Source organism: Juglans regia, chromosome 1, assembly GCF_001411555.2.
Source record: "Juglans regia cultivar Chandler chromosome 1, Walnut 2.0, whole genome shotgun sequence".
Classification (NCBI taxonomy): domain Eukaryota; kingdom Viridiplantae; phylum Streptophyta; class Magnoliopsida; order Fagales; family Juglandaceae; genus Juglans; species Juglans regia.
The window spans coordinates 36,580,255-36,652,343 of record NC_049901.1 but is presented as its reverse complement, the minus strand read 5'-3'; the positions used below and the strand labels follow the sequence as shown (position 1 = coordinate 36,652,343).

The following is a 72,089-nucleotide window of genomic DNA, read 5'->3' as shown; positions in this document are numbered from 1 at the left end:
CTTTCTATTTTGGTCTATATATATATATATGAAGCAACTACAACCCTAGACTAAGTGCCGCTCGGTTCCCTCTTCACAGAAGACCACGGTTTCTCTGCAAAACACCAAACCGAAGCCTCGGTCTGCAACATCAAACGGCCACCCGCAGAGCCACTTCCGCGCAGCAACTCCACCACACACAGTCTCACCGGTAGCTCAAGCACTCGCAGTCCTTCCCCCAGCCGTGCGCCACCGTCCCTTAGGGTTCCACGTCCGGTTTCTCAGTCGCTGGTTTAGAGCCTCTCCCCTGTTTTCACGCCTAAAAAATAGAGGAATTCTCCCTCCATCCGTGTGCTGCCAACTTGGCAATCCTCACCGCCAGCCATTGTCGCACCACCATAAGTCCACCGCGTGCCACCTCTGCCCTTTCAGTAAGCCACGGAAACCCCCCTCACCATATCTCCCCCTTCGCCTCTTATCTCACGTTTACTCTCTCTCGGTTTCAGCTCTATCTCTCTCCCCGTGCAACGCTGTCGAGGACATCATCACCGACTCAGCCCAGCCTTCGTTGCACTCCCATGGTGTCACTGCCTCGTTTGGTCGTGGGTGAGTTCTGTCGCAACTCCCGCTTGAGCCTTGCAGGTTGTGTTCGGTAGTTGTGATTAGTGCTTAAAATAGAAACATTTAGTATATATATATCGGAGGATACAGTAGGTAGAATGGTGTGTTTCGGGTTTGACCTTTCTACCCCTATTATTAAAGGCATACTTTAATTTCTGGAGAAGCTTTCAATGAACTACAAGATTTATACCTATAGACTTAATTTTATTGATTAGTGTTTAAACCTAGTGAATTATTTTTTTAGCGAGTAAGACTTGAGATTAAATAGTTATACGTCATTTTGGTAAACCCGTCTAATTTTATTAGACATGATTTATTATGTTTGATAAACTGTTTTAGTAATTTTATTGGACGGAGATTTTTGTTTTTAGCAAGCTAAAATTTCACTGTTATAGATATGGGTAGTTAGACTCGAATTTGATTTTTTTTTTATATATTATATTATATAGTAGGAATTTTAAAGTTACACTTCAATTGTAAGCAAGTTAGAATTAAATGTTTAGTCGAAGTCGGATATTGATGAGTTTAGAAAGTGATGTTGAAAATAATGAGAATTTTGAGATTGAGGAATTAAAAATGGACTATTTTATAAGTGTAGGCTTGAATATCAAAATATGAGATTGATTGGAGACTTATGAAAATTTACGTGATTATCTTATAGGCGACGATTAATTTTGGTTCAGCATTATTGAGAAAATTTTCGAAAAATTAAGAAGTCCAAGTAAGCGGGGTTCCTACGCTAGATTTGCATAAAAAGAAATGAACTGAGGTTGGTTTGTAAAAATGTGCATGTTGTTTTAAAAAGAAAAAGTGAAAAACAACCTCAGTATATGTTTTGCATTCCCTCATGAGATACATATGAAAGAGAAAAGAAATGTTGTTGACATGAAATGTGTGGACATGAGCAATATTTGACATGTTTCTGAAATATGCAAAAGAGCGAATATGATATCATTGAAATTTTTATGCATGTGATATGAAATGATTTGGATCTGTTTTTGATCAAATAGAAATGATATGAATATGTTTCGCACATGTTTTGATATGATATGGATATGATAAAACTTTGGCATACTTATCTGTTCCGAATATGGTTCTGCTATGATGATACTGTTCACGTGATATGGTTGGTACCACCATGATATGATATGAGTGCACCAACTTTGGAAACAAAGTGGTCTTTTTACGTGTTCTTTCCTGTGTGCACACTCGGGGCTCCGAAATTAAAAAATGGGAAGTTCACCACATGATACTGCCTGGTTTGGCCACCGGGGATAGCACAACCCTACCACGGGGGTTAAACATGGTATATGATATGATATGATAAGATGAAAATGTTCAGTTATGTTATGCCAAAGCGTTTTTGAATCTGAAATGGATCCTCAAATATGAATTGTTGACTTGAGTATGAAATGCTTGAAAAGTCGCTCTGATTTTCTAATAACAAGTTTTCTGAGATCTGCATATAAAATAAAAAATAAAATGTTTTGTTTCTGCATATTGAACTTTCTAAAAAGGCTCATGTTTACATGCTAGTATATGTTCTCTGCTTACTGAGTTGTTGATAACTCACCCCTATCTTCATAATATGTTTCAGATGACATTGACGCAACAGTTGAGAATCAGGAATAGGAAGTATTTGCAAGTTTTGTGGATTATGGAAGACTAAGTGCCTTAGGGTACAATGACTTTTGGAGAGTAACTTTTGGTAGTATTGAAATTTTATGTGACTTTGGTATGTTAAGTAATGAATATTTCTAGTCTTGTGGAAAAGTTATGTATAACGACAAGACACCATTGAGGTGCCCTTACGTAGAAACATGGATCTTTGGGTTGAACAAATATCTTGATATGTTATGGAGACTCTAATTTATTTTTAAACGCATTAATTGGAGTTGATTTTAGGTGATATGAGTAACCCTCCAGACCCAAATTGGGTCGGGGTGTTACATCGCTATTCTCTACAAGCAACCACACGTTGATTGAGGGGGCTTTTGGTGGAGGAGTCAAGAGAGGGAGGGTTACGAATTAGTGGGTTTCATAGAAGAGGGAGGGTGACTTACGGTGGAGATTTAAAAGCCAATCTCAGAGAGAGAGAGAGAGAGAGAGAGAGGGGGTGACTAATTACGGTCAAGGGAGTCGCTTGGAGGAGGGGGAGAGGGACATGAATCTAAGAGAGGGACTGGGTTTCGGTTGATGGTGGCCCCTGCTCCTCGAAGGTTTTCTTGGGAAGGGGAGAGAGAGAGAGAGAGAGAGAGAGGGAGGACGGAGTGAATCACCAAAAAATTCTCTTTCCTCTTCGGTGCGGTTCACTGTTGGGTTCATGTGGGGTCTACGTGGCAGGCTACCATTCGATGTTGTTGTTTGGAGAATATCGGAAGTACCCGTGGGAAGATTAACTCTATGGTGTGTGTCCATATGTATATTTTGCATATATGTGACATGTGACATGTTTTTTATTGGATTATAAAGTTAAAGAAAACGATTATACAGTTTTAGAATACGTAGGGTCCATGTAAAAAAACTAATTTCTTTTATGGTGAACCCATGTTTTTAAATGGAGTGGGTGAAAATTGCATTACTCTTAAGTTAAAGATGAAAAATGTGTACTAACAGTTCTATAAATTGAGTTAATAGAATTTCGTAAAAAGATAAATACTACTTATTGAAAAAGGATATTGTGTCAGATATTTAAATTGGAAAAAACCTAAGTTTTTAATATCAGATTTTACTCTCTAGAAATAAATCGATCATCAAGATTTTTTAGTTTGAAATTAATGCCAAAAAACTATTTAGAACAATTTTAACGTTTTTAACGAAAAAATTATGAGTTTGAACCCATAAATATATATATATATATATATAAATAATTATTCTACTCGGTAGTCTTACATCGCATACATGCTGATATAAATATTTATTTTTTATCTTTTTTATTTATTTTCCTCAACAGATGTGTAGTATAAAGCTATTAAGTATAATTTTTTTCTATATAAAATATTAGATTCCATCACCTTAGATAGTTGGCATATTCTGTGCTTAATTAAGAGTTTTAAATGTCTATTAGGGTTAGGGTTACACTTGATAAAAAAAAAAAGGCCTTAATTATATAAATAATTGTCAAAGCTTAAACAAAGGCATGTCAAAAAGCCCTCGAATTTGATGCCCGACAATGCTCCACATCGTCTCTCGTGGCCAAATAATTTTCTTTAGCACTGAAACTTTGATCCCAAAGGGTCGCCCCAAATCAGTTATTATTATTATTAAAAATATTCAAATCGGTTATTATTATTATTATTATTACAAATATATAGAAAAAAAAATATTACTTTTATTATTATGACATGAAAATTGCTTCTATCAAGATTAATTAGTTTTAAGTTACGTTTAGATATTGAGTTGAGTTAAATATTTTATGAATAATAATAAATTGAGAGTATAGAATAAATTTTATGAGGTCTATTTAAGATGAATTTAAATATATTTATAAAAAATTAAAAAATATTATAGATCTTACATGTAAAAAAATTTTAAATTGAGATAAATTTAATAATTTAAAAATTAAAATTTTAAATTAAATTAAACTCAAATAAATTCAAAAACTAAACAGGACCTTCGTCGGATTGGGCGTAGCATATCAATGATTGACACCCAAAATCTCACTTTCTTTTATGGTAAGAAAAAAAAAGATATGATTGGGATGGGTGAAAAATTAGTGGTGGATGGATATCATTGGCTAAATGTTGATGGCTCAGTGGGTTCCACTTCTCTTTATAAACCTTATATCATCGTTCACTTTACTCTTGAAAGTCGATGCGCAAAATTGCCTTCACTTTCTTGACCGTGGTGATTTGACTCTCTCAAATTGGTCACCTTTCGTCTCAAAGGGGATTTAACCTTATGTGAGTAGAGATAAGAGACACCTATTGGGATTATAAATGTTTTTAACTTTTAACCAATAGAAAATGATATTTGTAGTTGTTAAGTGCACAAATATTATACAATTTCTTTTAAAAAAATAAATAAATATAAAATTTATATGAAAAAAAAATTAATTTTTTAATAATAAATCTCATTTTAAAACGATTGTGCATCACTTGTGTATTCCACGACTGTCATTACTTCAACCAATATACGAGGACTTTTTAGCCAAATCTAAAAACACGATTGGCCACCCCAAACCTCTCTCCTCCATTAGTGTTATAGAAGGGGTACTTTCCAAATCTGAAACAACATTCAAGAGGTTCAATGGATTCGGATTCCTACGCTTTCCTCCACAAGAAATTAAGGAGTTCTCCCTCCTTACACAGTAGCAAGAGGGGCGTGTCTAGTGCTTCGAGCAATCATGGACGGACAAGATTGAGGGTTCTCCACTTCGTTGTTTATTAAACTCTTTTAGTCATTAGTTTTGCTGTAGTTTTTAGTTTTTTTTATTACATGTGGTGTTAAATAATCATGTCAACACTTTTCATTATAATGATAGCTTATGTTAAAGAGAAAATCTTATAAACGGTCTGACTGTTCAACCCAAAAAAAAGCCTTTCAATAGAAATATGCCACGTACGCTGTCCATGGCAGTTATGTTGTGAACTCACCCCAGCAGAATCCCAATGTCATAAATCCCCCTTCGTTCATTCCCCTTCTTTCTCCGCTTTTGACGTTCAGCTACATCATCCTCGCCAACCATTACCTCAAAGAAGCTCCTCGCCCCCAGCCTCTTTCCTCTCATTCATGACCCTCTCCCCCCACCGCAGCCCCCTCACCTACCATCGGTCACCTCTCAACAAGCACTGAACAAAATCGCAGCAGCCCTTCGCCCACCATCGGCCACCTATCGGCAAACACAAAAAAAAAAAAAAAAATCCCATCATTCCCCCAAGCTCCCCCTCTCGGCAAAATTAGATGCAAAACTCTCATAATCGTAAGCCAGTGCAAATCGATGGTTCATTCTCAAAATCACACCATTGAAGACCACTCTTTGAGCTCTACAATTTCGTTGGGTAATCTCGAAGTTTTGGTTGTGAACTAGAACTCTCTTGCATGTATTAATGGTTGGATTTGTTAGAATTCTCTGGTATTAATGCTTGGATTCTGTTAGAATTCTCTTGGGTTGAATGTTTGTATTGAGAAAAGCACAAATGAGCCACAAACTGTATTAACGGTTGAATTAAAAGGAAAGCACAATAGGTGTTTGAAGAAAAGCTCAAATGAGCCACAAATTGAATTGGCGATGTTGTTCACATAAATAACATAAATAGCCCCCATTTTCTTGGTAGAAATCTTCATTAACAGTCAGCTAGCAATATTGGCATGCCTTAGACAATTAAAGTGGTGAGATTGAAAAATAATAAGCAAGACACGAGCCTCACAAATTTAGGCATAGAATGGAACTAAAAGTTTAAGAATGGAGCTTTCTGGAATAGCACATATACTACTTTTCTGCTTATGTGTTTTTTTACCCAAAGCCCATGACTTTACAATTTTTTCCCTTAGGTTGAGCAAGAGTGCTTGGAACCTTGGATTGTTTCAAGCTTCTTAGGATAATGGCCGTCATTTGTTTTGTGCTTTCTATTTCCATAGCTATTGTTACCAAGTTAGGAAGTTGAAAACATGTGGGATTGGATTTATTTTCTTAAACTGTGCACAAAAAACCTGGCAAATTGTTTTTCATGTTGTGGTGGCACTAATGAAATAAACCGTTTTCCCTACAAGAAGATGGTAGTAGTACGGAGACAAAAGTAGCTGATGGGCATGTGGCTACCAATACAATTAGGCTTTTGATTGCTGGGTCCCAAACAGATTCTTTGATTGGAATGTCTGGTCAAAACATTGAGAAAATGAGGAGTTCCTCTGGAGCCACAATTACAATTCTTGCTCCAAATTAGCTACCTTTGTGTGCTTCTGCTCATGAATCAGATCAAGGGAAACCCAATTTTTTTCCATTTCTTGCTCATAAAAGTCTAGCTTCTTGTAGCTGCTACTTTTAATTATTTAGTGCTTCAGACCTTGTTTCATTGTGTTTTTTTTTCCTGATAAGTAACTTTATTTCAATTTCTTTTTCCTGATAGGAAACAAGAATGCCCCTACCAACTTGCATACCTTCGACCCCACTAAACCCATTTTCTTGTTACTGCATGCACTACTAGCTCTCAGACTTAGTGCTTACTTTCTTCCATATTTTCCAGGTTCTCATCCCGGTTCAAGTTCTTGGACTGCAGGAGGGGATGACAAAGTTATTTTGGAACGAAATGGTACTTCATGAACGTGTTGCGATTGAGCAAGCTAAATTTAAAGCAATGGAGAATAATTATAGTAGAACCTTGAAAGTATTGTTGTTGTAATGGTTTATTTTTATTCTAATGAACATGTGGTGGTGAATGTAATGGACATGTGATAACTGATGTGGGAATGTAATGGACATGTGCTGAATATAATGAAAATGTTGAATGTTGTTCTTTTTATGTAAATGGTGAATGTTGTTCTTGCTTAGTAAATGGTTAATGTTATTTTTATGTAATAGATGTTTCATACAAAGATTTCCAATCTGGACAATAAAGCTTTAAACCATAAAAATATAGCCTCAAAACATAAAAAATACTAGATCAAGACATGACATAATCACATTAAGAGTTAGTTTTAAAACATTCGAAATTACATAGAATAATAAATCCACTCTCAGCTATATCCACTCTCAGTTACATCCATTCTCAGTTAAAGACTATGAAAGAAAAGCAACAAAGCTTCAATCCACTCTTCAAACCTTCAATCCACTCTACTCTTCAAAGCTCACAATCTATTGCGTTCTTCCCTATCATATCAAAATAAAGAGGGATTAAATTAATTTTGCAGTAAATTTTGTTTAAATTAACTATCCATAACAAAGGAGACAAGAGAAAAAAAATTTCATACTACACTTAAGCAACTTCACTAAGAATCCAAATTTAGCTCAATGTTGTCAGATTGCACCCCAAGATCCCTACATAAAACACAACAAAAGAAAAAAAATATTAACTTCTTCGATTAAAGACCAAAAAATAAAACATAGATATTAATAAGGTATTATACCTCACTGAAGGACAATTGTTTCTCACGTCTCTCATTCTTGCAAATGTTACAACGTTTTTTCTTTGTTATTTGAGTTTCTTTTAGTTTTTTGCTCTCAAAAATTTTGGTCATCCTTTTGTTGGCACCCGTGGAGGATCCTAGACTGTCTGTGAAAAGTTCGATATAACTTGACTTCTTAACATGTAAGAATCATTGATTGGCACCTCTCGACATGGAAAATTTGTTTCTTCAGTATCTGATCATCTTCTATCACAAGTAACTCTTCGTGAAACTTCTCTAATGCAAGAGAGAGGTGGTTTAGTTTTTTTGTTGACTGCGACCCAAGTTCTGCAATGCCATAAAATTGCATCATCAACTTGCTTTTTCTCAACAGCTGATCATCTTGTGTCAGGACTTGCCCTTCAAAATGTGGTATGTCTAGAATACGTCGACTCTTAGCATTAATAGTCCATCTTTCTAAAACATACTGCTGTGACAGTCTATCTAATTTCAATTTCTTGGCAAGGACACATAGGATATGCCTATAGAGAATCCTCATAAATTCAAACATGTGGCATGTACATGTTGCATGTTCTTCACCACTCTCGAATGTCACATAATAAAGAGGAATTTCTTTGCAATGAGGTGTCAGTCCATATGTCTTCTTTCCACCCTCATTGGAAATTTTTGTTGATTTGTACCATTGACTATTAAAAAGCTCATTTTGGAAGATCATGAAAGACTTTCTTGTATAAACCATAGCTGCCTCCTCTTCAATTTTATGACATGTTTTCAATATCGCCCGTATAGATTTTGTCTGCACATCCTTCTTGTATACACTATATAGTATACTATGATATACATAAACGCCCACTAACATCTAGTTAGTCCCAGCATTGGAGAAGTTTATTTAGTGCTCATTATGTTGTTATAACAATGCTATAACAGTAGTCTCTATTGTTTAAAATTGAAAAGTTCACGTGGACAACTCTTGTTAGGATTTGGTAACAATCTGACAGACCAAGAGTTTGGGTAACAATCATTTCCGTATGACTTTGATTTACATTGGTTCTTTGTTCTTCTGTGTGTGTAGTGTGGTTTGAACCATTAAGAATTGTCATTTTAAGGCCCATAGAAGACCCGAAATCTCTGAATATGTATGCCTTTAGTTATCATTGGCACTAGTCTTCCTTATGGATGCATTGCATTGCATGGTTTATGTGCTACTCAGTTATCATTGCATGGCTTATTTACTGTCTAATATGTACTGATTTGGGGGCTCCTTTTACTTCAATATTATGATAGCAAATGAAGAGTTCGGGTTCTCATTCCGGGTCAAATTTTTGGACCGTAAGAGGAGAAGACAAAGTTAGTTTGGAGAGACCACTTTGCTATTGTGGTTGTCAACCGAAACTATGAATTTCTAGAAAAGCAAATAGTTTTGGAAGAAGATTTTTCAATTGTCCAAACTATAAGATGAATACACAATGTGCCTTTTTTGAGTGGATTTATCTTCAAAGTGAGCAAAACAGCTGTTGTAAGATGACGTTGGACTTCGCTGAACAGAGGCACGATAGGGTACTTCATGAGCGGTTACGCATTGAAGAATTGAAAATTAAAGCGTTGGAGAAGAAGTACAAGCTGGTAGTCTTGAAAGCGTTAATATTGACATGGTTTTTCTTAATAATAGTTTGTGGTGTACTTTTTATGTATCCAAAAAATGGTAATGTATCTCAACTACAGCTCTTGTAACTTGTACTTTTTTTAATACTTTTATCAGTTGAATGTACTCAATGTGGTTTATGTAATGAGAACATCCTCGCATGTTTTGAATGTATTTGAAATTTCTTTAGTTGTTGTATTGTGGTCAGTTTTGAAGAATGTTTCCAATCTTCCCTTTTATAATTTTCAATATTTATGCCCAGCACCTGATGTTTGTATCAAGATATTCAAACCAGAAATTGTACCAAGATATTCTTTACTTTGCTATTCTTCACACTAATCAAATTACAGATAAACCAAGATCAAATTCATGGATATATAAATGTGTACACATGCATTGTCCAAAAGAAAATGCAACTAGAAAATTGGTACATAAAGTATGTCTTCTAGCTAAACTTGTACAAAACATATTGGTACAGAAATTGAAGTATAATTTGAGCAGACTTGTGAAGAAATGACTATGTGAAGAAAGCCAGACTGCCACATTCCCTGTCACAAAAAAATAAATACGGATTAAATTGACCGATAAATAGGCTGAATTAAACATAACAAAAGACAAATGAATGTGTCTTACAAGATATTTTGAAATTTCGACTATGATTCTAAATGTATCGATATGTTGTCAGGTGTTGGCCCAAAATCCCTAAATAAACAATAACAAAACACAAAATTTATTAACTTCTTCAATTAAAAATCAATAAAATACAAATAAGTACAAAACTACTATACCTCACTGAAGGACAACTGTTTTTAGCATGTCCATCATTCTTGCAAATACTACAACGTTTTTTCTTTGTTTGTGTTTCTTTTGGGTTCTTCGATCTTAAAATTTTGGTAGTCCTTTTGTTGGCACCCGTGGAGGATCCTGGACCATTTGTGAAAAATTGGATACAACTTGACTTCTTGCCATTTGAATGTCATTGGTTGACTCCCCTCTTTGTGAACCTTCTACATGATCTTCCATTTCAAGTAACTCTTTATGAACCTTTTCCAATGCAAGACATAGGTAATTGTGTTTTCGACTTGACTGCGACCCAAGTTCAACAATGTCATAAAGTTGCATCATTAACTTGCTTTTTCTCATCGTAGGATCATCATGTCCTTTTCGAACTTGCCCTTCAATTAATAGTATGTCAGGAATGGGTTGAGTCTTAGCATTAATAGTCCATCTATCTAAAACATAATGCTGTAGCAATCTATCTAACTTCGCTTTCTTGCCAAAAACACACAAAAAATGCCTACAAAGAAGCCCCATAAACTCTCACATATGACATGTACATGTTGCATGTTCGTCACCATTTTACAATGTCACATGGTAAAGTGGTGTTTCTTTACCACAAACTACCACTCCATATGTCTTCCTTTCTCCCTCTTTGGACAATTTTGTTGCTTTATACCGTAGACTATTGAACAACTCATCTTAGAAGATAATGAAAGACTTTCTTGTATAAACCATTGCCGCTTCCTCTTCAATTTTAAGAAGTGTCTTCAATATCGCTCGCGTAGATTTTGTCTGCACATCCTTATCTTTTTCTTTAAAGTAACGTGCATCGATAGCTTTTTCATACTGATACACAAAGTCACTAACCATAGTACTTGAACAAACATAATCTTTAAAAAATTTGTTCATGCTTTCCCTCCTTTGAGTTGTTGACATACCGGCACAAAATGTTGAACGCAAGTAAGCCGGAACCCACTTATCTCGTCGGCTGTAAAGATTTTGCAACCAAATATTTTCTCCTAACTCATACTTCACTAATATAAAAGTTCATTGTTGCTCGAACTCATCAATTGTAATTGTCTCATGGATGCAATGACGGAAATCTTTTCCAAATTCCAGAAATCTGTTACATACATGGGCCAAGTGTTCGGGAAACTTTTGTAAAATATGCCACAACCACAACCTATGAGTTGTATTCGGGAGTACCTCTGCAATGGCTTTCGCCATAGCCTTGTCATCATCGGTAATTATAGTTGAAGGGGCTTTACCAAGCATTGCCTCTTGCCATGTTCTCAATAACCATGTATATGATTATGCTGTTTCATTAACTAACAAGGCACAACCAAACATTATGGTCTGATGATGATGGTTAATTCCGAAAAATGGCCCAAATGACATCTTATAAATATTGGTTAGCTACGTGGCATCAAAAGTAACAACATCTCCAAAATACTGGTATGCAGCTCTTGACCACGCATCAGCCCAAAAACAACTTCTCATACATCCATCCTTATCAACTTGCATGGAGTACACAAACCTAAGTTCTGTGAGTTGTCGCTCAAGAAAGTAAGAATATAACCTTTTTGCATCTCCCTCTTCAAATACTTTTCTCCTTTTGTTTGCAAAGTAATTTTCAACATCCTTACCAATACAGTCAACATTGAAGTCACCACCTGATTCTTTACTCAACACTGACATAATCTTTCTTGTTGGTACACCAGAGTCATTCAAAGTCATAATCAATTTTTTTTTTTTACTTTTGTAACTTTCCTATTTCCACGGAGCAAACTAGTACTTCTCAGTGTAAGTAGAATGTGGTTATGTCCAACCACAAATTTGTTGACTATCCACTTTTCACCATCTTTTTTTATTCCCATAATTGCTTTACATCCAATCATTGTGTCAGCAAGTTTAGGAACTTTTTGTTCTTTTTCTTTCTGAGTTACCCGTCGAAATCCTTCTCTTGTGCAAACATAATCTATTGTACAAAATTTTTTATCATCTTTCGACAACCGAGTATGATTTGTCTGAATTGCAAAACATTTCCGTCTTGCATATGCCTTGTAAAACGCTTGGGCTTCTTCCACATCGTCAAATATCATGCCAATGAATGGCTCAAAAGGACCACTACTTGAATCTTCTACATTCACTCGTTCTTCAACATTCACCCCATCTTCAACATTCACACAATCTTCAACATTCACCCCATCTTCAACATTGATATCACATTGTCCATCTACACTTTCATGCTCAACTTCATCACTATCAACCCAAGAAATTTGTTCCTTTCATACAAAACCACCAAATTATAAATTCAATAATTACTCAAAACAACCACTTTGTACAATTTTAGTACTATTGATAAGACCAATGTTTGAGTAAAAAAAAAAAAGAAGACACCATACCAATACTTGTGAGTAAAAAAAAAAAAAGAAGAAGAAGACAACACCATACCATGCTTGAGTAAAAAAAAAAAAAAAATTATACAACACCATACCAATGCTTGAGTAAAACAAAAAAAGACAACAAAAAATAAAGACAACACCATATGTTTGGGGTGCCCCTTTTCTCAGTCACAACTAGCATGATGTGGTTAGAACATGATGTGTTTCCTATGTGAAGACCCTCCACAAATCTCCCCAAATAAATACAATACAAATGTATGGTTCCCAATTTCTGAAGAAAAGCCTCACTTAATGATCACTGATTAAACAATATCAGAAAAAAAAAAAAAAAAAAAAAAAAAAAAAAAAAAAAAAAAAAAAAAAGAGCAACACATTCGAGCAGCACAACACTGATTATCAATATAGGCAATACATGAATAAGAAAATATGGTTTAACCAATTTAGCATTGCCTAACATTCCAAATATATATCATGTGCTGCATACATATGCATAGATTGCTACGTGACTCATGTTTCCTAAAACTTTCTTTATAATTGGGTATCACAAGACCATGCGATGGATTAAGTTACAAAAATAATAGAGTCAATGTCAAACAAATACAGCCCTATGTGAAATGTTTTGGAGCCCTCTGTGACATTTAATCAAACATGTATCATACCTGAGTATCAGCCATGAAAAATCTCTGTGGAGAACTGTTTGCGTTGGCGTCGGCGTGGGGCTGAGATTCGGGAGGTGCAAACAACGGCAGCGAGGAAGAGAGGGGAAGAGAGGGGCGGTGCAAATGAGAAGGAAGGGAGGGACATCAAGGAAGAGAAGGGTGTAATTTGAGCTACGTCAACGTCGACGTCGGACTGAGATGGTTGAGTCGGCGTCGGCATCGGCATCGGACTGAGATGTTTGGACTAAGGGCGTCGGACTGAGGGCATCGACCAGAGAAGACAGTAGACAGTGGACAGTGCAAATGAGAAGGCGTCGGACTGTAGCACATACGAATTGTGTGTTTTTCTCAAGTGCTTCTCTCTGGTGGGATGTATTCAACTTAGAATATTTTTTCCTACGTGGCAATAGACGAATGGAGGGTTGTTTTTGGCTGAATTGCAGCCCGACCTTATCGAAGCACCTCTACTATTGTGGACTCATGCGGCTTGGACGACAGTAGGGCTAAAGGCTTGAATGATGAACACACTTTCAGGACTCTTGGAATTATCGGGTGTGATAATCTAAAGTTCATTTGTGTAGAGTTTCTGACGTGGTGACCTTTCATTGGGGGCTATTAAAGCCTACATAACAGACCGACCGTTTCAAAATGGCTTTATTCTTTTAAACTTTTGAGGGGGTAAAAAAACAACTTTACAATGGTCCTCACTAGCCACTCTTTAAATCTGCTCTTGCAACGTTAGTAACGAATTTATAAAAGAATACTAGACAGAAGAAAATATATATATATATATTATTGGAGATTTTACATTAATTAAAAGAGGAGGTTGGTTTTTTTTTATTTTTTTGTTAGATTAAAAGAGGAGGTGGTTGGGCATGTTGTCATCTATTTTTATATATTTCAGTTCATGGTAAGCCCAATTACGGGCTAAAGTTGTTGTCCATTAGTTAAATAGTTATTATTAGTACATTAAAATAATCCTGCTAAGCAGAGTATCACATCTTTCATGTTTTTTTAGACCGCAGTGGGGAAATTGCCAATGACCTTCACTTCCACATCCGAAATTGGCTTTGGTTGACCATGAGTCACATACATGCAGGTGATATCCGTGCCACTCATGGATAATATCTTTGTGATTGAAATGGAGTATGGACAACATGGATTGAGTGATGTGGGAGGAAAGCTATTTATACTGAGACTAGAAGATGCTATGCATTAGTACTAGTACTGGTTTGTCTGGTTTCCTAGATCTCTATCATTCAAAGTAGATAAATCCAATCAATGATTTTCAAACGGTCCAAATACAATAGAGACATGAGTGTACGACATAAAACTCTCCATAATTAAAGCCCAGTTGAAGCCCATTTCGTATTTATTATATTGGAGCGCACCATAAATATAATAAAATAAATAATAAGACAAGAGGCCTGTCAGAAAGCTATAATAGCAACTGACAAAGGACGGGATATAAAGGAATTTAATTTTTTTAAAATTAAAATATATAAAATAAATTGAGATAAATTTAATATTTTTAAATAAAAAATTAAAAAAATAATTAATTTCATTAATAATTAATTTAAAATAAATTTAATTTAATTCAACAACTAAATATAACCTAGCCTTTTTCCTTCTCTCCCTTTATAGAATATTGTTATAGTTTGAGAGGCAGATAGGAGCTTATTCCTCCTCAAGACTCGTGAATATATGTCCTTTCTCTGTATATATTTACTGCTAAAGCACTAGATGAGCAACACCATGACCGAAAAGCATTACCCAAAATTATGCGACCACACTGCTGGCATCCAACATCCCAAAAATGCATCAAGATTGGGTATATCACAGAAGATTTTCACCGAAATTATCTACCGAACACTTTAAGTGTGTGTTAGGATATTAAAGCGAGTTAAATTTAATTGAGTTGAGATGATAAAATATTGTTAGAATATTATTTTTTAATATTATTATTATTTTAGAATTTGAAAAAGTTAAATTGTTTATTATATTTTGTGTTAAAATTTAAAAAAATTGTAATGATGAGTTGAGATGAATTGAGGATCCAAACTCACCTTAAATCTTTTTTTTATATTTTTCATCTTTTCTTTCACTAATTTTTTAAACTATTTAAATAATTTTTAAAAATAAAATAATCATATATTCATTTAAAAATACTTACTTAATCATTAAATAGATAAATAAAATCGATATAAAATTTCGGTGAATATCTTCTATAAACATAATGTTTTCTTATTTGAAAATATTATAATTAGACAAGAATAATTCTATATATAATCGTAAAGTGTGTAAATATTATATAATTATTTTAAAAAAATAAAATTTATTATTAAAAAATTATTTTTTTATATAAATCCCGTATTAACTTATTTATGATTGTACATTAACGGTTATAAATATAATTTCTGATTGAGAAGATTGAGTTGTACCGTACTCCTCATTCTGAACGAAACCAAGGGAAGGAAAAGTAGAAAAAAAAAGGCAGCGCCGCAAGGAGCATCTCGGTATAAGAAGAAAATTTGGATTTCTACGTCTTGCTTTACAGCTATGTTTCAATTTGAAAGTACTGTAATTTTTATTTATCTTTAATTTCTTTTAAATACTGCTTTAATTTTTATTTACGTTCAAATTTTAAAATTTATTTTCATGAATAAGTCGAGTTAAATTTTTAACTAAGATTGAGAATGAAACCTTATTGGATATTAGTAATATTATTTCTGAGATTAATTTTTTTTTCCAATTATTTATATGTTCAACAATCTATTATTCTTACTTCATATCAATTGAGACGGGGTGTAAATTAGTTCGGACCGAACGGGTATAGGGACCAGAATTTGACTCCGAACTCCGACTTCTATAGATTCCAATCCGATTCCGATTCTAATTTATCGAAGCGGAGTCGGATGTACACATCGCAACTCGCTTTTGATGATGAAACAAAAAATCATAAACCAATCAAAATCCAAACAAAATTAAGAAAAATTACAAGAAGCAATCGATTGGGAAAAACTTGCATTTCATCGCAAATAGAGAACATATCTACAATATAAACGAAATAGAAGATATAATGTTTACATTAAACTTTATACTCAAGCTTAAAGCTCCTTCGAGATCGATACTTGCTCTTCAGGTACATCTAAGAATGAAGTGCCAAGAAAAATTGAAGGAAGTGCCGAGAATAACATAAAGAAATTGGGATACAGCGGGTTTGAGGAATCTAGAGACTATCGTCTTCAACAAATGAGGAAACGACGATAGGGGGATGCTTTAGATAATTTTAGGGACTTTCGATTGCAAGCAGAACATTAGCAAGAGATAAAAGAGAAAATAATGGCGGCTTGAAATTGAGAAAGTGAGAGTGCGATATTTTAGGGTTTATTTAGAACAAAGATGTAAAACGGCACCATAGGGTTGGACTTATAAGGGCTTATAGAACAAACTATATAGGGCTGCGCTTATAGAACAAACTAAATAAGTGTTTAAAGTATAAACAATACATGAAATAAGTTGTAAGTATATTATAATGGGAAATACTCTAGTCACAAAAGGATTACATAAAAATAATTCTACAAATTGATGTGGCTTGATGTGGTTCGTCAGATTATAAAGTTACTTTTATTGTAAAGTAGATCTAACGGATCAGATGAAATCACATCAGTTTGTGAGATTACTTTTGTATAATTTATTTGTGGATGTAGTGGTACTCTATTATAATTAATATGAATATAACATGTTCTGGACTTTTAGGGCCATATGCTAATGAGTTATAACTCAAAAATTAAATTACATCATACAGACATATATGATCCGTAGCTAATATGTTAAGATTAGTAAGCATATTTATAGGATATACTCATAAATTATTAATTAATTAGATTTTCAAATTTTACCTATATGATTAACAGATTATGAAAATAATCAAATTAATAACTATACTTACCGAAAGCAAATTAGCGAACAAATCTTTTTTGTAAAAATTTTAATTATAATTATAAATATATCATCATATAACTCTTACCTATTAGTCTAGATGTACACAAATATAATTGTTAGTATAGATTATTAATAAATACTAATTCACTAGTGGCTAGTTAAATGTTATTATGTTATAGTATTACAATTTACGTGTTATTAACTTATTATTCTAAACTTATTTCTATACTAATATTTTTATACTAGACGTATATTATAGTGTTTAATTACATGTTATTATACTGTAATATTATATATTATTTTTAGAATCTAATTACATGTTACATGTTATTATACTATAATATTACATATTATTAACTCATTATAATATTTTATACTCATGTCTAACTTATTCCTATTATAGACTTATACTATAGTATTTACTTACATATTATATTAGTCTTCAACTTAATTCTAACCTAATTATATACTAGACTTAGTATTATATGTTATTATACTAGTGTTATTATATATTAATATACAAGTTATTTTTTTTAAAGGAAAACTTCATTTCATAAAAACTTTAACTATCACATAGCTGTTCTCCCAAGATAACATAAATAATCTTGGAAGGGCCATCCTCTAACCACATCCTCTCACAATTTGTTTCCATAGCCAACTGTACTGCTACCATATGAGCAGCCTTATTACCAGATATATATAGATAAAAGAAAGCCGCCACCGAAAAAACAAATCCATCATCTGCTTTATATCATCTATTACTTGCCTCATCCAGGAGTTATCATCTGGATTAGAGTTAACAGCATCAATAACTGTCTTGGAATCCTTCAAATTCGATCTGATTAAAACCCAATTCACAGCACAGTTCCATAACTCTAAACAAAGCATAGCTTTCAGCTAGAAAAACTAGGGATACACAATCCCTTGGAGCAGAGAGAACAGCTTGAAAATCCCCTTCACTATCTCTGATAACAACACCCATACCCAACCTTTCGTTCCCCTTATCATAAGCAGCATCAAAATTGACTTTAAAATAAGGCGAGGTTGATGGTCTCCAACTTTGTCCTCCTTCCCCTATCTGATCTCTTATTGCTATACCAACCTGCTTTTGATGCACTTGCTTGTAAGAACACAAATCAGCCATAGCCAATTCTAAAATTGCTGCAGAGTGTTTAAATTTGTTTTAAAAAAACAAAAGCATTTCTCCTTGACCATATTTTGTGAAGAATGACTGAGACCATCTCCAATTGTTCCAAGTCTAACCTCTTGTATAATGCAGACCTTAGCATCTCAAAATCAGTAAAATTACTTTGTCATTTCTTAATAGGGCTTGCATCTCCTCCCCACACATATGTTGCTACAGAACATGTCCACAAAACATGCACCACATACTCCTATCCCTTCTACAAATTGGGCATAGATTGTTGTCAATTGTTTGTTTTTTAAACAGATTACCTTTAGTAGGTAAAATGTTGTTTAGAGCTTTCCACACCAATTGTTTTATCTTCCCTGAGACCCCCATCTGCCATATCTTTTTTTGCTATTCTTCATCCTTCATGCAGTTTGAAGACTCTCATTACTTCTGTCTGGATTCTTAGGTAATTTGAACACACTCATAGTGTATGCAGGTATAGCCTGCAAAACACTTTTAATAAGTATTTCTTTCCCTATGGTGGATAGTAGCTCAGTCTTCCAGTTATTAATTCTCTTCCATATTTTCTCATTCAGTCCTCCATAGGAATTATACTTAGACCTTCCCACAATTGTTGGAAGCCCCAAATACTTGTTATAATAATTGCACATCACCCCATTAGCCTGCTGCAAAATGAAATCACTGGTTGCAACCTTTATATTAGAATTGAAGAGAATGCTAGTCTTTTGCTTGTTTAAAGTTTGGCCTGAAGCACTTTCGTAATGAGCCAAAAGATTATTAACATAGCACAATTCCTCCTGTTTAGCTCTACAAAATATCACACAATCATCAACTAATTGTAAATGATTAATTCTTATCTCCTCTTGAAACTTCTACCCCTTTAATGGTTTTGGATTTAGCTTTTTGAAACAAAGAACTAAGGCCCTAAGCACAGATTAAAAAAAGATATAGAGACAAAGGATCACGTTGTCTCAACTCTCTAGTAGGTAAAATAGTCTCTCCTGGTACCTCATTAACAACAACTGAATAACTCATTGATCTAACACACTCCATTACCAATCTTGTCCAGTTTAGTCCATAGCCAAGCTTTAACATCATGGCCTCTACGTAGTCTCATTCTACCCTATCATAGGCTTTTGACATGTCCAACTTAATGGTCATACTACATTTTCTTCCCCTCTATCTAGTTTGCATTGTATGGAGTAATTCATAGGCAACCATTATGTTATTTGTAATTAGCCTACCAGGTATGAAAACACTTTGACTCCAAGAAATAACCTTACCCAAAGCACCCTTCATACGATTTGTCATAACTTTAGAAATCAGTTTGCAGAAAATGTCGCATAAACTAATGGGTCGATATTCATGCACAGAGCTTGGTGAATTTACCTTGGGAATCAAAGCAATATGAGTATGATTCAGATCCCTTGGCATCTTCCCATTCTTCAAAAAATTCACAACTACATTGGTAACTTCACTTCCCATTGTCTCCCAGTGATCTTGATAGAAGCCTGCACCAAAACCATTAGGCCCAAGAGATTTTAAGAGAGACATCTGCTGAAAAGCTACTGTTACTTCCTCATCAAAAAATTCTCTGCCTAAAATCCCTCTCATGTCATATGTGATCCTCTCATCTACCCCATAAAGGCATTGATCAATGCACCTTACTAAATGACAAGTAGATTTGATCATGCTTGAGAAATGGTTCCAAAATCCAGCTGCAATTTTACCCTTCTCAGTCAAAACTATAAGTGTAACCAGTCTGGTTTTGAACAAGATTTAGGATCGAACTAGTATGCAACAGTTTTACATTTTTTCAAAACCGATTAAGCACCTGTTACCCTCCTAAACCAGTACATTCAGTCCGATTCAATTTGGTTTTAATAAAATGCAAATCTTACATAAGAAAATCTATTTATAACTTTTTTTTTTTAAAAAAAAAAAACCTGTTTTAAAAAAATCTATTTTATTAAAAATCCATTACTATTTACAAAAATCTACTTTATAAAAAAAATAAACAAATAAAAAAAATCTGTTATTCAACAAAATCTGCTATAAAAAAAAACTACTATAAATCAAAAACAGAAAACAGAAATCTTATAAATATAACTGCTACAAAAACTGAAAATAAAAAACCTGCAAAAAATTCTAAATTACAAATCTAAAAGTCCAACAAATTACAAGTCCAAATTAAAAGTCCAAATTACAAGTCCAAATTACAAGTCCAAATTGCAATAACATCCAATAAGAAACTTTACAACTAGTCCATTCAATGCACCATGTTAATTGCCAATTGCCACCAACTCCAACAGTTCATTCAACAAACCTTGCAATTGTATGAAAATAAATCAAGCAGTTAATTCCAATAAAAAGTTATTAATTACATTAAATGAAAAAAAAAACTTGAGGAAAGATGTAAAAAGATGACATACCTTAAATTTAATCATCTCCAATCAAAGAAGTAGGTCTTGAAGAACCCCCTAAGTCTTCCATGAGCTCTACACAAAAGCAGAAAAAAAAAAAAGAATAAGCATAATAATTAAAACATATCAAAATATGATATACACTTTAGAGACAATAAAAGAAAAAGTGAATGATACTACATATCTGTATCAAATTTCTCAAACTCCTCATGATCATCTATTAAACTGTGAATGTTAATTGGGGCAGAAGAAGAATGGAGCCAATTTTGTGTACAAATAAGGGCTTCTACCATAAGTGGAGATAGGCTAGTGCGAAAAGGATTAAGTACTCGACCTGCTGTGCTAAAAGCCGACTCAAAGGCAATTGTAGATATTAGAACTGCAAGAATATCCAATGTAACTCTTGAAAGCACGCGGTATCTAATGGAGTTAACCTTCCACCGAGTCAACAAGTTGAATTTAGCATCATCTTCTTCACATTTTTCAAACAAATACCTCTTCATTCAGATTTACTGTCCAAAGAGTTCTCCGACTCCAAGTGCTTCTTAAATTGAACCAATTTAAATGATCTAAAATCACCTGCCCAAGCAGTTGAACTTATAGTATTAGCCCCTCCCTCGCTTGATTGGCTCATAGTTTGATCTTGTGCCCTAACATCACCTCCGTCATTTGACTCATTTTCACAATAATTAGCGTATAAATTAGTCAATGCATCTTTAACCCGATCCACCAACATAAGAACTTTCAAACTATTATCATCATATATTACTTCAAAACAAAATGCTAGACAATGCATTTTATATCGAGAATCAAGAACCAACCCAACATACAACAAAAGATTCAGTTTTTCAATATTTCCCCAATACTTCTCAAATTTAGATTTCATATTAAATGTCATTGTCCTCAAATTATGAGGCCCTTCCACACACTCCAAATTAATTTCATCTCGAATTGTCGCTGGCTTAAATACAAAACAATTGCAAGTGACATAATTGGCCCTCAAGAAACACAAGGTTGCATCGTAAAATAGTTTAAGAAACTTTACAAACAACCTACTATTATCCCAATAATCATTGGTTGGAGGCCCTAACTTGGATGTCCCTCCTTTACTCAACTCATTAACACCATCATCATCCTCACTACCATCCTCCCCAACGCTCTTAACATATCCCGAGTCTTCATCCTCTAGCCGTTGAAATATTTTTTGGAACTTTTCAATCATATCCAACATCATATAGGTGGAGTTCCAACGAGTTGCTACTTCTAAGCATACACTAATTTTACAAGTAATATCTCCACTATCACAATATTGCTTAAATGTGTTTCACCTTTGTGAAGAAGATTTCACATTCTTCACAGCCCTTCTAATTCGTGTAATTGATTGATCAAATTCTTTCAACTCATCCTAAAAAATCAAGTTCAAAATCGTATCCTTTATATTTTTTGTCTTATTTTTTCTATACGAAATTGTCCCATTATTTGAATTTACATTATCGAGTGTAATTGTAAATATTTTGGGCCTACCCTATTCAAGCAAACAAATTTCAATTTTTTTTACCTAGTGTCACACCCTTATGGTTTTCCACCTTACAAAAGCTGATAATTCTTTTGTACATTATCCAATCTTCATTAATAAAATGTGCGGGGAGACACATGTAGTTAAAATTTTACACGGATGTCCATGTATCTGTAGTTAGACAAATGTGTTGTCCCTTAAGAGCACTTTTCAACTTGTCTTTCTCTCTCAAATAAAGTTTAAGAATATCTTTTACAATTGTTACATGTGATGAAATCCCATTCCATCACAGGTTGCACAACAAGTATAAATTTCTTAAATCCATCCCCTTACACAAATCTAAAAGGAAACTCATCAACAATCAACATTTATTGTTAAGGCTTATCTACAAACCTCAACACTAAAAGCAATAGGTACAAGCCCCCCACTGGTTTATCCAAGCTTAAAACCTAATACAAATTGGTTTCTATCTATATTCCTAATTGGAGACTTCTTACATGTTTTTTCTAAGTGACGCAACATTGGTTTTGTGCCTTTTATATTAGGATCACAAGTGTGAGTAGTCCCGCAAAAGTTACATGCAGCCTTAGGTCTCGAATTATCCTCAATTTTAATCTTTGTAAAATACTCTCAAACTACATATCTTTTCCTACCAGTACTACCACTAACAGGACCAATAGATGGCTTACTTACATTAGATTTGGGAGAAAGCGAATCATTAGTCGTTGTTGATTCCATGGTCCTTTCTATTGAAGGTTGAACATCGTCGGGTGTTTCTGTTTCATTTGAAAGATCCATCTGTAGTAACAAAAATAAAATTATAAAACATTAATATCAATAGTAACAAAAATCTCTAATCTATAAAATAAAATCAGCTATAAGTTATAACAACTAACAAAATCAGCTTTATACAAAAGTTAAATATAGCGTTAATGATGGTTCTTGACTATAGGATTTGGTTTTAAAATGCTGTTTGCTGTTGGTTATGAGTCTATGACTTTTGAGAGCTATTGAGGAGAATAGACAGATGGAACAATGGGGTAGACAACAAATATGACATCAAATGAAGCATGACTAGAAATAAGCTGTCTAGCAAGGAGTTTGAGCGCAAATTTCCATCTGTTCAAACTTAAATGATTTGCAGCTGAGAGGCATAAAAAAAATGGAAGTATGAGATGGATCACAATTTCTTAAAATATTTTACAAGAATTCTAGAGAGTAAAAAAAATATAAGTTCTATATTATTTATTGAGTATTTAATAACATCTAGAATACTCTCAAAGATAATAATAAAGTCTATATATATTCACACCAAATTGCTTACCAAGTGGCTTACCAAGTGGCTATTTAAATGGAACATCTTAAATCTTTACCAAACTATTTAAAATAGATGAACTTTATCATCTCAACTTTGGGATGGAGGGTTATTATCTCTTTTTTTTCACAGCTAGGCAAGTGGGGTCTCTTTTCCTCTCAGCTTGGCCAGGGGATCATTTGCCCCTCTAGACCCCTTGCATACACCAGAAACAATCAACATGAACGTATGCCAAGAAAACACTACTCCTACAACTTTTTACACAAACCAAATCATAATAATCTACCAAAAATTCATAATCACGAAACGAAACAAAAATTAGCTCTAAATCACATCACCATTGGCTTTCAATACAAAACCATGGACAGCGCCGTTTCAACAGAAAGCTTATTTTGAAAAAAACTAAGTTGCTTGAAACGGCGACATTTCAGGTAACTCAGTTTCAATTTTGCTCCCCTAGTGGACTTAAACGGCACCGTTTAGGTCTAATTTTATACTAAACGGCACTGTTTCTTGTTTGGCAGATGATGTATATTTTTAGCTTGTCATTCTTTTATATTTTTGACAAATAAATAAATTAAAAAAATTATTTAAATTAGTAAAATTAAAATTAAGTAAACTATTTAATGTGGATTATTTAATTAACTCATTAAAAAATAATTAATTATAATTATATTTATGATGTTAATTGTTAATTTGTTACTAACTTAGAGTATGTCAATGTATTATGAATCTATTATAATTGTCAATATATTAAACTTTTTAGTTTTTACATTTTGTATATGATTAATAAATAATTGTATTAGGTATTTTACAAAAATTTATCTAATAAATTAGAACTTTAATTAGATATAGATGTAAGTAATTAGTTAATGGTGAATTGATGATAAGTTAGTTAATTGATATTCATATCATACATTAGTTAATTACATTAATATTTGTAATTGCTTTATACTAAATAACTATAGACTATACCAATACTAATACTAATACTATATACTATACTAATAGTGATATTAATACTATATATAGTTATAGTGAACTTAATACTAACATATTAAGTTAACTATACTATTATACATATATTATGCTATAACTCTTATAATATATTAATATATACCAATACTATATATTATACTATTATAGTGTTACTACTACATATAATGTATATATATATATATATTATAGTGATATAATGATACTAATACTATATGTTATACTTTATGAAATATATATTATATATTATATAATAATACATTAATACTAAATTATTACCAATACTATATACTATATGGTCATAGTGATATGGTCATAGTGATATAGTCATAGTGATATTAATACTATATATAGTTATAGTGATTTAGTTATAGTGAATCAGTGATTAGTATAACTATATAATAGTATTAGTATTAGTATAACTATATATTAGTATTAGTTATAGCGATTTAGTATAACTATATTAGTATTAGTATAACTATATATTAGTATTTGTTTTAGACTTATAGTGATTTTAATTTAGTATAACTATATAATAGTATTAATATGACTATCAATATAACTATATCACTAATAGTTATACTAATACTAAATTACTAATAGTATTAGTATTACTATATCACTATAGTAACATATAGTGATATAGTATTAGTATAACTAATAATACTATAATGATTTATATAGTTCTTTATATATAGTCTTAAAGTGGATTACTAATACTAATAGTATTAGTATTAGGGCATAAAATGTAATTAATATACTAATATACGTTAGTATACTAATGTATACTAACTAATTAAAGCGAAATGTAATTAATATACTAATGTATATTAGTATATTAATGTATTATGTATTTATCAAAAGTAATATGTTGAGATTCGAGAATTTATTAGGACATAAAATGTTATTAATATATATATTTTATGTTTAAAGCATATGATCAAATAAATTTTCATGTTTAAAATTAAGATTTTATGTTATAAATTATAATAACATTATCTTATATATAATTATAATTTATATTATTATATATATTATATATAGAAATTTTATATAATATAAAAATATTATATATAATATTAAAAAAATTAATTTAAAATATATAATATAATGAACTAGTCCTAAAAAACATAGAACCGGAACGAGACCGGTACTGGCCAGTTTTGGAATTAAGGGAATCGGTCCCGGACCCAACCCTCCGGTTCGGGCCGATCCGGTCCAATTTTTCAGTTAATTTTTACACCCATAGTCAAAACCTTCCCCTTAGCATCTACTACCATTTTTATTGTATTCTTCTTCCTTCTTTGGTTTACACAAGTATGATAAAATTTAGTATACATGTTATTATACATTAGTGTTTATACATTAATATAACATGTTAATATACATTAGTGTTACATGATAGTAATAGTATGATGTTTACATATACTAAACTATTGTTAGTCAATTTAATCTTTTTATATTATAGTATAAGTATGTTTATAATAATTAGCTCATACTATTATTAAATTTAACTAATTTTATAAGTTATAGTTATATAAAATATATATGATGAATGTATAGAAAAGTGCATATATTTTTATAATGTATGTACAATATCAAAGTCAGATTCGGAGTCGGAGGGCAAATTTAGAGCTGGACTCGATTTTAGAGTTGTATTTTCAAATTTTTACTCAGCCCTACCCACAGTTTGGCCTTTTATTATTATTATTATTAGACTTACTAAAAATCGTATTAGACTATTTTTCTTATTATTTGCATTTAAGATTTGATTTCTATTACCAAGGATATAGTCTTAATTTAAAAAAATAAATAAATAACATTTTTTGTTACTTCTATCTCAAAATATACATTTTTATATTATTTCCAAATAAATGTAATATATTTAAAATTGCTTTAAAGATATGGTAACTAAGTAAATAATTTAATTTTTTAATAGCATATTTTATTACCCTCAGTTTTTCCTTTGTAATTAAGCTATTTAAAGTAATAGGGATGAAGTCTAGGATAGGGAGTCCTTCTTTTTCTCTATTTTCTCTCGAGACTAAGTAGGGTTTTTAGTGCCGTTGTTTCTTCGACACAGGGCTTGGTCTCACTGGCTGTGTGGGTGTGGGGGTTTCTGTGAACATGGTTGAGGAAGATCTAACAAAGAGATGGGAACGGCTCCATCTATCAAAGGAGGAAAACTCTGTAATGCAAATAAAATCCAAGGGAACCAAGGTGGGAAATACACAGGGGAAGCTATGTATCATTGGTAAGGTTCTTCCTGAGAAAGGGGTCAACAACGAAGCTTTTAGAATGACTATATCCCAGGTTTGGAGGCTTCAGGGATGAGTGCGTTTCAAGGACCTAAGTGACCAAGTTTTCCTAATAGAGTTTCAGCAAGCATAAGATAAAGATAAAGTTTTAAGTGGAAGACCATGGTTTTTTGACAGGAACTTAATAGCATTACAAGAGGTAGATGAGAAGGTTTCACTTAATGCCTTACAGTTCTGTTATGAACCTTTCTGGGTTCAATGCCACAACCTATCCCTGGCAACGATGACTGAAGAAATAGGAGAACTTTTTGGAGCCTCTCTTGGACATGTAATAAGGGTGGATGTTGAGTCTGATGAATCTGTGTGGGGAAGATACGTGTAAGGGTGGCAGTAGATATTCAAAAGCCTCTATTAAGGGGGAAGTGGTTGGAGTTTGAGGAGCAGCAATACTGGATATCCCTCAAATATGAGAGGCTTCAAGACTTTTGCTTCCATTGTGGAGTATTATACAATAAAGGGACGACATGCTCGAGGCCAAGGTTTGATCAGCATCATGAGGAACAGAAGTCCATGCGGTTTGGACCCTGGCTAAGAGCACAACCAATGAATACTAACATGTTTGATAGCCGTAAATATGGTGGTTCCACCGGACACAATAATGCGAAGGGGCAGCGGGCTGAGGAAGAGGAGGTTAGACAAGGTGGAGTTGCTGCTGGTAAGCAAGAAATGAAGGGAGGAAAAATAGATGAGATGAAGGAGGTGTCATCAAGGAGGGCCTTTAATACTGATTCTAGAAATAACACAGGTTTTACCCCCAGCACTGACAAACAAAACAGTTGGAACCAAAATGTGACAAGGCCCCCCAACCCTGGTGATGGAAGTGTGGGGACTTCCATTAATGAGCCAAACTTGTCTCAATATGAGGCTGCTAAGACTGATGTCAATGATACTAGTCACCAAAGGGGTTTAGACCCATATGAATAGTTTGGACAACTCCAAAAGCCAAACCGTGTTATCAATGCCTAGTGGGCATCACATTAATAGCAACAATAATGAGGTGCCGCTGACTGAGGATGGGCCAGACAATGCCAAGGGGAGTTATTCCAATATGGCGGCTCCTATGGTTGCTCCCCTGTCACAGCCATGAATGATGGGGTCCCCAAACTTAAAAAATGGAAAAGAAAGGCTAGAAGCAAGATTCTTTTGAGTGGGAATCTGCTTGATATCACCAACTCCCAACAAAGTCAAAAGAGTAAAAGGAGGGGCTTAAGAAATGATAAGGAAGGTCAACCTAGTCCCAAGAAACACAAGTTTTGTGAAGAAGGTATCGAGAACCAAATTCCTAAGGCAGTTGCTGTTTTCCAGCCTTGCCAACACCAATGAGTCTTCTAGTTTGGAATTGCCGAGGGCTTGGGAACCCTCGGACAATTTGGATCCTGAAATTAACTAAGGAGAAGTGCCCAAACTTAATTTTCCTTATGGAAACTAAGTATAACAATACTAGAATGGAGGAGGTGCGAAGGTCTTTGAAGTTTGATAGTTGTTTAGCTGTGGATAGTATAGGATCAAGTGGTGGCATTGCTATACTTTGGAAGGAAGGCTGGCAGGTTAGAATCACTAGCTATTCTAGATGGCACATCAATGCTTTAATCGAAGAAGGTGGAGGAAACCCCATTGGCAATTCACTGGTTTCTATGGTCACCCAGACACAATGAAAAGAAGCAGCAGTTGGGAGCTTCTCAAGATGCTTAAACTAGCCTTCCTATAGCTTGGCTGTGTGCAGGTGACTTCAATGAAATAATACATCAAAAGGAAAAGATAGGGGGGCCAGTAGACCCTACAGACAAATTGAGAATTTTAGATAAGCTCTTGATCATTGTAGCCTTTATGACATTCACTCCAAAGGTCATAAATTCACTTGGTCGAACAATAGAAGTGGCAAGGGTTTCACTAAGGAGAAAATTGACACAACTATGGCTAATAAAACATGGAATGACATGTTTAATTATGCTTTATGCAATGCAATGGCTGCTGTAAAATCTGATCATTCCCCTCTTCATATTTGCATGCAAAACCTGGAGTATGGAAGAGGGAGGAGAAATAGAGTGTTTAGATATGAAGCTGCATGGGAGCTGAAGGAGGAGTGTGGTGGTATTGTGAAGGAAGTTTGGAGCAAGGTGGCGGAGGGAACTATAAAGGCAGGGATGATAAGGTCTAAACTTGAACAATGTAAAAGGGGGTTGATATCTTGGAAACAAAAGACTATACAACAAGACCAAAGGGACATCTCTCGAGATTTGGCTAGTATTAGCCATTTGCAAGACACTGGTGATGGATCCCACATGGTCCAAATTGCAGAAACTTCAAAGGAGAGTTGAAGTATCACAAGCAAAAGTAGACATGAAATGGAGACAGCGGGCCAAACAGCATTGGCTGAGGAATGGGGACAAAAATACACAATATTTCCATATGCAAGCTAGCCAAAGGAGGAAAGTTAACTCCATTAAGTGTATTGAAAATACTGATGGGAGAATAGCTTAAGAGTAGAGTGACATTGGTGATTTGCTAACAGGTTCTTTTTCTACACTTTTCACTACATCCTTGCCAACTAATATTGAGAGTTGCTTACAGGCTCTTTGTCCAAAATTAACTACTGAGATGTCCCCAACCCTTATGAAGGAGTTCACAACTGAGGAGGTTAAAGTAGCTGTTTTCCAGATGAACCCTTTGGGATCACCTCGACCCGATGGTTTTCCTGCTTAGTTCTATCAGAAACACTAGGAGGTGGTGGGTGGTGAGGTATGCAGATTTGTGCTTCAAACTTTGAATCATGAGGGATCTCTTACTGAGGTGAATGATACCTTCATATCCCTTATACCAAAAGTTAAGAACCCCCAAAAGGTGACTGAGTTAAGGCCCATCAGTCTTTGTAATGTATTGTACAAGATAGTGTAAAAAATTCTGGCAAACAAATTGAAAGGTGTCCTCCCAGACCTCATCTCAGTTAATCAAAGCACTTTTGTACCTGTGAGACTTATCTCAGACAATACTTTAGTTGCTTATGAGGTCCTACACTCGATGACTTCAAGGATGAAGGGGAAAAAAGGATTCATGGCTCTTAAATTAGACATGAGCAAAGCTTATGATAGGATTGAGTGACTGTTTGTGGAGGCTGTGATGAAGAAAATTGGTTTTCCCCAACATTGGGTCACCCTGATCCAAAACTGCTTAAACTCAGTATCCTACTCAATATTAGTTAATGGAGAATCCCAACAGAATTTTTTTCCAACAAGGGGCAGTCGACACGGGGATCCCCTCTCTCCCTACATTTTCATAATGTGTGCTTAAGCCCTTTATGCCCTTCTGAATAAAGCTGAGGCGAATGGTGAACTAACTAGTGTTCCCATAGGAAGAGGCCCCCACAAAGGTGAGTCATCTGTTCTTTGCAGATGACAGCCTCCTCTTCTACCAAGCTACATCAGAGGAACTTTCTAGAGTGCTTAAGATATTGGATCTCTATGAACAAGCATCAAGACAAGTCTTCAATTTTCTTTAGTAAGAATACACACCAAGGGGTACAAAGAGAGATTCTACAACTAATTAGGATTAAGTCCACTGGGACCTTTGAAAAATACCTCGGGTTGCCTGCTGTGATTGGGAGAACAAATACTGCAGCATTCCACTCTCTAATAGACATAGCATGGGCTCGAGTTGTCAACTGGAAGACTAAGCATCTCTCAGTAGCAGGCAAGAAGATACTTCTTAAGGCAGTGCTCCAAGCAATACCTACTTACTCAATGGGAATCTTCCTACTGCCCACATCCATTACCACAAAACTTAACCAACTCCTCAAGAAATTTTGGTGGGGATATAATGAAGATACTTCAAAAATCCAATGGATTACATGGGATCAACTCAGTTCAGCAAAGGAGCAAGGGGGTCTTGGTTTTAGGGACTTTCGAGGATTCAACCTAACAATGCTTTCAAAGCAAAGCTAGAGGATGATACAGGAACCCAACTCTCTAGTCTCAAGAATCTTCAAACATAAATACTTCTCCCAAGTGGGTTAATTGGAGTCAAGGCTCGGTTATGAACCTTCATATGCATGGAGAAGCATTTATGCAGGATTGTCAATACTTAAAATAAGTCTACTATGGAGGGTGAGGAATGGAAACAATATTAATATATGGGAGGATAGGTGGATTCCATCCATTCCAGGCTATAAGATTACTTCCCCTAGAGATCCTAAAGTATGGTGCAAATCTATTAGTGATATAATTGATCCAAGGCTGAAAAGTTGGAAAAAGGATCTCATGCAGGACATGCTCTCAGCTCAGGAGATTGAAGCCATTAAATCCATCCCCATCAGTTTAGGTGGAAGGGAGGATAGGTTGGTCTGGCATTTCTCTACCGATGGTCAATATACTGTTAAGAGTGGATACCATTATTAGAAAAAAGTAGAGTCTGAAATGGAGGGAGAAGTTTCAAGAAGATCCAGGGACTATGGAAGATGAGGGTGGCCCTTGCTGTTAAATTGTTTATCTGGAGAGCATGCAATGAAGCCCTTCCAACATTTGCAAACCTGAAAATGAGGAAAGTGATAGAAGAATCGACTTTTCCAATATGCAGTTTGGAACCTGAGACATTAGGCCATGCTCTCTAGGGTTGTTCAGTAGCCAGGGATGTGTGAAGTCAGGGATCCATTTAGCAAAGTCTGCACTCCTTACATCTATGGACTTATACAATATTGAAAAATATCCCGTGTGTATTCAGTCAATTGTAAACCGTCAAATGATAGTAGGAGCATTTTGGTCCAATTTCTACCGTAGCAGTTGGATTAGGGAGATAGTGATCGAAGTTTCTACTTCAAAACCTATAATTTATAGGGTCTAATTAATACTGGCTCTTATTACATAGCGTATAGAGGTATACCCATAAGCCCATCTCTAGAAAAAAAGGCATTACCATCTAGTGCTCTTTTAAGAATTAAAAAAAATGGGACTAATTTTTTTTTTTTTCTTTTTTAAAGCGTTACAATTTTAAGTTGTGTTTAAATGTTAAAATGAGTTGAATTGAATTGAGATGATAAAATATTAATAGAATATTATTTTTTAATATTATTATTATTTTAAAATTTAAAAAAATTAAATTATTTATTCTATTTTATGTTAAAATTTAAAAAAATTATAATAATAAATTAAAATGATAGGAGAGAAATTAAGTAACCAAACAAAACCTAAGAGAATTGAGGCTTGCCACGAGAAACACGACGAGCAACCAACTTAAATGTACCTCTCTATAGGGTAGGTAGGTGTAGCCTCTCCATTCCTATCGCATGCTTTTAATTACCTACTGTTCTTCACCTTCTAAAGTGAAATATCCCTTTTTCATTTTTGCCCTTTTTCCATTAAATGAAAACGCGTCCGTGAGTTTAGATCTTTAAAGATAAAATAAAAGAAAAACAAATGTTCGTGAGTTAATTTCTTAGTTCTATTTTTATCTTTATCGTTGCCAAAAAAAAAAAAAAAAAAATAGAGAGTTGAAAAAAAATTGAAAATAAAGTGTTTTCCTACTATTCTCTCGTTCCTTCCTGTTCAACTTTCTGGGTAAGTTTACAAAACTAAAGGAAACAGTGGGCTTAGAGCTCTCCCCAGCACAGCACAGCACAGCACAGCACAAGACCACCCACAATTTTGCCTTCTCTTCCTTCTTTTCTCCGTATATTCTATTCACATTTCACAGTTCTTTTTTAAGATGTAAAGAAATTACAAACCCCCACTATTCACTGCTCTAAATCTTCACCCAGAAACCTCTCTAGCATTTTATCATCCCATTCAAACACATCACAGCCGTCCATTGCTTCTCCTTCCCCAGAAACAACAGACCACCCACGCGCCTCTTCTTCGCTTGCCTCCCTCGCCCCTTCCGCCACGTTCCATTCGCCCAACGCAAACGCCTCCGCTCCTAACAGAGCTAGCCGCTTCCCAATGCTTAGCATCCCCCTCATATCCACGCTAGCCATCACTGATGAGTCCGACTCCGAGAACGACGACCCGCAGCTCTCCTCGTTTCCGTTGATGGTGACGTACGACGTCGAAGGCTGGAAAATCAACGGCAACGAGTACGGGTATTCAATAAACCTCACCTTTGCCGCCTTCACGGAGCCTGCGGTGGTGGCAGAACTTACCGAGCCCTTCTCCGCGTCGTCCTCCAACAGCTCCATTAGCTGCGAAACTGCGTCCTCCTCCACGGACAGCCAAGCCAAAAGGTCGTCGCTCACACCGACCGTGTCCTCTAAGGCCGCCGTGTCGTAGCAGTGCCGTTTTGGCGTGTCCTCCATTTCTCTTGCAGTGAGAGTACGGCTTTCGAGAGAAGCAGAGGCTGCCAAAAGGTGCCGACTGCCGAAGAAGCAAGTCATTGCGAGTATATAAATATTTTTCTGGGGAGAGGTACGGTTTTCCACAGGCGCGTGGAGGAGAAGGATCTGGCGTTTTTTAGTGGGTCCTAGACTCTAGTTGAAGGCAAAAATCCTGATCTGTTGAACACTAGCCAGCCCGATCAGCGTGTAATGTTATGTGATGGTGCCACGTGGAAAGTAGATTTCGGATAGTAACGTGGCAGTAAGTATTGTTGGGTCGTGGAGCAGTGTGGAGAAAAGGGCGGGAATTTGCGAAGTATTAAAGCTGCCGTGTCAGTGTGGTGGCAATATTGGGAAAGGTGGATGACGTGGTAGGCCGTGTTGTTGGGTCGTGTACATCCGTTTTGGGATAAAAAATCGACACCTCGAGAATGGTGTTGGTTTTGGTTTTGGTTTTGGATGGGATCGATTTCCTTCCTTTTATGCCCCTGACTGCCAAATATTACTATGGATCATAATTTTGAGTCTTGACCGAGATACAATGCCTCCAAGCTTAGCTATTTCTCTTTTAAAAATCAGTAGGGAGATAATTAAAAAGTTATTTTTTCTTTTATATATATATATATATATTTCCGTTTTTAACGTTGTCTTCGTAAAGATTTCTGTATTTCTTTTGTTTTATTTAAAAAGAATCTATTTATTTGGCTTAGGATTAGTTTAGATATAAAATTTATCTCAATTTATTTCATCTCATATCATTATTATAATTTTTTTTAATTTTTATATAAAATATATAAACAATTCAACTTTTTTAAATTTCAAAATAATAATAATAATATTAACAAATAATATTCTAATAATATTTTATTCAACAAATCTAAAACTATCTCATCTCATTATTCAAATGAGCCTTTAAAAAAAAAATAATATTACCAAATAGACTTTTATTATAGTTTCATCATATTATGTAAAATAAAGTCAGGGTGGGCAGTGGGGTCCTGCCCCTACCCGCCCCGCCCCCGCATGGGCGAGCGGGCTACCCTACATCACCCATGCGGCGACGGGGCCGGGTTGACCCCCCAACTCCGCACCCCTCTCCCTTTTAATATAAAAAATTATAATTTTTAATATTTATATAAATATATTGATATAATATATCAATTCAAGTTAATAGATTGTCTTGACCTCTTAGGTCAACCATTATATAGGAGGTTAAGGTAATACAATAATCATATTTAAGTAATGTGCAACCATACGGCTAGCACTCCTAATGTAAAGTGCGATATTTTTTATAATTCTTAAATCATACTTATTTTTCTTAAGAAAAAATTTAAAATTTGATATATAATATTACCTCATTATAATGTCGTAAGTAGGGGTGTAAATTCAAACTGGAAAGTCAGTCCAGACTGGATCGGTTTTTAGAATGTGAAAACAAGCCGGTTCCAGTTTTAGAATTTTTCGAACCGGATCGGACCGATTGATAAAAAATATATATATAATAATACTTGTATTCTTGTATATATAAGTTTTATACAAAATATTATATATATTAATATATATAAGTTTTATATATTATGTATAATTATAATTTTTATGTGAAATTTTTATATATAATATATATAATTATATATATTCATATATAAAATAATTTCTTATTATAATTTATAAATTATTACATAAAATGTTAATACTAAATCACTAAAATTTTATAACTAATACTAATAGTCTAATATAGACTAATGACTATAGTTATATTTATAATTAATACTACAAATTTTTACTATAAGTTTATAACTAATACTAATATTAAATATATAGTTTATAACTAATACTAATATATAACTTATAACTATACCAATAGTCTAATATTAATACTATTATATAGACTAATATATTTATAAAAGTATAAAACAGTTTCTTTTAAATCAATTTTTATTTTTTTTATAAACAAACTTTTAATGATAAATTGTGAAACTTACATTTTAAAAAAATCAGAAAACCGGACCGGAAACCGGTAAAACCGGAAGTACCGGTTTATGAGGGTAACCGGTGCGTAATCGATTTTGAAAAATGCAAAACCGGTACATACCTGTTTGGTCATAGATTTTGTCCAAAACCGGATCGAACTAGACCGATTACACCCTTAGTAATAAGAGTACGATGAAAGTTATGAGTATAGATTTTTCTTTAAAAATATTACTTATTTCCAAGGAATTTCAATTACCCTAGCATGTAGAGCACTCTTAATGGCTTTTTCATCTTATCTTTTAAAATATATTATCAAAATCTATTTTTTCTATTTTCCATACTGACTTTTATAATATACCATACATCAGTTTATCTATTTTTTCTTTATATCATTTAAATATTATATTTTATAATATTTTTATTCATTTCTAATATTTTCTCTAACTGTCAATAATATTCTCATATTTTTTAATATTTACAATATCTTCCCTTATTTATTTATCTTCCTCCTAACTTATCTCTCCGAAAATCAGAAATCACTACCTCCTCAATAGAAGCTGAAAAAAATATGGAACTCAACATCAACTAGCTTCCGATTTGAACCCAACCCCACCACTTTACGTTCCTCCAATCCACCAAAATCACCTTCAAATCCGTACCCAATCCAACTCACTAAGCACCATCTCCTACTCTATTTCCAGCCAAAGCAAATTCCACCCTCATCTCACACTCCAAAATGCATCAAAACCAGTTTCATCGCAAACCCATTTCCAGCAATCCCTCAACTTCACAAACTCTTCATTTTGCACCTCATAAGTGAACTTTGGATGCGGAGGAAAGATTACCCAGATACCAGAACCCACTCAGATAAGGAAGAGCAACTGGACGATAGGATTCTTGAACTGAAATTTGAAGCAACTGAATGCGTGGTTGCTGGAATCGATGAGAACTAATGAAGGGAAGATGACGCCAATCACACAGAGGGGTTTTTGTGAAATAAGATTAACTTTGATGTAGATAAAAGAGTACAAGAAGACAAAGAAATTAATTAAAAAATGTTTACATTCATAAATAGTGTCATGCAATATGTAGCGGTAACACAGTACCAAATTGTAAAATAGAAATGAAGTAGATAATCAGTTGGATGTGCATTTTAAGCTAAATCCTTTAAATTTTACAGATAGATGGATTTTACATAATTCATTGAGAGTGCTCTAACACCTAAAATCTATAGTCAAAATCCTATATTTTATAATAGAAAAATTATTTATTTTAAGCGTGTCATATTACATAGAGTAGCATTTAAAAACGAGTAATGTTACTTTAGAAATATAAGTTATTTGTAAAAAGGTAGATCTAGCTAATAAAGAATATTTTTTTTTTTATAGTTTTAAATGTGGGATCATTTTTTTACAAGAGTTTGTATGAAATTTGTCTATTTAGAGCTTGTACAAGTCATTTCTCTTTAAAAAATCACAGAATGCCCATCAACATGAGGTCCTGAACTTGTCCAGAAATAAAAAACCTGAGGTCATGAACAATAAAAAGTTATATTTTTTTAAAAAAAGTACAATATAAAATAAATCAATTAAAATAAATCAATAAATTTTAGAAAATAAATAAAGTAAAAAATAAAAGCAAATAAAAATTCTGAAAATTTGATTTAAATAAATAATTAAAAAATGTATAAAATAAAATTTAAAAAATAACGCTAAAATTTTCTAAAATCCATACAATGAAGAAACCATATGAAAATTGTTAGAAAATAATTATTAAACACTTTTTAAAAGTAGTAAATCATTTCATAATTAATTAAGATAAAATTCAAAAACATATATAAAAAAACTAAAAAAATAGAGAATGACCAGCTCTGAGACCAAGGGTCACCAAAGCCAAGGGGTGGCCAATGCTGCCACTTGGTTTGGCAGCATAGATTGGGCTGCCCATGTGTGGGATGGTTGGGCCACCTCATGGGTGGCTTTGATGGCACTGTGAGGGTTGTCATTCCCTTGGTGGAGGCTGTCAGGCTCAAGCAACTACCACTTGGGTTGCTTGATGTGGCAATCATTTTTTTCTACTTTTGTTATTTTATTAGTTTTCTCTTAATTCATTTTTCTCTTATTTAGTGATTTTTTTATTATATTTTTTGTAATAACCTTCATAATTATTTTTTATAATTTATTGAGTTTTAAGGGATGTTTAGAGTCCTGATAGATCATTTTTCTTTCTTAGAAATGGGAGTAATAGAGTCCTGACATATGGATTATTTGTTAGAATCACAAGATGGGATAATCTCTTCCCATAATCAAAGCATGTGTTCAATAAAATTGAGAGTTCACACATTCAATAGCTTGAGATGTATTTTTCATGGAGCTTTAGGGTTCCTGCAAAAGAGAGGAAAAATTTCTTGCTATGGAGAAAACTATTTTCTACCAATTTTCTTTGATTTTTGTTCTTGCTCTAAGAGAGAGAAGAGAAAGAGCAATAAGACAATAGAACTCAATAGACTAGTTTTATTTCAAGTGGGGTGAGAGTAGGGGCTACTATATGTGTCTATTAAAATTGCACATCCCATTATGGGCTAATTGACTAAATGTTAATGTTAATCCACTATTTACAAATAAATACAACAATCTCCCACTTGGACAGCATTGCATTTAATCACAACATAAACACAAACAAGCATTCCAAAACCAAAAGCCTTGTTCAAAATGTGCCTTCATGTACAAGCTAGTGAACGTACACCGACATGGCATACGACACATGACCGATAATTGCAATCACGTAACTCAGGCTGACGAGATGCAAGTGCAGTATGGAAATAATCAAAAAAGTGACAAACACTCGTTTCCATAAGAAGCCCTAGAGATAAATCTGAATATCTTTAAAGCAACATGCCTTGTCCAAAATGCAGTTGCAACACCTAGTCTAGTGACTATACCAATAAGATATATGACACCAAACTTATACTCACAACCACCTGACTCAGGCATAAACTAAAACAGATTGTCTTTTATAAGTAATACGCCTTGTCCCTAATGCACGTGACTCAAGCACGAGACTAGTCGAAATGTCTCAATACATAAAGTACGCCTTGTCTAGAATGCGCGTGACTTAGGCATGAGACCAAACATAATGTCTCATTACATAAACAATCACCTTGTCCAAAATGCGCATGACTCAGACATTCTTTGACATTGCTATATTTAAAATAGAATGAGTATAAACAATATAGTCAAACAGCCAATGATCACATAACTCACATTAACTAAATACAACATAAGACTCTAACAATCCCAAATTAGTCACATGCTCCTGAAACAATTTTGGAGCTAAACCTTTAGTTAGTAGGTCAGCTAACATACGCTCTGTGGAAATATGCTCAACACAAACATAAGACTCGACTATTTTGTCTCTAACAAACAAATACTTAATATCAATATGCTTGAAGCAAGAAGAGCTCCTAGTGTTTTGAGAGAAAGAAACTGCTGCAGATTTGTTACAAAATATCTTCAGCGGCCTCGAAATGATGTTCACAATACCTAACTCCAAGATAAATTTATGCAACCATATAGCCTGACATGTTGCCTCATAACAAGCTATATACTCTGCCTTCATTGTAGAGGAAGCTATAAGTGTCTGTTTGACACTTTTCCAAGAAATAGCTCCTCATGCCATCATAAAAAGATAACCAGAAATGGATCTCCTGTCATCTAAATAACCCGTAAAATCGCATCAGAATATCTAACTACATGAAGAATGTTAGATTGCCGATATGTAAGCACTAGATCTTTAGTAACTTGCAAATACCTAAGTACTTTCTTTGCAGTTTTCTAGTGAGCCAAACTAGGTTCACTTAAAGTATCTTTAAAGTACACTAACAACATAAGCAATATCATGTCATGTACATACTTGAGCTTTCATCAAACTACCCACAACCGATGAATAGAGAATCGTTTGCATTTGAGTCCTTTCACTATCATCCTAAGGGCATTAAGACTTAGAAAATTTATCACCTTTTACAATAGGTGCTTTTCCATGAGAACAAGAATGCATATTAAATCTACTTAGAACTCGATCAATGTAGGTTTTCTGAGACAATCTAAGAAAGCCTCTAGATCTGTCATGAAGAATCTGGATGCCCAAAACATAAGAGGCTTCGCCAAGATTCTTTATATCAAAATGAGATGACAACATGCATTTCGTCTCAAACAAAAGCTCAATATCATTTGCGGCGAGTAATATATCATCAACATAAAGAACAAGAAAGATATACTTACTCCCATTGACCCTCAAATATATGCATTCATCAACAAGATTCTCCTTGAAACCACAAGAGGTAACAATCTCATCAAACTTTAGGTACCATTGTCTCGATGTCTGCTTAAGCCCATAAATGGACTGGTTAAGCTTACACACCATGTGTTACTTTTCTTCCACTTGAAAATCATCTGGTTGCATCATGTACACATCCTCAAACAGATGTCTATTAGGAAAAGTTGTTTTGACATCCATTATGCAGCTCGAGATAAAAAAAGAGCCACCAAAGTCATGATAATCCGAAAAGAGTACTTGGTAGAAATAAGCAAGAAAGTGTTCTTATAATCAATGCATTCTCTTTAGTTAAATCCCTTAGCAACAAGCCTAGCCTTATACATTTTTACCTGACCTTCAAAATTATATTTGGTCTTAAAAATCTATTTGCAACCAATTGGCCTATAGCCACATGGTAGTTCAACTAAGTTCTATACACCGTTTTGACACGTCGATGTCATCTCATCATGCATAGCTTCCATCCAACATGAAGATTAAGGACTATCAATGGTTTCTTTAAAAGAGCCTGAATCAAGAAACATACCAATATTAAACTCATACTCCTGCAAATAGATAATATAATCATTTGAAATTGTTGATCTACGAATTCTCTGTGACCTCCTCAAAACAATATCATTATTCACCACATCAACATCAACTATAGTGTCAACGACAGGGTCTTGGACAATAGTATTGGTTCCCTCTGTCAATGGTGGTGCAACCACGGATGAAGGAGTAACCTGAACAAGTATAGCAACACACTCCTCGCTAAATACAACTTCACGTGGTGCGAAACTCCCACTGTCACTAACATCCTCAAAGAAAATGGCTCGATCAGATTCAATAACTCTAGTAACATTTGAAAGGCAATAGAATCTAAAACATCTTGATCCCACACAATAGCCAACAAAATAACCAGTAATGGTCTTAGAATCAAGTTTCTTCTATTGAGGATTATATGGCCTTATTTTCGCTTTACAATCCCAAACACGGAAATGATGCAAACTAGACCTCTTACTTGATCATAACTCATAAGGAGTTTTAGGAACCAACTTACTTGGTACTTGATTCAAAATATATGCAACAGTTTTCAAAGCCTCACCCCACAAGAATTCAGGCAAAGTGGAATAACTAAGCATACACCGCACCATATCCATAAGAGTATAATTTCTTATTTCTGCAATATCATTATGTGCAAGAGTTTCAGGTATTATGTACTAAGCATCAATACCACATGCCTCGAGAAATCTAGCAAAAGATCCAAGATTTCTATTAGTTTCATCATATCTCCCATAAAACTCACCTCATCTATCTCATCTTACCATTTTGATTTTCTTATTTTTTAGAGTTCCACAACAGTCTTGAAAGGCTTAAAAGCTTCCAATGAGTGATTTTTCTCGAATGAGCTTGATATAACCATAGCGAGAATAATTATCAACAAAGGTAACGAAGTATCTATAATTTTCCAAAGCGGTAAGTGAAATGAGACTACAAATATCAGTATAGATTAAATCTAGAATATCCATACTTATGCTAGTCTTTTACTTTTAGGTCTTCGTTGGAAGCTTCCATTTGATACAAGCAACACAAATTTCAAAATCAAAAAAATTCAAATAATTTAGAATGTCATCTTTAATCAATATCTTCATTCTTTCTCTAAAAATATGATCCAACCTTTTGTGCCATAATATGAAAGAGTTTTCATTGGATCTAGTACGTTTAGAACCAACTACAACATTCACAACAGAGACACTAGAAGAAGTAGGATCTAAAGTAGGAAGTAAATCAATTTTATATAAACCATCATATAAAGTAGCAGTACTAACCATAGCTGAGTCATAAAAGATTGTAGCATTTCCATTTCCAAAATGAAAAACATATCCACATTTGTCCAAAATAGAAACCAAGATAAGATTTCTTCTTATGGAAGGTATAAAAGCAGTATCAGACAAGTTCAAAACATACTTAGAAGCTAAAATAAGTCTGACTATACCAATATGTTCAACTTTACCTTCACTCTATTACCCATATTTACTACTAACTCTGCATCAATTGGTTTTCTGCAGTTCCTTAATTCTTGCAAAGAATTTGTAGTATGAATGGCTGCACCAATATCTAGGTACCAAGTATTAGAAGACACATCAACTGGATTAGACTCAAAGCATACTTGTAGCAAACGTGTACCTTTCTTGTCTAACCAAGTCTTAAATTTCCTACAATCAACCTTCTTGTGCCCAAACAAATGATAGAAGTTAAATTTTCCCTTAAAACATTCATTCTTAGGCCCATTTGGAACACTCACACTAGCTTGTTGATGAGGCTTTCTAGATTTCATCATCTTGCGGGAGTTGCTGCTATTACCCTTGAAGAACTTCTTATTCTTCCCTTTATCAACAGTTACCATGAAAGCTGCATGAGACTTGACCCTTTTTATCATCTCCTTTTCGTGATTTACAATAGCAGTCATTTCACTCAAGCTCCATTCATCTTTCTAAGCATTATAAGTGGTCTTGAGTGCATCAAACTAAGGTGGCAAAGATTCAAGTACTTGCCATACAAGAAAGCTATATGCTAACTCAACTTTCATTCCTTAGCTTCATGATATGCTCTTAGACACCACTAACCCCATCATAGGTTGTGGTAGTAAGAAGTTTCATCAGAGTTCCCTTTTCTGCCTTATCAAACTTAGTAAATTTCTTCCCAACGGTGTTAAGATATTCTTTAGCACTATCTGTATTAGCTATGATCTGCCTGATAGACTTGTTAATAGTATATTTCATAATCATGAGACAAGTCTTATTAGAATGCACCTACTACTCATAACGAGCCTTTTCATCTGCAGAATTTTCACTAGTGGGCTCAACAGGCACATTGACCCTTAAAGCCAAATCCAAATTCATGATAGCCAAATTAATAGTGAGAGACTCATACCAATCCTCATAGTTGGTTCTTGATAGACTCTTGATGGTAGACAAAGAGAGAGACAGAGTTGCATGGCCATAAGCTGAGGAGAAAATAACAAAATTTATTATGCATGTGGAACAAGATACATGCACCATAAATGTCTCCATTAGGCAATCTTATATCAATGCTAAAGTCTTATTCAAAATAACCTCGTATGCACTATACTAGAGCCCAAGATATATAAAAGGCTCTTACGCATGACAAAGTAAAATAATTAAATACAAGGACTTAAAATGACCTGCTACCGAGAGGATAGGACTAGGCCTCCAAGTGCCAAGCATTTAACTATTATCTTTATTATCCTAAGCATCCAACCAAATAATGATTTGTTAACGGGGCAAATTCATTATCCATATGGATCTTAGTATAATTTCATTAAGCGGAAGCATGATCAATATGACAAGTCTGATGATTTATCATGAGTAGTCCCATGAGAGCTGGGCACATAGCCACTCCAAACCATCAGTATTACAATGAAATGACACAACCCACATGAACAAAATATCTATTTAGCTTAAAAGAGATTATTCATTTCTTTTCTCCATTAACAAATATGGAGCAATATCACAAAACTCATAAACACATAAAATGAGAAATTTTGCAATACAAGATTGTATCAAAACAACTAATTATTAATCAAGACCATAAACTTTGGGGTATAGCAATCACCTAATCAGATAACAAATGGTTAAATGGGTATAAATTGTTAAAAGTTGAATCAAACCAAAAGTTTGACCAGAATTGGATTGTCAGCAATGAAACTGCATGCAGGTGATATAGTAAACGATTTGTCAAAAAAAAAAAAAGTAAACGGTTTGTTAAAAAAAAATATCCAATGAAAAATCGCCTCATGTGAAATAGAAAGTAGTGATTTACAAAATGCCTTGAAGAAATCTCCACCCAAATGTAGACAAAGATCCAAATAGAAAAACGGAAGCTTTTCGATAACGGAGGCAAGTATGGACTATTGAAGATTGATGCATTTCTCCTCGAAACAGCAAATCACAAATCGCAACAGGGAATAAAAAAAAAAAAAAAAAGGAATACAGCCATGAAAAATAAGAAGGTGGCTCTGATACCAATTGTTAGAATCACAAGATGTGATAATCTCTTCCCATAATCAAAGTATGTGTTCAATAAAATTGAGAGTTCATACCTCCAATAGCTTGTGATGGATTTTCAATGGAGCTTTAAGGTTCCTGCAAAAGAGAGGAAAAATTTCTTGCTAAGGAAAGAACTACTTTCTACCCATTTTCTTTGATTTTTCTTCTTACCCTAAGAGAGAGGAGATAAAGAGCAAGAAGACAATAGAACTCAATGAGCTAGTTCTATTTTAAGTGGGGTGAGAGTAGGGGCCTCCATATGTGTCTATTAAAATTGTCTATCCCATTATAGACCTAATGACTAAATGTTAATGTTACTTCACTATTTACAAATAAATACAACATTATTTTGAAACTTGACCATCGTCATAGGTGCTAGTTCTAAGTTTTGGAACAATAGGTACCGATTTTGAAAAAGTGCAAACCCTACTAAATTAAATAAAAAATAAAAAAACAATAAATCCAAAATGAATAATGAAATTAGTACAAAAGAGTAAACTACAAAGACTTGCTTTTAATTCCAAAGAGAAATAATTCATTTTAAGTTTGCCAAGGATTCACTAACATATAGGATAAGGAATATATATGATTATAGGTTGCTAGTATACGAGTGTTGTTATTAGTAGGCCATATAGGTTAGAATAGACCAATGAGTTTAAGTAACTTTGATGTCACATAGTACTCACCACCTTGATGTCCCAATGTTCAAGGTGGTAAGTACTATGCTTTCCACAATGCTCACATGAGGGCGAGAATCTTTGTTTGCCTCGATGCTCGTCTGGTGGGGAGAACATTTGCTCACTTGGGTGCTCAATTGGCAGCAAGCACACTTGGTCTCCGTGACGATCACCCGTGCCAAGTGGCTAGCACGATTACTCGTGTGGAAACGCTTTCTAAGGGGCAATCAACATTGTTCATCTAAGTGCTTATTGCTTGGAGGAAGCACCAAGGAGAGTTAAAGTGCTCTCACCAAACTGAGAAAAGTGCTAGCCACACATGGGAGTCATGAGGTGAGCACTAGGCAGGGAAGAGGAAAATTGCTCCCCATGCAGGCGAGCACTTGGAAGAGCAAAATTACTTGAAACTTGGTAAGCATCTTGAGATCCAAAGTGCTTGCCCATCACGTGAGCACTAATGAGAGCCAACTTCTCGCCCATCAAGTGAGAGCTAGGAGAGCACTGAGAAGAGTCAAAATGTTCGCACCTGAAGCGAGCTCCACGGGAGGCAAAGTGCTAGCCATTGGGCGAGCACCAGGGAGAGAAAAGTGCTTCTCCCTTGGGGGAGCTAGGAGGTGAGCACCAGGAAGACAAAAGTTGCTCCCAAAGCAAGCGAGTACCAAGAAGACCAACATTGCTCCCCAAATAAGCGAGCGTCTGGAAGAGCAAAATTGCTTGAAACTAGGTGAGTATCGCTAGATCCAAAGTGCTCACCACTAATGCAAAGATCGCGAGACTGGAATTGCTTGGCGAGCACTTTTTCTCCTATCGTGCTCACTAATTTGGTGAGTATTTTTACTCTCTTCGATGCTCATCTAGGGGAAGTACTTTGCCTTTCCATGATGCTCACTACGGGGGCAAGCGCTTCCACTCACCCTCCCTACCGCCGGTGGCAAAGGAGCACACATGCGAGTAAACAAGCTTGTCCCCCATCATGTGAGCACTGCGAAGAGCCAAGTACTCACCCATCAGGCGAGAATCGGGAGAGCTAAAGTGCTTGCCCATAGGTGAGCACTAAAAAGAAAAAGTTCTCACCCCTAGGAGACCATTGTGGAAAGCCAACATATTAGTACCAGAGGCAATGTGCTCGTCCTCGAGCGAGCACCAAGGAGAGAAAAGTGTTCACCCTCCAAGGGTGCGACGAGGCGAGCACCAAGAAGATCAATATTGCTCCCCACACAAGCAAGCATTTGGAAAGAGAAAAATTGCTCGAAACTAGGTGAGCATCTTGAGGTCCAAAGTGCTCGCCACCAAGCAAGAACCGCGGGAGCAAGAATGTTTCGCAATTTTACTCCCACTACGCTCATCATGGAAAGCAATATGCTCACCTTCAGGCAAGCATTGAATATAGGGAAAGTTCTCGCCTCTAGGTGAGCTCCATAGAGAGATCTTTTGCATAGGGTCCTTAAGGTTGCTAGTCCCATGGGAGGTGGCTTCGCACGGTGGATTAGTGATGGTGGTTGCGGTAGCTTTGTAAACAAGGGTAGCAGATTTTGATTGTGAGAGAGAGAGAGAGAGAGAGGCTTACTTGAAATCGATTGGTTCATGGTGGACGATGGTCACAAGGTAGAGAGCAGGAGTTTAGAAGTGGTTGGAGAAGTTGAAAAATCTGATATCGGGATGACGAGAAGATACAACATCAGATTTGCTAGCTGAACTAGACAATTCAAAAAGCTACTTGTTTGATGCAGATTAGATTGTTAAAAAAGTACCAAAAAATTGCCAGTCTGATGTGATTGAACTATTCAAAGGAAAATGCTGCTCTTTCCCCACTAGGATTTTTAATTTTAATTTTTTTTGTTACTTAATGATTAAAGAAGTTTTTTTTAATAATGTTTTAAATTTTTTATTTTTTTAAAAAATATTTAAAAAAGTAAAAAAAATATATGTGAATAAAAAGTAAAAAAAAAAAAAATTAAAATACACTAGAGCCCCAATGGTGGCAGTAGAGCCACCCTTGTTCAAAAAGTAGAACACAGTTGATTTTCAAGATAAAAAAAGTAATACTATATATAGTAGTAAAATGTAAAAATACCATGCAGTCATTTTGAAAAAGACTGAGATTCATATTTAAAAAATTAATTTCTTTTTATATACATCTTATATTTATTTATTTTTTTTAAAATAATTATATAATATTTATATATTTACGATTATAAATATTATTTCTTACGATGAGAATAGAAACTCAAAACACAAGCTCCAAAGTATCAAAAACCTTGTCTGACGCGATTGAACTGTTCAAATTGAACTGTTCAAAAAGTCGAACAATTATGAACCATTGATTTTAAGCATGCTAAAATGTGTGGTTAATAGTAGTGGCTGGCCCAATAATTTTAATACAAATGTGAGGTCAAATTGGGGATAGAAATACAGCACACAAGCCTTTCTTGCATTAATAGTAGATTTGGAAGTACTCATATTTGTGAAGGAGTTATGTTATATATAATTATTTTTATGTATTTTATTGATGTGATTGATTAAAATAATTATTTTATATTAAAAAAATAATATAATCAATTATATTAATATAATGCGTAAGAAATAAGAAAAATAACTGTAAATAAAATTTTTCTTTAACGATCTTACTTAATAATTACTCGGTAAGCATATGTAAACTCATCGTTTTTTGAACCCTTGAGGATATGGGCTTGTATAATGACTTTGATAGCATAAAAAAAAATCATAAAATAAATTAGTCGTTACCAATTAGAATAATGTTATATATAACAAGTGTGTAATATTGTATAATTTATTTTTAAAAAAATAAGATTTATTATTAAAAAATTAATTTGTTTCATATAAATTTTATATTTACTTACTATTTAAAAAAGATTACATAACGTCAGGGGCAGCTCGATACAAGTTGAGGCCTAAGGCGAAATTTAAGCGTGTCATTCGTAATTATAATACAATAAAATATAAATTATTATATGAAATATTTTCAAAATTTTCAATAAAATGAGATTTTATTTAAAATCTTTAAATACAGTTTTTGTGAATTTATATTTATAACAACTTAAAATGTGGCTTCAATAAAAATTTTGTGCCTCAATTTAGCAAGATCTTAAAAAAATTATTTAAAATATAAATAACTTATTGTATTACTTATTAAAAAAATCATTGTACTAAATATTAAATTTAGTATTATAGGGTCTTGCACATATTGAAAACTATAAAAATAATTTAAAATTTTATTTAATGAAATAGTTTTGATTTTTTTTCAAAAAAATTTTTCAAAAAAAATCACATTTTTATTTATGGGGGCCTTATATAAGATGGGGCCTGACGCAACGGCCTAAATTGCCTTACCATTGAGCCGGCCTGCATGACGCTTGCACGTTCTAACTACAAATATCATTTCTCATTACAATAAGCTTCGGATGTTTTGTGGGTTTTTATTTGTTTCTTTATTCATCATCTGTTCTCATTTCAGCATCGTGTTCACACTTCAATCGTTTAGGTTGTCGATCCTCGTCAAACCAACCACCTTGGCTTGATTCTGCAGTATCATCTTGAAACCCTCTTTTAGGCTTGATCCCAACATGATCATAGAATGCATTTTCATGATGATCATCATCAGCAACAATGGAATCCTCCTCGTTTGGTGTAGAGTCAAAGTGAATTATTTTTCCATCATACAGTGGGCTAACACCTATCTTCTTAACATCGATTCCAGACCCGAAATCAGCAATAAGTTCTACTTGGTCTCCCTCCTCCAAATTGAACTTACGTTTAGAAACATTGCCCTGCCATAGGTGATCTTCATCGGAGATTACTACATCAATCGTCGCCGGCCTACTGGTCTGAATTATATTCTTGGTGTAATTGATAACTGTAATGCTTGTGAGTTCTTGAGATACTATCTGGTCAATACATGATGAATAAACGACGCATATAGCCAATCCTTCCAAATTCTTGTCAGTAATAGAAGGCACTTCAAAACATATCGAGGACCCCTCATCTTTAAACGTGAACCAATCAGGAATATCATTGCCTGGGAGAAACATGCCAAAAATGCCACCAAATCCACTCATAGCCCATTCCTATACCATCAAGAGCATGATGCATATCAACAATACTTCAAACAAAAACAAAAAAACGCATTTTGGGAGAGAGAGAGAGAGAGAGAACCTGTAGGAGGCTTTCCTTAAAAGTACTTGTTACATTGTTGCACCCTTCCAAGTGAATGACTCGAAAGGACTTCAACAGCTTATCTAAACCAGGAATCTCGACTAATTTGTGGCAATTAGTAAGATGCAAAGCTTCCATATTTGAGATCTTTGATAGGTTTGGCATGCTTTCCATGGCTGTGCAGTTCATTGCATAAATTTGTTTTAAACTTGTTGGTAAATTTGGAAGTGATTGAAGGTTTGTGCAATAATTCAAACTGAGGCTTTGAAGCTTCAAAAGACCACCAAGGGTTGATGGTAGGTTACTGAAACTATTGCCATCGAGCTCTAAAGTTTGTAGAGAAGATAAACTCCCAAGATCTTTAGGAATTGCATCATCTGACAAGTTGCAATAGCGGAGAGATAAAGTTTTTAGTGAGTTCAAGCCTTGTAGTGAAGCAGGCAATAGATTAACTGACTTGGGACTTCTCCCTGGTGATATCCAAGACCAAAAGAGTGAAGGCAATGACTTGGAGGTTGATACTTTACACCCACATAGAGATAAGTGTTTAAGATTCCTCAGATGCACTATACTAACTGGTACTTGTCTTATAGCAGTGTTATCTGCAAGAAAAGTAGTCAAGGACTCCATACTCCCCAAGTCATCAGCCAAAGCATCAAATCTGGAACAACCAGAAAGGATGAGAGTTTGTAGATACTTCAACTTATAGAAACTCCTTGGCAGACTTCTTAGGCTTTTGCAATCTTTCAAATTTGCCAAAACAAGATTATTGAGATCTCCAATAGATTGGTGAACCTCATACAAACTTGTACAATCTTTGAGTATTAATTTCTCAAGATTGGGCAGGCTTGAAAATTCAGGGGTCTTGGTCAGATAATGGGAATGACCGAGATTTAGGATTTTCAACTTCTCCAACACCTGCTAAAAAAATTAACAAAAAAAGAGAAGAAAAAAGAACGAAAAGAAAGCATAGTATTAGCAGATAGAACATTGAAACTTATTGCTTAATGCTTGAGATTACATTATACCTTGGGATCTTTCCAAACTTGTCTGAGACTGCTGTATCGCAAGTCCATTGCAACAAGGTGTCCTAGATAAAAAGTTTTTGGCATAAACTTAAGAGGGAGTCCATGCCAGCTAAGCCACCTTAACTCTTTGGATAGATATTCATAGTCTCCGGTGAGTTGTGCATGATCAAGTTGGAGTAATCTCAACCTCTGCATCATTACAAATGCTTTTGTACTGAAATTTACCCTGCTTAATCTTGGAGATTTTAAAGTGAGACCTTCGACCGCTTCTGTTCCCTGTTAAAAATAAAACCACATAAGTGGTTATCTTGTGGGTGAGATGTTATATATTGAGGCATGGAAAACAAAACATAAACTTGAGAATAAACATGCTTGCAATGTGTGCCACAAAGGAGGTAAAGTGACCTAGGGTTTGCAACAATCCACTAAAGCAAGGAAAATGTCCCCTTTTCTAATCCCTCACTGACATTTGAGCTTAGCAATGCACTCTTTGTATATTATTTATTTACCTGGGCCTTGCTCAACATAATGTAGCCATGCAACCAAGCAGAAAACAATAGATGAAGTTAGAAAAAAATCTCCCATTTTGGTACAAGAATCCATGGGGATTGCACTCGAAGGCATATGCGCTTGATATTAGCGTTCAAGAATCTGCTCCCCTGACACATAGTAAAATAGAATGATTTGTATTTCTTTTACATTGAGAGGGTTCTTACCTCATGCTTTCTCAATATATTAGATGCCTCCTCATGCAGCCATAATCTACTCCATCTCCCAGGTTCGTTGGGGCATTTTTCACGAACAATTTCTCTTCCCATGTCTCGAAGTAAATCATGCATCGAAAGTTTGTTTCTCTGACCAACTGTAAGAAGACACCGTTGAATGAGGACACTAATTCCAATCTTTGCAAACAATCCACATCCATCCAATATTTGTACAACATTTTCTTTGTCCATTCCAATAAAAAAACAAGATATATCAAGGAATATATCCTTCACAGTATTATCGCCCAGCGCATCAAAGCTTATTCTAAGCTTCTTTTGAATTTGATCATGAGGGATCCTTTTCAGTTTCTCCAATGCGCTTTCCCATTCAAGCATGCTCCTGGAGAATAGGAAAGAACCCAAAACCTCAAGAGCTATTGGCAATCCTCCAGAGTAAGCAACTACACTTCTTGAGAGGCCCATAAAATTTTCAGTGGGATAACTATTCCTAAAGGCATGCCAGCTGAAAAGCTCAAGAGATTCACTGACATTCATTTCTTTAGCTGTATATACACCATCCACTCCAATCCCCTTTAGTAAATGTTCATCTCTAGTTGTTATAATAATTCTACTTCCAGAACCAAACCAATTGCGACTTCTAGCTAGGGCATTCAGTTGCTCCAACTGATCCACACCATCAATTATGACAAGTACCCTTCTACCACAAAGTCTTTCTTGTATAACAGTGATTCCTTCATCACCATTGCATACCCTTACCTTGCTTGCCTTCAAGATATCAGAAAGAAGTTGATTTTGTACACGAACCAAACCATCAGGTTGCTCGGAAGTTACCCCAACATTTGCAAGAAAACTTTTGCCTTCAAAACTATGATAAAATTTGTTGTAAATGGCTTTAGCAATGGTTGTTTTCCCCATTCCGCTCATTCCCCAAATTCCTACCATGCGAACATCATCACCTCCAACACATAACAAGGAAGTTACGTCTTGCACACGAGAATCAAGTCCAACTGGGTAGAGTGCTACAAATAAGTATGTGCTGTTCAGTTCCCTTGAAATTTCAGCAACAATTTTCCTAATAAACTTGGCTTCATGCCTGGAATAATTTTGAGAAGTTAGTTGAATTAGCGTTATACAAGTAAGCATTTCAACAAATGTTTGAGGATGACACATATAATGGGAGCATAATATTGTTTAAAATATCCTTTGAATCATATAGATTCATAAATCCACCATGCTCGTCAAATATTAAGAAGAATAAAGACAACACAAATCTAAATGCATTTCAAAATATCATCTTTTTTTATTTTTTAAAAAATACCAAATACATGGATCTACATATATGACATTGAATCATATCATATTAATGTATTAAACTTCGAAAAACATATTAAGAATGACAAACATAATAAGAATGTAATGGAAATCTACATGAGAAATATTTCGGTCACAAATAGATCCCGTAAAAGTAAAATTTACAAAGTGATTTGACTAGTTTCTGTACAAACTCTTTTTACAGTAAAATAGATCATCTAACCTGAAGCATGGAATTTTAAAGCAATCTTTCACTCTTGCGTTTAATTAATAACCACTAAACCAATGCTAATAATCTGTTCGATTTCTCCCTCCATTCATGTTTTTTTCCTGTATAAATTTTGTTAACCTCTCTCACATCTCTTCCTTCTTCAAAGTTCAAAGACATTGTAATTAAGCTTTTACTTCCTCTGTTTACCCTTCCCTCTTATCAGTATATTTTCCAATTCTCTCTTTTCTAAGTTGTCTAAGGATTAGTTATTATTATTGAAAGATAATAATCCAATTTGTACCAACAATTCCCTTTCTTTTAAAAGAGTAAATTATAAATCCCATAACTATCTTTTCTCTTATTGTTCATCAATTTTAAAGTCAACAGCAGACAAAAAAAAAGGAACAGAATGAGAATAAAATTTTGAAGATGTGAAATATTGATTGCGCATAGGTAAGGTTACCCGTCTGCAGTGTTTCTTAGATCCCATCCGGACAAATTGGCAGCTTCAATCAGAGCTTTTCTCCACTTGAGCACCTTGTCTATGTCCGACAGGTAACGCTTTTCATGTTTCGCAAATGCTTCTGCAAAACTTCCCGTCTGGTGGCGTACATCCGACGCATCGACATCGTAGAATATTGGAAGAACCAGCTGCCTCACCGTTCTTCGGCATTCCATGATCTTCACGAGTTCCTCCAGACACCACCGGGATGCAGCATAGGTCCTAGAGAAGACAACGACAGAGATTCTGGACCCTTGGATTGCCTGCAACAATTCGGACGTTAGATCTTCACCTCGTCGGAGCTCGTTGTCGTCTTTGAAGGTATTGATTCCGGCATCTCGTAAAGCGAAGTACAGGTGGTCGGTGAAGTTCTTGCGCGTGTCGGCGCCTCTGAAACTCAAGAAGACGTCGAAGTTCCAATTGTGACGAGAGGAAGAGGAGGCCATGGCCTAAGCAGAGATCGAGAGTCGGTGTGAAGTTGGAAATGGCGAAGGAGAAGTAGGAGTTCACAATGCAGCTAGGGTCTACTTCCAAACACATGGATTGTGCCGATCATAAAAGCATTAAAATATATAAATTTCATCGCTGTTCAACGCGTGAAGAAGTTGTCAACTTGGTCCTTGATTCTCTGGTAGTGGAAAAGATCAATGGAACATTGAAAATGGATTTTACATTGTGGAAGTCAAACATCGAAAGCCGATTTGTAGTGAAAAAACAAAAACCGGAGTAACCTGTAAATAAGATCGAACCGAACCGGTGAGATTGATCCGGTTTTAAATTGTTTCGATCCGTACCAATTTTTTTTTTTAAATGATCGAAATCGGTTCAATTTTGATTTTTGTTTTTTCAATATCGGACTTAATCGGACAGGATGGTTCATATAAATATATATTTTAAATATTTTATATTATATAAAATATTTTTTATATGAATTTTTATATCTAATATATATAATTATATATAAAATAATATTGTATTATATGTTAAATTATTAATTAAAATAATATTAGAATTTAAAATTTTATTTAAATAACTATATATTATCACTATAGTCTATAGTATTAATATTTATACTAATACAATATATTATTATAATCTATAATACAATTATAATATATATTATCACTATATTATTATAGATTATAATATATATATTATATATAATATATTAGAAAAATTAAAATGAAATCGATAAAATTAAAAGTACAATTTAAAAGTATAAGCGGTGTAATATCGATTTTTCAAATCAGTAATTATATCTAAAATTTGTTTTAAATTGAATCATCTAATTAACTTCAACACGTACGTGAACAACTTGGTCCGTCTTTTTGAAATAAAGAACCGGAATGTCAAACTTCCTTTTTGTTTTTGTCTCCATTCGATCCTTTTTTGTTCAAAAATAAGTTTTTTTAAAAGAAAAAGAAAAAGAAATTGAGCTCAACGGCAAACGCTTGTATATGATTTATTTGGTGTACATTAGTCATTAGACACGTTGGAGGATCCACAATATTTTCGGATGTCACAGACTTACGTCTCTCGTTTGGTTAAATAAAATAAATAAAATATTATTTTTTATTTTAAATTTTAAAAAAATTAAATTATTTATTATATTTTATATAAAAATTTATAATAATAAAATAAAATAAGATAATTTGTGTAACTAAACAAGACCTCAAAGATTACCAAAAAGAGATTTTGCACGCTAAGTTAGGTATTTAATTTGTGGAAACTTAGACAGAATAGTAGGAATTTTAAATTTTGGAGACGCTAAGAGCTGGATGCATTGAGTTTTACACCCTTTAATGAGAGGGTGACACATCAACACTCTAATATACTTACGGTAGACTTATATACAGTCGATTAAACTCACTTAGATTAAGTTTGAATAATGAGTTGAGACGAGATGAAAGTTAAAAATTAAATATAATTAAATATAATATTATTTTTTAATATTATTAATAAGTTTGGTATGCTGTCTTTCTTTCTTTTTTTTTTTTTTTTTTTTTTTCTTGTATGCAGAAGCTACTTCAATTGCTCATATGGATTCTCCGGATATTGTAGATATGAGCCTTTGCCAGATGTTATTGCATGTTGTTGATCATAATTTGGGTGCTGAATTTGGATGTATTATTCTCTATTTCCTTAAAATTTTATTTCTAAATGATTCTTTCAGTGTTTCGCCTATTAGGATTGAAAACCATGTATGATTACATTATGCAGGTGCATGTAGTTGGTGGTTTTGAAGATGTTTCACCTAATGGGATCCTCATCTTTGTTATTGAAGATGCAATTATCCACTCAAAGTCATAATTGAATTTGTATGTGTCGAACTTTCCCAGTAGTTTCTTAAATCTTGCAATCGGCTTGAGAGACCGTCGGGGTCTTGAGGCTCGAGAGAGAGAGAGAGAGAGAGGGAGAGAGAGAGAGAGAGAGAGAAGGGGAGAGAGCTTTTGTGAGTGGCCGGTGGGAAAGTAACGAGTTAGAGCATTCTCATTGGATTAGCTAAAAGCTAAATCCAATGAGAATTTAGCTAATAGATGATAAAATCCCTCACATTGAATTAGCTATATTCCATATAGCTACAGTAAAGTCTAAATTAATTTCTAAATTTGGAACACACTATTCATTCATCAAATCACTTTTATATTATTTATTTCTCTCTCCAGACGTCTGCATCTACGGTCTCTTCCCGAGTTTTCTCCTTTCCCTCGCAAAACCCATGGCTTTCTCCTTTCGCTCGCAAAATCCAGAAGCTTCTCGCACCAAGACCCCGAGTCGACCATAGAGACCCACCACCGCACCACAACTGCACCACCACCCCACGTCTCGTCGGCAACAACGGCACAGCACCACCGCGCCACCGCACTCCTGCTCTCGACGGAAACGACTAAAAACCCCAAATTTCTCTCGCCGATCTGCTTCTCCGAAGGTAAGATAATCTCTTTTCATGTATAAAATTCGATAATGAAGATGATCCCTAACTTTATTCCGCACCTTGCCGTCCCTCGCATTCCTCCTCTCGAAACCCTAATCTTTGACTGTGGATGGATTTATCTGTTTGTGTATCTTGAGGATTACAAATCTGTTTGTGTAAATTTACGGGTTGCATGTAAATTTACGGGTTGAGGATTACATCTCTGTTTATGAGCTCCCACAGCACGATTACATCTCTGTGTACATCCACCTTGCGATTGTAATGCTTCTTATCTCCGTGCCTTAGCGTGACTGTGCTGTAAAGCTGTAACCAAATCGTAAGGTGAATCATTAGTAATTTAAAACACCTCAAGTGTATCTGCTTCCTGATGAATCTTTTTTTTTTTTATATATATATATAGGTAATCAAGAAATTTTATTCATAGAAATAGGCAGCAAAGCCCTGATGAATCTAGGATTAAGCAAAATTCTGATGACTTCATTTCCTTTCCCTTTCATAGAAAACTTGATGTTGACTGCCGACCATAAAACAGTTAAACTTGCAGATTTTGGTTTAGCTAGAGAAGAGTCATTAATAGAGATGATGACTGCTGAAACAGGGACATATCGTTGGTTCATATAATAAATTGAATTTGACAGAAACAACGGGATACCAAACCAACTGGACGACATGAAACCTTCTCTTAAGAAACAGCACACCAAAGAAATTTAGTTGCTTGTTTGGTTCTTCAGATTGTTTAATTGGTAAACTTGCTTGTTTGGCGAGGGAAGATAGTTGGATTTCAAATAAAGTACATATAGTTGTTGAATAGAAGAAAGTTTGGCAAAAAAATATTGTTGAATGGAAAATAGAGTAGATATGGTTGTTTGATAGAAGAAAGTTTGGTAAAAGAAGATGGTTGGATGAAAAATTTAGTACACATGATTATTAGATAGAAGAAAAATTGGTAAAAAAACTATATGGTGGAAGAAAATTTGGTAAAAAAAAAGAATATAGTTAGATGGGAAATATTGGATTGGTTTGTAAATTAAGACATTTATATAGAATTTTAGATAAGTTTAATTAGACATTTGTGGTTATAGCATTAAATGACAATTGAAAAAATATAATTTTTTTAAAATTTAAATTTAATTAGAATATGATTAATATATAATATTATGAATAGTAAAATATGATAAAATAAAATATTTTCATAATTAAAATAATTAAAATATTTTTGAAATTATTAATTACTCATGAATAAATGGATAATTCAATGTGGAGATTTGATGTGAATAGTCAAAGTTAAATTCATCTGATATTATTTTATTATCATATAATGAAAAAATGGCTATTCCAATGTGGAGACTTATATAAATGGAATAGTTAAAAGCAAAATTCATCTTACATTCATAAAAAATGTACTTTAATTTAGCTATTCCAATGAGAGTGCTCTTAGAAATGAGTTTTATCCACTCTATTTAGATCTAAAGTAGGAATATTAGAACACACACGTGTCTCCTTCTCATTGATGGGTGTAAAACTGAATTTCTCACCTCATTCGATTTTAAGATTTTCCCTTTAAATTTTAATATCATGCCCCTTCCTCAGGCCGAACTCTTTTAACTTGAAATTTATAAAAAATTTAGATTTAAAAATCTTCTACAATTAAATATCTCAGAAATTCTTCCAAATAAAATAAATAAACATTGGTAAAACTTCTCTTAACTCATATTAATCTGCTTAGGCCACCAAACACTTATCACATATTTCTCTTATAATCATGTTACGTGTCATCTATTCTGACTGTCATGACCATCAAAATCATCTAAAAAAGTGGTGGAGATAAGTGGGTGAATCCACCCACTTATAAGCAATGAATCTATACTAGTGTGTATATATGAACCAATTATAGAACGTGGAACAAAATAAAAAAAATAATATAGCGATATTTCATAAACATTTATTTACAATAATAATATAGATAAAAAGCCTTTGACAAAAGTATAACTGAACAACATCATAACAAAATAGAGGCCATGCTTACTCCTGTGGCAGCATTATGAAAACCCTGACAGCCAATAGGCAACAACTAAAGCGAAACCTCCCCCTTTTAAACTCGGCGTGTGCACACTAAAAAGACCCACATTGTAAGCCACTTTGTATCCAAAGTGGGTGCATAAAAAATAAGAATATTGGTACTAACATAATAACAGAGGCCGTAATTCTACACCCATAATAAGATTAGAATAAAAGCAGAAACATAATTTCATACCTGAGGATTTTTAGATGCAATAACATATCAGAACATAATACTGAGCAGATAAATCTCATATAATCATATAAAAACCTCATACTTCATATTCACTCTTTATACAGTTTAGAATAGAGTACAAAAAATTTACTCATGTCTATACTAGTTATGATAGAAATATTTTATTTTCTTATTCAAATACAAAGAATAGTGTAGAAAATGACTGAGGTTGTTTTTATATAAAAATATGCAAATTTTTCACAAAATGAACCTTAGTTTTTAGCAAAATCTTGTATAGAAACACCACTTACTCGAACTCTTTAACAACTTTGAATTTCCTCACAACGCCAAGCGAACATCAATCAACACCTAAACATAATTAACTCTATCTATAAGTTAATTAATAGAATTCAACTATCCCCTCAATAATAAGACAAAACATACTAATGACTCCATGACAATAACTGACAATAACGGACAATAACCCCATGGTTCCAATTCTCTCTCTTTCGAGTACTTTCACTTACCTAAAGGTAATGTACTAACAATTGTACAAATCCAAACCTCTAATTTTAAAAAATATTTAGATTAGTTCAACTACGCAAAAACCAACCTTATCTTACGTGTAACAAAGAAAACCTTGCGCCTTCAAAATCTCTAATTGACTATAAAGCCATGCCCAATACACTCCATGTTCACAGTTTTCCATTAACAAACTTCCCAAATTAGTCAACCACAGATTTTCAAGCCTAGCATTTATCACCAAAACCTAAATCAAACCTAGAATCATATACAGTCCCAATTTCAAGTAGGCCGTATCGACTAATTGAGTCACATAAATAGATGTATACTACACGGGTAGAGCAAATGAATATCTTACCCAACTTGGAATGCTATTAGGTCGGATTTGTGGGGTGAATGCCTGTGCGAAGGATGTTCATTAGAGTGAGGCGGCACTACTAGACTTGGTGTAGCTGCCTCCATTAGTCACGACGGTGATTTTAGCAGAGGGGAAAATAGAGGGTTAGAGAGAGACAGAGAGAGAGATACAGACGAAGAGAGTAGACTGAGAGATGAACAGAGAAGTGGATGGAGACTTACTACCGTTGGGGGTATGACACACTAACAATGACAATGTGTTCTGGCTAGATGGAGTGCAAGGTGTGAAAGGTGGTGATTGGAGGGTAAAGATTGAGGGAATGGAAACAATGGTCATGGAATAGAGGATGGTGTTGGTGTGGAGCCGCTGGTTGCAACTTCGTGCACAAAGAAGAGAGAGAAACACAAAGGCGTACTAGTGGCGAAGATGGGAAAGGCATGCTCGTAGAGTAGGGCTTGGGCGGCGATGGTAGACAACAGCTGCAAAGTACGGAGAAAGGTGAGAGAGAGAGAGAGAGAATGAGACGGAGAGATGTTGAACGAGACAAAGAAATGGAGATTGAGAGGCTCATTGGCAATTTCGTTCGACGTCGTGAGCTGTGGTGACGTGGTGTGGAGGTGTGGTTGAGTGAGAAAGCAAGGGGCATAACAGAGGGTTGGGGGACGAGGGCTTGATGCGTCGGAGCTCTGTGGCGCAAGACTTGAGCAGCGGTAGCATGTGGCAGAGATGGCTGCAGTGACGTAGCGAAGCCAAGCTACTATGCTAGCTGCCGAGTAGTGTAGTGATAAGGAAAGAGGCCGAGAAAGAGCTATTAGAGTGATAAAGAGAGTGTGCATCGGAGAGATGAAATGGAGGGAGAGAAATAGGGCTGTAAAATAAACAGGCTGCTTGACAGGCAGTTCAAATTCGACTCAATTAAACTCGAAATTGACTTGGATCGAATATTGAGCCGTTCATAAACATAGAATTAGGCTTGATTATTAAACGATACAAACTCGTATAAAACTCGACTGACTCAATTAATGTTTGTGAACAAACTCGTTTGAAGCTCGACTCGTATATATTTGTACATATATAATTCAATATATATATAATAGCCAAAAGTTAGATATATATAATTTATAATATACATAAATATGTATATAGACTTAGTCCTATAGATTTATAGTCCACTACATATATTATATATAAATAAATAATATTAACTTCTAGTTTTATATAACTAGAAGTTATGATGAATACATGAGTCCAATAAATATATAACATTATAAATTTACAAATTATACCATATGGTCCATATTATATATATATATATATATATATTCATATTAGTATATGTATGTTAGAAAGATGGTATATTGATATTAGTAATAGTATATGTATGTTAATATATTAGTGGTGTTAGAAAGATGGTGGACCGGCGGTGTTAGAAAGATAATACATTCATATACTATTACTAATGTATAGTAGTGTTATGTGTATGATATACTGGCATGCTAATATACTAATATTAATATATGAAAGAAATATGGTGGTGTATTAGTATAAGATATTAGTATATGTTACTATGTATGATGATGTATAATATTAACATATCATATTAGTATTAGTATATACATATGGTGATGTATCAGTATTAGTGGTGTATTAATAAATATATAGTATTATTAATTTATTAGTAGTATAGTCTTACATAATATATAACATTATAAATTTACAAATTACACTATCTCCTTATCGTATTAGTATTATAGTATTAGTATATAATAGAACTATAATATTATATTATGAGTAATAAATTATAATGTTTGATAAAATATAACCTTTCACCTTTCACCTTTCTCCTTTCATGCATCTGCTGTTTCGCCAGTTTCACTTTCTCTATTTCACACACAACTCTCACTTCCTCTCAGACTCATCGCGATTCACGATTTGTGAAACCCTAGCCTCCTTAGTCCTACACTTCGTTGCTTACCTTGTGATTTCCATGGAATGAAGCCTTGAATCAAGGCTTGATTCTTGATTCTTGAAGCCTTGCAGCTGTCTACGACTGCTCGAAACCCTCGCAGATGGAGGCGTCAGCCGTATTTGAGGGGAGCTATTACTGTAATCTCAATCTCAGAGATGGCAATCAGGCCTCGACAAATGGGTCATTAAATGCTAGCATTTATGACTCCCAACCAAGTGAATCACTGATTTCGTGGTTCATGCTTCTTTGATTCTATGTTTGGTTCGTCCATCAGTCAATTTGTTGGGTTTATTTTCCTGTTTCTAACCATTTTGTTGGGAAGTTGGGAGATTTGTTCCTGAAACTCCTGATCTCTTTTGGAAGTTTGGAAGCACTTATATTTTTATTAGAGTATTTTTTAACATTTGGTTCTCTCCTAACTATTTTTAAATTCTAGTATTGTAGATCTAATCATGTGATTCATGTTTGTATTTGTAATTTGTAAACCCTAGTACGCCGAAACGATGTGACAGTGTGACATTGTTCTACCTTAGGCCCATACATGTTTAATCACGACATATATGATATATGCATGCTTGAATGTTTCTGTGAGAGTCTGAGACTGTGAGTCTGTGATTGAGTCAGGTTTTTGTCTATCACTCAAATCTATCTTGATCTTGCTGATGTTTGCACATTGCACATTGCACTATACTATCTGTTTAGAGCTTTATATCTATTATACTGAAAATTTTGAGGGAAAAACCTTTTGAAAAAAGAAGTTACAAGTTACATATTTGTGCTTGAAAGTTGAAGCAAAACTTGCAGTCCACAACACAGTGAGTTTTACTTATTCTTCCTTGATTTGGTCCTGATCCTTTATGTCTACTGAAGCAATTTGTAAACACGCTTTCTTTAACATGTTTATCTGTTTATAAATTGTTTTGTTCTGTATTTGTGTGTTTATAAAATTTTATGTTTTGTGTTTATGTATTTATGAAATGATGTTATGTGTTTATGTGTTTATGTTCTGTTATGTGTTGATGTGTTTATAAATTGTTCTGTTATGTGTTGATGTATTTATGTTTTGTTCTGTGTTTATCCAATACGTCCTGTGCTTATGTTGTCTCTTCAAATATGAGAAAAATTGGTGCATGTGATAGTGGTGATAAATTATCCTATGCGGTTCTTGAACATGTTTTGGTTGATAACTCTTATCCAATCTGTTCTATATTTATTTTCTTGCTTCAAGTATGAAATGGTATTGTGTTTAATATGTTTTGGTTCATAAATTTATCCAATATGTTTTATGTTTATGTTTGTGCTTCAAGTATGCAATGGTGGTGTGTTTAACATGTTTTGGTTTATAAATTTTATCCAATATGTTCTATGTTTATTTAATACTATTGAGGTACCTTGCTTCTGGAGGTACATCGAGCCACAAAGGCAAGACTATATACTGAAACTGTTGGAGTTAAAATTGTTTGAGTTTAACATCTTCTAGTTGATTAGTATCAACTGTATCAAACTTACTTTCTGGAGGCACATTAAGCCATCAAGGAAAAGTTATAAAACAAAATTGTTGTAGTCAAATTTTTTTTGACTTTGACATCTTTTAGTATCCTTGCTTTTGGAGGCACCTTGAGCCATCAAGACAAGATTGTTTTTATTTTAGTTGATTGATATAACCTGTATGGTCAATGTTTGTATGCTTATTTTATGTTTATGATTTTGTGTTTAAAAAATCTTAGACATTAGCAAATGGATGATCCTATGAATGAACTTGATCCTGTGAAGGAGTATGAAAATGAAAACTCTATTGGGATTAGTTTAGTAGAGCCCATAGCTGATGATGATGGAGACACTACAAATACCAAGGGCCTTAATACTGTCTCTACTGAGGGCCTAACAGAAGTCAAAACAGTAGTACATGATAGAAGGAAAAGAAAGATGACTTTTGTTGTATGGAAGGATTTTGTCGAAATTGAACGAGATGAGGCTAAATAGCCCCAATGTAAGTGGTGTAAAACTTTTTTTAAACCATCTCGGTCAAGTTTTACAACTAAACTACGTAAGCGCTTGCTAACTTGTTTGCCATACATGAGTTTTAAGAAAAAAAATAGAAAGTCTTAGCAATTGAGTTTAAGGAGGCAGATGGTGGCTTCACTGTCTCAAACTTTACCTATGATCGTAGTAGGATCCGAGAGCTTGCCTCTCATATGATACTTTTCCATGAATATCCATTTTTTTTAATGCAGCATGTGGTATTTAATAAGTTTATGAGTGCAAACACTTCATATTGGAAAAAAATATCTCGGGCTGCTGCAAAAAAGGAATGCATGAAAACTTATGAGACTGAAAAGACAAAGTTAAAGGTTTTGCTTAAACCTGTTAACAAAGTTCATATCACAATTGACATGTGGACTTCTTGTCAAAATCTTTCATACATGGTAGTGACATGTCATTTTATAGATACTAATTGGCATCTTCAGAGGCATGTGTTGAACTTTTGTAATGTGCCACCTCCACATACTGGCCTTCTTATTGCTGATACTTTAGAAAAGCATTTCCAAGATTGGAGGATTGAGAATAAAATTAGTTCAATTACTGTTGACAATGCAAGTTCTAATGATGTTGCCATTAGAATCTTGAGAAATGATTTTAGATTGAAAAAAACATTGTCTGTCGGAGGGAAATTGTTTCATGTGTGCATATTACTAATTTACTTGTGTAGTAAGGATTTAGGGAGATTAGACAAATAGTTGATTATGTGATAGATGATATAAAATATTTGGTAGCATCAGAGAGTAGGCTAAAACAGTTTAGTGAAATTGCAAAACAGTTGCAATTGCCCTCAAAGAAACTGATTTTAGAAGTGCCTACAAGATGGAACAATACATATTTAATATTGGATGTTGCAGTTCAGTTCAAAAAAGTTTTTCCTAGATATGGTGATAGAGATATCAGTTTTGAATGGGTTCCAACTGTTGAAGAGTGGGGGCAAGTTGAACATATTTGTCAACTACTAGCTATTTTCAATGAAATAACCAATATTGTATCTGAAAGTGATTACCCAACAACAAACTTATTTCTTTCTGAAGTATGGAGAATAAGAACATCTTAGATAAGAAGAGTAGAGATGAGAATGATTACATGAAATCAATGGTAAAGAAAATGAGTGCTAAGTTTGAGAAATATTGAGGGGAGTGTAATCTATTGATAGCACTCGCTGCTGTGTTAGACCCTAGATTCAAAATGGTCCTGATCCAGTTTTGTTTCCTTTAATTTATCAAGAGCTGGACGTTTCCAGGAATATTGATCACGTCTCTCAAGTGTTGCATGAGTTGTATGATGAGTATGTTCATGAATACAATCCAACTCTTGAGGTACAAAGAGAGCAAGAAAATGCTAGAATAAATGTATCCAATTTTTCCTCAAGTGCTGGGAGAAGCATGCAGAGTGGCCAATCATTATTTAAATATTTTGTTAGAAATGTTGATACAGTGCAACTTAGTAAATCAGAATTGGACAATTATTTAGAGGAGAATATATATATCTGTTAGGAAAGTTCAGATGCGAGTTTTGATGCCTTGAAATGGTGTAAAGTAAATAGTCTTAAGTTTCAAACTTTGTCCAAATTGGCCCAAGATATATTGGCTACACCAATTACCACAGTTAGCTCAGAATCAACATTCAGTGCAGGAGGTAGAGTCATTGATCCTCATTGAGCTTCATTGTCTACTGAAACTGTCCAGATGTTGTTATGTGGGTCTGATTGGGTTAGAGCATTATATGGGCTTAAAATATCATCTACTAATTATGTAAGTGTTACATTTATTTGAATTTGAAGTTACTTTTTTACTATTTCATACATTAATTATTTATTTAAATATTAACTAAGATTTTTTCTTGTCAATAGAAGGATGTTCCATCAAAAACTCAGATTCTCTTATCGTAGCCATAGAGACTCAGTTTGTATTATTTCCATAGTTTGTAGTATTTCCACTTTTTAACTTATATTTGGAAAATTTGGTTGTTCTATTTGATTTTTTTTTAGATGATATTAGTCATGACAAAGTGTTACATTTAAACGCATCGAGCTTCATTGTCTACTGAAACTGTCCAGATGTTGTTATGTGGGTCTGATTAGGTTAAAGCATTATATGGGCTTAAAAGATCATCTACTAATTCTGTAAGTGTTACAGTTATTTGAATTTGAAGTTGCTATTTTACTATTTTATACACCAATTATTTACTGAAATATTAACTAAGATTTTTTCTTGTCAATAGAAGGATATTCCATAAGAAACTCAGATTCTCTTGTTGTAGCCGTAGAGACTCAGTTTGTATTATTTCCACAATTTGTAGTATTTCCACTTTTTAACTTATATTTGGACAATTTGGTTGTTTATTTGATTTTGTTTGAGATGATGAGTCATGACAAAGTGTTACATTTAAACACATAGAGACCGAAAATACGTCAATTAAAGTGACCTTGGGACCAACAGAGAACCAACAGTAAATCAAAGCAGTCACATGTGTAGAAAGTACATGGATGATCAGCCAAGAAAATCTGTGATTTGGCAAAGGGGTACTATTCTGTAAACATCTAGCAAAGGAGTCCTGCTTGTTACCCATCCAGCAAAGGGAGACTGCTTAGCAAGCATCCAGTAAGGGGGAACTATTCGGTAAGCATCCAGCAAAGGGATACTGCTCGGTAAGCATCCAATAAAGAAGCGTTGCTCGGTACACATCCAGCAAAGGGGTTTTGCTCGGTAAGCATCCAGCAAAGGAGTCCTGCTCGATAAGCATCCAGCAAAGGAGCCTTGCTCGGTACCCATCCAGCAAAGGATCCTTGCTCGGTACCCATCAAGCAAAGGCACCCTGCTCAGTGTCCATCAAGTAAAAGGAGCCTTTGCTTAGAACCTATCAAGCAAAGGAACCCTAATCCGGTTCCTATCGATAAGGAAGAGGCTTGCTCGATTCTCATCAATCGAAGGATACCTCGTTCGGTTTCTATCAATAACAAGACAAAGCCCACCATTCAACGAAGGGAGATAAACAAATACAACAGGCGGAAAAAGAAGATGAAACGGGAAGTTAAAATCAACCATGCTCTGACCAAACTAAAGGTACATTCATATAAATAAATTTATCAAAATTACATCAAAGACCCAGGCAGGTCTAGAAACACAAAGAATAAAAACACAAAAAAGCTTAAGGTTAAGGAGGAGCATCACGGAAGGCTAGGGGCATGTCCTCTATGCCCATGGTCAACATTTCATAATAAGCCGACTTATTTGGAGGGAGCTCTTGAAGATCGAGGGTGCAAAGATCGATCTCAAGATTCTCAATCAGTATATCTCGCATACGCTCGAAGCCTTCCCAATACCCATATATCCAAGCCTCATTGTGCAGGGTAGGAGCTTGTCTAAGTTGAGATTCAATAAGATATGCGCGATGCCGAGCTGCTTCCAGAGAAGACCCTAGACAAGAAATCTCGAGTTGAAGTCGCCGAGTTGAAGCCTTTAGCTTATCTCCAGACGCGGCGATCCCGATGTATTTATGGAACATTTGGCAACGGACTTCGATGGGGTGCCTTTTTTTCCTTCACCAATGTCTTGATGGCATCCTTGCATTGCTTCAGCTTTTCCTAGATAGGCTCCAACTCGCACTCTAGCCTCTAAACTTCAGCATGAGCATTTTCCCTTTCAGTAAAAAGAAGCTCGGAGTGGACTTGAAGATCTTTAATCTCCTTCCTGGCAAATTCCAACTCTTGGACCTTCGAAACAATTTCTGTATTGTTCTCCTTGATCTCTAGGTCTCTCAATTAAATCTCCTTATCTTTGAGCTCAATCTCTAGGGCCATAGTCTGAACCTTATGGTGCATTGCCTTAATCTTCCACTCCTTCTATTCAATCTCCTTCCGTTGAGCACGAATTTTCCAATGGTAGAACTTGTTGTCCTCCCTCAAGGAATTATTCTCCATGGTTAAATTGTGGAGGTCATCGCTCATCTTCTTTCTCTACAAGTGCATAAGGGTGTTTAAAGCCTTCTAAGCCCTAAACTCCTCCTCAAGAGCCTCCCGCTCTCTAGCAACCATCTCGGCAAGTTGATCTGTGGCCTGAAATATTAGAAAGACATGAAATACATAGGCAAAAGACAAAGGCTAGAAAGTAGTTGACAAAAAGAAAATGCTTACGTTGGCAAACAAGGGTCTGAACTTTTGAGCCTGCACTGCAAATGATTTTGTCCGTGCCTTCTTAAAACCAGGCCCCATCTCCTGTGACTTAGCTTTCCCAGAAGGGAGAGAATATTCTACACACACCAACGACAGGATGGCTTGAGCAGTTATGAACAGCAGACCAGACTCCTCCCCACTTTGAACTGGAACTTCTCTTTGGAGAGCCCGAGGAGGCACGTACGGAAAGCCTGACTATTCCCCAGCCCGAACCGAGTGTTCACCTTGAGAAGCCCCAAAATGGAAAGAATCATTCCCAGACGAAGGAGAAGCAAACGAAGAACTATCCTCCACTAGGATAACGTCTTCGTGGCATGAAGAAATAACCTCGGCTTGAGGGATTGTAGATTCCTGAAACAGATAAACAACACAACATGAGACATATATAAAAATAAATAAATAAAAAAGAAGAGGAAGGAAAAAAGATTCGAGCAAAGGATGCAAGAAATAAATACCTGAGAAACTGAAGGCAGAGGAATCACTTTTGGAACCAATGAGGGGATCGGTCAAAGATTGGGGCAGAATTCATCCCAGTAATAGCCGGGATGCCCAATTCGGGAACAAGGGGAGGGGGTCGGCTCCAAGATTGATGAAGATGTCGAAACTTTAAAAACATTTGGCTCCATAACTTCCTCGAGAGGCGGTTCCCTGATCCTAGGAGGGGTTAGCTCCTCAGCTCCGAGAAGTGTAACCTCCATAGTCGTTGTCAAAGGCGAAAATGGAGGGATGTCAAGACCCGTCGATATGGGAATCGCAGAAAAACTTGGGGAAGTCAGACCCGAGAACTCTGGGGGAGAAATAGGGGTGGTAGTTAAACATTCACCAAATGCAGCTTCATCCTTGGCAAGCCTCTCCTCAAAAGGAGTTGGCCCATAAACTGGCAGCTCATATCGGGAAACCTCTTCCTGACTAAGCACCTCCTCGAAAAGAGGGAAAAGCTCCATCATCAAACCAGAATCTCTAGAAGCTGGACAAGCAAACATTTTGGAAAAAAGTACATTTGTCCTGAAAGTGTACCTCGAAAAGTACATTTTATTTTTTTATTTTTCTTTTCTTTCATGTATTTTTTTAAAATTATCATAAACATTTTTAAAAGTAAAAAAAAAAAAAATTGCATCGGGACACACTTTTAGGACAATTTTTCGGTGAGTTTAGCATTTCTGCAACTTTAATCCCCTGAAAATAGGTATGGCAGCTCTGTTTATCTCCTTATTTCCTTTCTTTTTTCTTTGAGCTTTTATGGGCTGGGCTGGGTTGGCTACATTTTATCCTCAATATAAACCAAAGTCATAAAAGTGAGAGAATTGCGTGAGTAGATGGCCAACTCAGGTATCCCAAAATTCACGTCGCAGTCGATCAATAAAAAGTAAAGTACATGACCAAATCCCACATAACAACAGTGAAGATCATTGAAGACCCTTTATAAAAGAAAAAGTAGTCAAAATCCACGAGCCTTTGCAAGTACTTCGCGGCAACTTCGAATATACGTATGTTATTGCACAAACAGATTAAGAAAAGATAGGCAATTAATTTCTCTTCTAGATCTCAACTATATGTCACCATCTCGATCGAATACTGCTTAAGAAAAACTACTTTGGTCGGCATACCTAATCCATAATGACAGCAGCAAATTAACTCAGATTTTCACATCATAGCTTTAAAACTTATTGTGAAAATATATATATATATATTTATATATAATTAAAACTTTTTTTTTCACATCATTTTTTTTAACACATTTAAATATTTTTAAAAATAAAAAAAAAAATCAGAATATTATTAAACAATATTTTTTAATCTCTAAGTAAAAAAAAAAAAGTAAAAAAAAAATTAAAAAAAATGGAGCGGGACCATGAGCGGGATCTCTATCATTTTCCTTCAACTATATTTTCTCTGCCTTTCATCTTAATATGGTCTTTGGCAAGTCACTCGATTGGAAATGTTGATCGAAATTGTTTTTAAACTTTGATCACAAAATTAATCCATCATCATCATAAATAAGATTGACCAAGTTGATAATAATTATATATATTTGGTATATATCTAATGCAAGTACCTAGCGATCGACATTAAATTAGGCCGATATTTAATTTCTTTGAGATATCCTACGTTATGTAACATGATTAATGTACTCCTCAATTAATTAAACAAATGAGGAAAATTCAATTGTAAATTACTATATTTTTTAGGAGTACGGATAACTATTCGGGAACGGATAACTAGCTATTTGTGAGGAAACGTGCAATATTTTTATTGGAGGAACTCAACTCATTACTATCATTGAATTTAATTATAGTAGTGCGCCACCAACATCATTCATTCATGCATGTAACGTACGTTCATACGTTAACCCTCGACCTCATTGACATACACAAACAATATAACAGAAATGACCGACGAAGTTCAAGGCTTCATATCTAGTACTTCAATTTTGGCCATTTTAGACATTTTACCGATCAACATCCTGCATGCATGCAAAGTAATTACTAATTAATTTAAGCAAGCACTAAACGATTACAATATACGATAACGCACTAATTGATTAAAACTGTCATCACTCTTCGTTTCATCACCCTCAATAAATCAGTTATATAGGTTCAAAATGACCAATATGACCCTAGCTCGGAATTCAATCAATTAATCCACGTTCGTCGAAGAAGAAACGCCGGCCATGAGAGCAGAAGGTCCAGTACTTGGTTGAATTCTCACTGACATGCTCCTGTTATGACCCTACTTGAGCAGTAATGATGAGTAGACAGAAATGGAAATTAAGAACAAGAGAGACAGTAATGGACATGAAATGTAGGGAATGGAATTCAGAAATATAAATACGGTTTGGGATGTTCGAGGCTCCCAATTCCTCTAATAGTTTCAGAAAACATACATAATCTCTCCACCTTCCTCTATATACTCCATGAAAACATAGACTAGCCTACGCGTAAAGGCCATGGCCAACTAACAAAAGCAAACTATAACGCTAACGGCTCAACTGGCCCATCTAGGAACACAAGCTAAAGCACTAAAAAGACTACATAACATGAGCCCCTCAGCTCAACCCAGACACCGGACCCTAAGCTTCTAGCTAACAGCTCCATGCTCTGTTATCCACTACGGGATGAAATGACCGAAATACCGTCACGATCTTGACATGGGAGACCAACAAGTATTGGGTATAATCGGCTGAAAGCGCAAAAGGAAAAGTTATAATACTATCGATTTAATTTAATTAATTCCTCTTAAGCAAGTCCCTGTAACGAAGAAGAGAGTCGAGCCGCTGCAACCGCAGCTGCTGCTTAAACTTGCTGATAAAATCATCGGCCTTCATGTCCACCTCTTCGTCCTCCTCCAACGACGTCGTCTCCTTCTCCTCGGAGCTCCCCACCGGCGACTTCTCACTCGCAGACTTCTTTATCTTCTCCAACGGCCTTTCCGGAGCTCCGAGACCCTTGTCCGACTTGCTCCGCTTCACCAAATGGTCAGCGTTCGAGTTCAGATCCGTAGGGTGACGAACTTCGCTTTCCCTTGCGGATGAGTCGGATCGGTAGAGAGAGGAGAGGTTGATGGACTTGAGGCGTTCCAACATGGAAGGAGACCGGGCGATTTGGGGCGGAGGACAATCAGAAACGGGGCACGAGGTGTTGACGTGCTCGGGACCCCGGGGTTGGAGATCAAAGTGATCGGTCACTGGGTCTGCGTTGGGTTGGTCGAACTTGTGGAGGGAGAAGTTGATGGACTTGAGTTGGCCGAGAAAGGACGGGACTTGATTGAATTGCTGCTGTTCCTGTCTTCTCTGAGATCCGAAACGGGAGCTGAGAACGATGGTGGCGATGATGAGGTTGAGGAGGAGGAAGAGAGAACCGGGTGTGAACCAACTGGTTATGAAAGCGCACATGGAATTCATAGCTTGTATTGAACCACAGCTTCTGCGAAGCCTTTTTCCAGCTTGGAATTACCAGAGAGAGGAGTTCTAAATTGTGAGAATACGGCAATGGAATCTTGCTAGGGCGGTGTCTTGGATTCGTTATAGTTATACATATATATGCTTATGTCCGGAGTGTTTTTTATATATAATTTTAGGAATAAAGGAGTAGCTAGTCTTCGTCAATCTTAAAGACGCTCGACTTTATCCTCGGACCAGAATTAAAAAAAAAAGGCTTCAAAGTGATCAGTCCAATGAAAACAGTCGAAACGTAGGTGGGTGGAAATTCAATCTGTTACATTCTTTGGGGGTTGTTATGCATTAAAGAACCCAAAAATATACGAAAATTTATATAACTACGCACGTGCGTGCGTACAGAGAATTATATATATGACAGTTTGCAAGTGATCAAGAATGCTGTGTGGATTACAGCATGGCTGGAAAATAAAAAGATGGAAGTCGATCGAAACGATGACTGGACTGGATCAATAATCAATCAATAACGTTAATTGTGACTAGCTCGGACTGGATCATGACTAGCTAGCTGCAGCTTCTTTTGCATGTAATTGTTAAATTAGAAGTTAAGTTACAAGATTTAATTACGTACGAACAACCATTAATTGTGACTATGCATGATAGATATATAAGATCGAACAAGCAGCCTGCTAGCATAAGTTCTGTATATGCATATGCTAGCAAAAGTATTTATTTGTAACTAGTTTTTTCTTGAAAAATAACTCTTGTCTACTAAAATGAATTTATTTTCATCACAAATAGTCATTCTTATTGTAAATAATCTGTCACAAATGTTTATTTTTGTTAGAACTAGCATGCATTTATTTATTCCTCTTAAATGGGCAGAATATATATATATATATATATATATATATATGTAGCATGCGTTGCGACTTATATATATATGCCGGCCAGCTCCTATTTGAGTCTCGCGTCATGATCGAGTACCATGCAAATATCATCCTCGCTCAGCGTCACCATGCGTGCAAATTTCTTTCTGGATGGGTTCAACGAATATATATAGCTCATGAAATCCCTTTTCAATTCCTTATGGTCGTTGTTGCGCGCCCAACCCTAGCAGCTAGACACTCCACTCCGGTCATGATTTTAATCAAAACGTCATAAATTAAGATTCTTTAGAATAAGTATATACTAAGCTTAATTATATGATTGAATGATCCCCAAATTATAATACAACTCGTGTGTGTGCTATCAATAATTAAATTATTATATATAAGACTTGATCTTGTGCAAGCTGCATGTCATGATTTCTTAGATATAATAGGCAAAAGGTTTATTATGATATAACATTTGATCTCTTAATCAATAAACTGATGATGAATAAGTTGCAGTTGTTGAGGATCGAATTGAATTAAGGTCATCTCGTTCCATGCATAGTCTTAACAAGTGCGTTGTAGAATATGACCTTTACATGATATATATACGACGTCACCAAACCTTTCCACTCCTCTAGTATAGCCCCGTTTATTTTTATAGTTCATCTTAATTCATCTTATCTTATTTCATTTAATCATTATAATTTTTTAAAATTTTTACATAAAATATAATAAATAATTTAATATTTTCAAATTCTAAAATAAAAATTATATAAAAAAATATTTTAATAATATTTTATTTAATTTTTAACTTTTATCTCAACTCATCTAAAAAGACGCTTGTACGTACAACTTTTACATGACCGAGGGTTAAATTGTTCAAACATCATCATGATCAGTGGGATTCTATGCACAAATAAGACAAGCCATCGCCCCCCCTAGTAAAAGATGAAAACAAAAGTAAGAGCCACACCAAGTCGTGATCTGATCA

At 34.6% G+C, this 72,089-nt stretch overlaps 4 protein-coding genes and 1 long non-coding RNA gene across 6 annotated transcripts; 1 reads left to right on the top strand and 4 right to left on the bottom strand.

The window, feature by feature from the left end:
* Positions 1-28,730: 28,730 nt before the first annotated feature.
* LOC118348759 lies at positions 28,731-29,135 on the top strand. The gene has a single exon (XM_035691121.1). The coding sequence runs from the start codon at positions 28,731-28,733 to the stop codon at positions 29,133-29,135; it is 405 nt and encodes a 134-aa protein (XP_035547014.1).
* A 3,169-nt stretch (positions 29,136-32,304) lies between these two features.
* On the bottom strand, positions 32,305-33,643 carry LOC118347906. The gene has a single exon (XM_035688060.1). It carries the CDS (start codon positions 33,173-33,175, stop codon positions 32,540-32,542), a length of 636 nt encoding a protein of 211 aa, XP_035543953.1. The 5' UTR covers positions 33,176-33,643; the 3' UTR covers positions 32,305-32,539.
* A 13,808-nt stretch (positions 33,644-47,451) lies between these two features.
* Positions 47,452-52,669, bottom strand: LOC109009584 (disease resistance protein RUN1-like). 2 transcript variants are annotated; one of them, XM_018990119.2, is made up of 5 exons: positions 52,056-52,669; positions 50,062-51,163; positions 49,346-49,621; positions 48,318-49,238; positions 47,452-48,229 (listed from the first exon to the last, which is right to left on the bottom strand). In XM_018990119.2, the coding sequence occupies exons 1-5, from the start codon at positions 52,538-52,540 to the stop codon at positions 47,594-47,596; spliced, it is 3,420 nt and encodes a 1,139-aa protein (XP_018845664.2). In that variant the 5' UTR covers positions 52,541-52,669; the 3' UTR covers positions 47,452-47,593. The 2 variants fall into 2 exon arrangements, with proteins under 2 accessions (XP_018845664.2, XP_018845672.2); XM_018990127.2 differs by having other exon boundaries at positions 48,318-49,235.
* Positions 52,670-65,182: 12,513 nt separating this feature from the next.
* Positions 65,183-66,910, bottom strand: LOC118348413. The gene is made up of 3 exons (XR_004801520.1): positions 66,784-66,910; positions 66,290-66,679; positions 65,183-66,211 (listed from the first exon to the last, which is right to left on the bottom strand). It is a non-coding gene; the product is annotated as an uncharacterized LOC118348413 (long non-coding RNA).
* Positions 66,911-69,143: 2,233 nt separating this feature from the next.
* On the bottom strand, positions 69,144-70,336 carry LOC118343944 (pathogen-associated molecular patterns-induced protein A70-like). The gene has a single exon (XM_035683295.1). It carries the CDS (start codon positions 70,227-70,229, stop codon positions 69,555-69,557), a length of 675 nt encoding a protein of 224 aa, XP_035539188.1. The 5' UTR covers positions 70,230-70,336; the 3' UTR covers positions 69,144-69,554.
* Between the last annotated feature and the right edge of the window lie 1,753 nt (positions 70,337-72,089).

Bases quoted from the DNA above. Each gene is read 5' to 3' on its own strand.
- LOC118348759 (XM_035691121.1), top strand. From the start codon at position 28,731: ATGGCTAATAAAACATGGAATGACATGTTTAATTATGCTTTATGCAAT.
- LOC118347906 (XM_035688060.1), bottom strand. From the start codon at position 33,175: ATGACTTGCTTCTTCGGCAGTCGGCACCTTTTGGCAGCCTCTGCTTCT.
- LOC109009584 (XM_018990119.2), bottom strand. From the start codon at position 52,540: ATGGCCTCCTCTTCCTCTCGTCACAATTGGAACTTCGACGTCTTCTTG. The intron at 51,164-52,055 runs GTAACCTTACCT...AAATTATTCCAG, and splicing joins CTAAGAAACACTGCAGACGG to GCATGAAGCCAAGTTTATTA. The intron at 49,622-50,061 runs GTAAGAACCCTC...TATTTTTAACAG, and splicing joins ATATATTGAGAAAGCATGAG to GGAACAGAAGCGGTCGAAGG.
- LOC118343944 (XM_035683295.1), bottom strand. From the start codon at position 70,229: ATGAATTCCATGTGCGCTTTCATAACCAGTTGGTTCACACCCGGTTCT.